Genomic DNA, 72,089 nt, shown 5'->3' with positions numbered 1-72,089 from the left:
ATGCGCCACAACATTACCATTTCTTTTGATATGAAAACAAGAAAAGTCAACAAACTCATTACTCAAGCAGCAAATGTCCTCCACAATCAAGTCAAAGACAGACCTCCCATTACTCCTCTTGTTGATAGCAGTTGACAGGTTAATGGCATCACACTCAAGCGCAACATTAGTGTATCCCAACCTCAAAGCAGTCCGCACTCCCAACCTCGCAGCAAGTGCCTCAGCAATCCCCATTCCCCACTGAACCCCTGAAGCATTCTCTCCAAACAACGACAGCAAGCAAGCAGCCCGCTCCAGATGAAAGCCCCTAACCCCACGCCATTACCCTCAAACACCGCTGCATTAGTGTTGATACGCACCTTACTATCCAAAGGGGGGCTCCACTGAGATCTCGAACACACCCTACTCCTAGCAGGCTTCCCACAGACCATGGCATCATAATTTTTAAAATCCAATACTAGCTTGACAAAGCCCATCGCACCCACCACATCATTATTCCAAGCATCCCTAAATACCACAGAATTACGGTAAGCCCACGCCGCCCAAGCAAAAGCCAAAAAAAACCAGCAACTCGTGATTTTCGAACTTGTCAAAAACCCAGGACAGTCTATCCACAAACGAGGAACTTGGAGCATCTACTAACATCAAGACGTAAGGGAAGTAGTCCTATATACCTTTCACATTGGGGCACTGAAAGATGGCGTGGATAATTGTTTCTCTCTCGGTGTTACAAAGGCCACATTGTCCATTTTCATGTATATGTCGGTCATACAACCTTCCCATGACAGCAACAGAACCAAAGCAATCCTTCCAAAGGAAATTCTTAAGCTTAGGAGGGCAATCCAACTTCTAAATTCTATCCCAAATCTCATTCCCGTCACTGCTCAACAATTGTCTCCAGCTCGTAACATGACCAAGCCAATAACTAGATTTTGTAGAATAAATACCATTTTTAGATGGTCACCAATATCTTACATCCGTTGGCTTTCTCGAGTTTAATGGGATGTCTTTCACTAGTCGTGCATCAGTCATATTAATATATATGTTGCTGCAGCCGCTTCATTCCATGTTTCTGCCTCCCAATCGATCAGGTTTGCCACGAGAAGAAGATCAAGCGGGCTAACTAAATTCGGAGAAGGATCAAGAGAATTATTTTCCCCTGGTAACCAAGAATCATCCTATACTCTTATGGAATTACCCTTCCCAACTCTCCATTTTAACCCCTCCAACAATAATGCCTTAGCACCCCAGATGCTTCTCCAAAACGAAACTAGGATCATTACCCCTCAAGGACGAAACGAAATCACCATTCTTGAAATATCTAGCTTTAAGAGCCTTGTGAGGGAGAGAATTTGGGTCACACATGAGTCTCCAGCCTTGCTTTGCTAGAAGATCTTGGTTGAAGATTTTTAGGTCCATAAACCCCATTCCTCCAATAGATTTCGGAAGACATAGTTTCTCCTAACTCACCCAATGCATTTTCCGCTCCGTCCCCTTAGCCACCCACCAAAACCGAGCTAACATAGAATGAATCTCATCAATAATACCATCCGGGATAGGAAATAAACCCATCATATCGGTGGGGATCGATTGAGCCGCCGATTTTATCAACACCTCTCTTCCGGCTTGTGACAGGAACTTCTCCTTCCATCCGCTCAATTTTTTCCATATTCTTTCCTTAAGACAAGAGAACACCCTCCTTTTCGATCTACCAATAATGGTGGGAAGGCCTAAATATTTGTCATGCCTCGCCACTTGCCTCACCCCCAAAACATTGATGATATCTCTCCGGCGGTTCCCCTCCACATTTTTGCTAAAGGACACCTCATATTTATCTAAATTAATTTTTGTCCCGATGCTCTCTCATAAATGCCAATAATCTCGGCAATTTTAGAACATTCTTGAAGTGTCGCTCTAGCAAACAAAATACTATCATCTGCGAAAAATAGGTGACACCCAAGGGGCTCCTCTACATACCGTGGCACCATGAATCAAATGGTCCTTTTCCGCCTTTACTAAGAGAGATGAGAAAGCCTCTACACACAATAAAAAGATATAAGGTGACATTGGATCACCTTGTCGAAGGCCTCGAGAAGGAGTTACATTACCCTCAACTTTGGCATTCCACTTAAAAGTGTAGTTGACAGAAGACAAACATAACATTATCCTTCGAACCCAATCTGAAGCAAACCCCATTTTCAACATAACGGTCTCGACAAAAGACCATTCAACCCTTATCATCATATGTTTTGCTCATATCAAGTTTAAGAGCCATAGTCCCCACTCTCCCTTCCCCCTTCTGCTTCATAGCATGAAAATCTCAAAGGCCACAATAGCATTATCCGTGATTAAGCGGCCCGAAACAAAGGCACTTTGATGATGAGAAATCAAGCCCGAGAGAATTTTCTTTAGCCTATTGGCTAACATTTTTTCAATGATTTTATAAATCACATTACAAAGACTGATAGGACAACAATCACTCATTTTCCTCGGTTCTTGGCACTTAGGAATGAGCACAAACTGCACAATGCAAGTCTTGTCAACCTCCGATAAGTCCACACCTCCATTCCACCAACTAATCACAAAGTTTACTATATCCAGACCCACAATATGCCAACATTTCTGAAAGAAGAGGACATGCATACCATCAATAACCGGGGGCTTTGTTGGGGTGCATTTAAAAAAGAGCATTATGAATTTCTTCCATTGTAGGAATACCAAGGACCACATCATTCATTTCAGTTGACACCAACTGGTCATCAATTCCTGCAATTGCCTCCTCAAAATTGGAAGGCATAGAAGATGTAAAAATGTTAGAAAAATAATTAGTTATAACATTACTAATATCTTCCTCCTGATCTTTTATAACTCCAAATTCATCTTCAATTTTTGCAATGTTGTTTCTACTCTTCCTTTTGCATGCCTTATGATGGAAGTAAGCCGTGTTTTTATCACCGTCTCTTAGCTCATTAGCAAGAGATCTAGCATGCCAATATGATTCATCGAGGCGACGCAACTTATCAAGTTCGGAGACAATTTTCTTGCAATTGAGAAGCATATTAACGTCTGGCACAGCACGCTGCCACTCCCCAAGCTCTTTTTCCTTATCAGCAATCCTCTTTTTCACATTGCCAAAAGTGCAAACTGCCCACTTACTCAAACTCATAGCACAAGCAGCTAGTTTAGAAGACATATTTAAATAGCATTACCTTCCTATGCATCTTTAATAACTTTATGACAATCATCATTAGACAACCAAGCAGCTTCAAAATGAAATCTTTTCCTATCCTTTTTACGTTTAGGAGCTTCACCAATTTGCAATAATAAAGGTGCATGGTCAGAGTACACAATGGGAAAATAACGTACCGTCCTTCGGGGAAACATATTACACCTAATATCACAAGCCAAGAACCTATCAAGCCTCTCACGAACCTAATTAATAAAGTCGTTATATTAATAATAAGGCTCTTGTCAAAAAGAAAAAAAAGAAAAAATAATAATAAGGCCACTATGTCAATATAAAAGGTTATTATGTTAGAAAAAAAATTGTATTATAATAAAGATCATAAGAGATTAATATATATTTTATAATGAGAGTTTTAATATATTGACCAATATAAATAATAAAAGTCATTATATTCAAAATAAAGTTACATCAGAAGAGTTAAGATAGTTAACATTATATCTTGTTGGCATAATCCTCTATAATTCTAGTCACTAGAATATACCTATGCTAATGCACGGGATATATGTATGTTTAGGGAAAAAAAAATTATATAAGTGGAAGTTATAGTATTTTTTTTCTTAAAAAAAAGGAAGTTATTTTTTTAAGTTAATTACATTTAGGGTTGTGGGAGTTATTTTCTTTAAAAAAAACAAAACAAAAAAAACAAAAAAAACATAAAACAAAAAAAACAAAAAAAAAAAAACAAAAAAAAAACGAAAAAAAAAAGCGAGAGAGAGAGAATGCATGAGAATTGAGAGTTAGAGGTTTGGAGTGTTGTGATGAAGTGTTGCAAAAACATCTCTTAAATTATACAGTACAAGAGTGGACCCGTGCAAAATGCACGGGATATATAAGAAAAAATATAATTAAAATATGAAAAGTTGATTTTGATGTTGTAATTTAGACTTGAGTTGTAATGGTTGGTTTTGGACTGGCCGGTTTTGTTGAACCCTAATTAGCTCTGTTGTATTGAGTATTAATAATCGTATTAATAATTTGCTGACACCTGCTGTGCTATGCTAAAATATGATATTCTATGCTTTGCTTAGAAGCTCAAAAATCAGGATCTTACTCTTTTATGTCGGTGGTCAAGCAATGCTATTATGGGGTTTACCTTTTCAAAGTTATAGAGGTTACCCGTTTAGTCTTATAGGGGTTACTCGTGTTACTCGGTTAGTGTCATATGGGTTAGTGTCTTGCTCTAGGAGTTACATACTTGTTCTATTGCAAGTAGTTATTTGCTAAGGCTAGTTGCACAAAAACGTGTTGTACATTTTTTTTTTTTTTTTGATGATTAAAGAAGTAGAAAATATTTGGAGGGTAATCCCTACAAAAATGCATATAATTGAAGGGTTAGGGATTTAGAGTACTATAGTGAATTGTTGATAAAAGAATTGTATACTCGTGCTAATGCATGACATATATTATACTACTGTACCAAAGTGAAATTTTAGTAGTAGTCCCTTGAAAAAAAAACAAAAGGAAAAACCAAAAGGAAATAGTGAATGGGTAGTTATTGATTTTTTTTAAAAAAAATGATAAAAAAAAAAAAATAAAGTAATGGAATGGGTAGTTATTTTTTTTCTTTAAAAAAAAAAAACAAACCCTAAATGCATGAGTTGAGCATTTGGGTTTTGGAGCACTCTCATCAAAACGACTCTGTAATTATAATATAGATAAAAGATTTACAACTAACATGCAACTTTTTTAGAGTAAAAAAAAAAATAAAAATAAATCAACCCCAGGTGTATAAGATGATACTCCGTATTATGGGATAATACATAAAAGCAAGCAGCAAATGAACCCATAGATATTACTCCGTAGTTCTTGAACCAAACTTCGTTATTCATGCTATAAATGGCAAGTAAAAAACTACTGTAGATTAAAAAAATGAAAGACAAAAACAAGATGATATTCCATTTTATTAAGTAATGAGTGACCAAATTACATTACACAAAATTACTTCGGACACGGATACAGAACTGTGAAGGACAGAGCACAACCATCAAGAACCTTTTACATTGCCTACAAAACTCGAATCATACAAACTGCAGATATAGAGATCCTTGATACTGTCCTTCCAATAATTAAAAAATAAAAAAGTCTTCAAAAATAATATATAGATAATCATATATTACTACCTGGCAGAGACGGATGTAATTTTCATGGGATCAGTCTCGACTCAAGCCAGTACAATGATTAACTTCTGCAACATCGAAGACTTCAGAGTGGTGTTAAATCTCCCAAAAAGAAAGCCAAAACAGCTAATACTTGTTGGAGAATTCACAAGGCTTAGCCTACAACGCAAGCCACCGTGATAAAATCTCCATCCACTAACTGAAGAAACCTGGAACATTTCTAGTATGGCTTATTTGCAAGGTTTTGTTCTGGTGTTTTTAGCCTTTACCTTCAACTTTGCTTTCTTTGTTGCAACTTCTTGGAAAACATTAGGTCCCCCAAAAGTATTCTTTACTAACTTTACCTTTTTTCTTTTACCACGGTCATATTCCTCATCCCTGAAAAATATATCAGACGAAAGGTTAAGCCAAAATGAAATGCAAATACCACTGACCAGTGAACATTCGAAGCTGCACACTAGGCAACTATGTCCATCACACTTGCTCCTCAGCCATAAGGGCACTTACAGAGATAAGAGTTTCAGTCCAGAATATCACAAGGATCATTCATAAGAGTTAAAAGCAAATAGACCAGGAAGTCTTAGCTTACAAGTCTGTCTTATGTGTAATTCATGATTATTTATAAAAATGAAAGATCTAGCACCAAAATAAAGATGGACTCACCACTCATCCAGTACATGACCAATAATTAAAGTATCTTGGCCATTTGATTTTACTCTTTCCAAAGGAGGCTCCACACCTTCCCAGCATCCAACTGAAACCAAAATCCATGAACACTACCATTAACATCATAATACAAGTTTCAGAGCAATATGTGACTCCTAAAACATAGACAGTGCACCAGCAATAGTGAGATGAGTGCAAGGGGGAAAAGAAAATAAACATTCTTTGACGCTAGAGTAAAAGGTGGATAACCTGTAACTCACAAAATGAACACACAATGATTTGACCGTACAAATTCACAGTAGCAAGAAAACCTAGGCTAAGGAATGATTAAAATCTTAGGCTGCAGAAATTACTCACCAGGAGACTCTTCCAGTCCAGTGCTGGCACTAGGTACTCCATTAACAACAGGTTGATGATTTTGTTCTTTGGAACACGAATCATTAACCTCCTTGCAATGTGCCCCTGAATTTTTTTCTTCTCTAACACATGGACTGTCACCTTTCTTGTGGCAACCTTTAGAATTACCCACAGAACCAGAGTCAGAAGTTGAAGGACCCATGTCTGCAGAGGCAAAATCCTCAGTAGGCAAGAGATCTTGTGGAACAATTTTAATGTTTTTCTTCATCCTTTTGAATCTTCTGCTCTTTCTCACGGCCAAAGAAGCCCTATACAGCACCTTGGTACTAAAATGCATCCCTCCAATACTAGACTTCAAAATATCCTTCATTGAACTTTGGCGAGGTGCACTTTCAGGAGCTTTCACAGAAGGACCGTTCATTCTTGGCCTCTTAATTCTTGGTTTGCTTAATACTGAATGGATGTCAGATGTGGGCTCTGAAGCTTCATTCTTTAAAACAACCAGTTACAGAAAACGTCAATATTGCTACCTTGAGAATGACATTTTGTGTGTTGGGATGGGGGGGATTATTTGAACAATAAGAAGGTACCTTGGTCTTCCCAGTTCCACCTTCAGTGGTTAGTTGAATGGCAGAGTCTGATGGGACATTTGGCTTGACCTCATTTACATTACTAGACTGAGTGTTCTGAACCTTCGTGCCTGCAGGAGTACTGATCTGATAGAACAAATGGATTGATACACTTCAATGACAAAGCAATTTAAAAAAATAAAATGCAAGATGTGAGTTAAAGATTAAATTTACCTCATGCGATTCCTTGTTGCATAAAACATCAACAGCATTAGAAGGGAAATTTAAAATTGATGGCTTTTCAATTGATGCTAATTCCTTCTCCTTGTTATCACAGCAGTCAACAGAAGTTGTAGCTTTGGCGCTTTTTTCGGAATCACCATTACTAGACTTGGTTGCTGGGTTCACCATTCCATCCAAATCCATGTTAGTAATTGATGAATTTTCTTTATTTGTAACAGAGGGCACTGTTGACATTGTTAGGTTGTTTTTGTGATTCAACTCTTTCCCCTCTGCAACAGCAATAGATGAGACACATTTGGATGAATTCTGTTGAGCCGGAACCTTAGAAGCATTATGCCCTACAGAGTGATTCACAATCAGACCAGATGAGCTAGTTTCCTTAGAGTTCTTGTCAGTATAACCATTTTGATAGCTCTTGACAACAGGGATTGAGCATGAACTTGTTGCATTTCGCATATTTGTGATCAAATTTTCTGTGCAAACATCCATGGCCTTCTTAGAGCCAAATAAGTTTTCTTTGTGAACAACATCTAGGGTTTTCTTAGGAGCAGGGTTTTTCCTATCACGAACATAGAATAACATATATGCTTTCTGCTCCATAACAGTCTTTTCACTTACTTGGTAAACCTGAATTTTGTAACCATAAAAAATTGAGAAGTGATCCAGGATACAACAAATTAACTCACATTTAGAAAGTATTACATTACTGATTTAATCAATGGAAAGAAAGCGCATATGAAAACCAAATATAAATTCTATATCCAAGTAAAATAGCATAATGCAGTCCTCATAGAGCTGATTCTGAATCCAAGTTAAGACCTTAACAAAAACAAATGTAGCTATTTTACTTCTGACCTACTAACACATCCAAATGAAATAACTTCGACAACCTGGAAAAAGTCTGTGGATTTACTGGAGCATATAAGCATAATAGTTTAAGAATGAATATGACCCACCCTGTTGTCATCAAGTGAGTACCATAATCCACTTGACGTGCGCACAAAGCTATAATAGTGACCAGAATGTGTGCTCCACCCAGCATGAACTAGAACCCCATAGAGTGTATAGGTCAAATCGCCCTCCTGAAATGACAAAATACAAATACACATCATTATCCAACGCTAAAATACAATAAAGAGTCAAATTGTCACAAATTTAGTTTTTTTTTTTTCCTGGATTCAACAATAGCAGATACTATTCAACAAAAAGTCAAAGCCACTAACAGACTAGACATAGATGGAGAACAAAAGAAAAATCACAACAAAATCCAAGGTTACACATAGCGAAGGGGCAGCACACCAATTAAAAAAAAATTAAAAAAAAGCTGCTTCACCTACAAAAATTACAATAAGATGCAAGTTTACACATAGTAAAGAGAAAGCACAACGAACCAGAAAAAATCCAGCTTTACTTTAGTTGAAATAGATTCCCCTTTTTCAATTAAGAGATGTTGCATGAAAAGGGAAGCAATTACTAAGAAGAACCGCATTATTACTTTATTAACTTCTGCTTGAACGCCTTAATCCCATAAGTGGTGTCAGCTAAATGAAGCAATATGAGGACTTCCCAGGAGGTCACCCATCCTAGTACTACTCTAAATCATTGTGGGCCTTATGGCTCATGTCAAGCAATGTGACAAAGTTTTACACTAGCAGTCACTGGCCTACCATAAGTCCCTCATTTTTCCTTTATTAGAGAGAAAAAATATTTCTAATACTTAGAATTTATACTAAGAAAATAATGAATTCCCAAAACTGAATAAATACATACTCCAAAGTTCAAACCCTATCTACAAATCTGCCAACTGACCACATCATTTAACCTGGACTAGAACTCTAGAAGATTAAGAATTATATTCAAAGCCGCAGCCAATTACAACAAATAAATCTGTTTTATTTTTCTCAAGCACCATAAAGCACTAGCTTAAAGGTCAACAGATTTAAGATATCAAAGAACATACATAGTTTCCACTGACGAAGGGTTTGAGATTCAATGACGAGCCAAAATGGACTTTCTTGTCAATCTTTTGCCCAGCAAAGTGACGAAATCGCTTAAGATGGACAGTGAGAACATATGGAGCTTTATAAACTGTAAGCTGCTTGAGCGCCCTGACTTTCTGCTTACACTTTTCACATTTGTACTGTCTCTCTCCACCATCCAATTGCTCAGCAGCAGTGAAGTGTGAGAGGGCCTTGTGAACAGAATCTGCCTTGATTATTTCAAGGCTCAAGTCCAGGAATGGATCAAATGTATTCGAACAATGGGAACACTGTAAGCATTTCACCTGTATATACAAGATTGCATTAGATTTAATTTAACATAAGAATGGCTCGCAACCCACAGTAGACACCATACTATGGCCAGCAACTTTTCCTGACCTTACAAACATATTATGAATCTACCATCTCATGCCTCTTTTACCTGGCTACGTAAGCGACCTCCAAATATCTTGTGAACCAGACTCTTATCATAAGCACCAGGTGATTCAGCAGGCACGCCTGAAGGTAAGCAGCATTTGTGCATTGACTCTAGCAAATTTATCATGTACTCATGTGCATCCTCTTGTCTTGCATTTCGAAAACTTCGAGATATGCCTTATTGTGAGGTCAAGGAATAATCATAAATGAAGTATTGAGAAATGATAAGAGTTCAAAGGGGGATGGAGGGGAAGACTTAGAGCAATAATACAGTAAATCAGCATGCAACGCAGTTGATGTATACTCAAAAAGTAATCCTACCATGTAAAAAACCGTCAAAACAAATTTCTGATAACCTAAATGGCTTTCAGTCTCAGAATATCCTGTTAAACACCTGATATTAACATAAAATACCTCCCTCACCCCCCCCCCCCAACAAAACAAAAATAAATAAAGTAATAAAAAAGAAAAGAAAAACATGGTAGAAAAATTACATAAAAAGAATTACTGTGCGAGAAGGAGATGTAGAAGGTGGCAGCAGAGAATAAAATAGCGCTAGAAGTGAAAACAAATCAACAATAAGTATCAAGTACACTCAATCAGCTGCAAAACTGTAAAAGGATACACCTCAAGTTTGAAACAAGATCCTTCGGTGCTACTATTCTCCCAGTAGATTGTAGAGCACGGTTAACATGTTTTTGCATGGCACATAGCGCACAAAAACCAGCAACATGACCTTCACCAACAATATATTAGAATTAATAAGATAAGCAGTTTTTACCATTATGAAATTGCAAAATGAGATGGTAATGTACTATACGAACAGAATCAAAGAAGCTTTTAAAATGTTGTCGTACAAGCACCAGTACATTTATAGATTTGTTATTGACTTGAATAAAATACATATGTTAGCTTCCTGTCAAACATAGAACAGTAATCTAGCTAAGACTGGAGCACCTGGTCCATAGAAGTTATTCATCATGATTTCCGCAATAAGTTGCATTTCACCCTTTTTCTTTGAATTCTATTGTTTTTAATAAGATTTTGGTCTCTGTTAGTTAATCTTGCAATTCTAGTTGTGAATTGTTGATCTATTCTTGGGTATATTATGGCTTTGATGAAAATAGTTGCTGTACATAGGCATTTGTTTGAGTTAATTCACATTCTAGCTTCAATTGTGTTAAGCTTTAGATGATGTTACATGTTGAATTGAGTGATATGTTGCTGCAACCATTGTTTGCTGAATTTCCACATTGATTTATTGAATTTTTAATCTGAAATTTTGAGAAGAGTTGCTCAGATTTGTATGAGTAATGGTCTTATTTTTATTCTGAAAATCTTTTCTAAACACTTGTTTTAACCAACACACTTGCTAAATATCAATCTTCCTAGTAATTTCACAAGGTTTGAAGCATATTTTGTAATTGTAATTTGCATCAATTGAATATCACATAAACTAGCTGTAACATGTATGCAAATATTTTTTTCCTTTTGAGCTGGGAATTGGGCAATACCTTTTGTAGATTTAATTACTTTTTTCTCTGATGTGTCACTGCTTCCTTACTTTCAATATTCTACATTACTCTCCAATTTCTTTTTATAGGGACATGTCCTTTTGCTTACTCGCTATATTCTTTCTAGAAGCATAGTTTATCTAGTTGCCCCTTCAGAATTTCAGATTAACTTTTTTGGTGTATAGGGACTAGGGAGTATAGTATATACTCATTTCTACTCTGTACCCTATGAATAATTTCACTGATAAAGTGTTAGTAATTTTCAAAGGTAGAAAATGTGGAGAAATTATATCATGGTCATTTATGATTATATAAAGTGTAAAGCCTATTTTGGTTTGGAGTTATTGAGCTCTATTTCCCTCATCTTATTATAGTGAGTCTTATATAACCTTGTGAGAGGGTTTTGGACTGATCGGCTTATAATAGTATGTAAATTTTAAGTTTTATTATTCCTGTTGAATTCAATAGAATTAAAATTGGTTATGCAGTTACAAGAGTCAATATATATTAGTAGTTAACTAAGTCTTACTTGGTTCTCTAGTGGATCCATGATGAAGTTTGTCTAGTTTGTTGTTGGTCATGCTACTTTCAATTAAAACCATGATAGCTTGGCTACTAGTTAATCAGAGTAGTTACTGGTTTAAGAGGTTGGCCTATTAATTTGCAGGATACTAAGTGGGACAATCTTGCTGTTGATAAATTTTTAACTCTTTATTAGATAAGTGCTGAATAATTCTAGAAGTAGAATTACATACGTTCTTGTCCAATTTATCAGTTTTCTATTTATCTTAGATTTTCGTGTCAACACATCAATGGGTATGAAATCTTTAACTTTCACTTTCATTTCATCCAGACTCAATGATCTTGATTAACAAATTCGTAGAGAAAAATTATAACATCGAAGGAAAGCAAGCAGAAAGAAAGCCAACTGATATGTACTAAACAATGAGCTGGAGTCTGGAGATAAGAATTTTAATCTGAACTAGGAAATTAGTATATTTAAAATGTGTACTTTTAATGTGAATTGACTTGGAGAACAAATTTAGAATGAATCAGGAATGTGTTTCATTAATGTTGTGTCCTTGGTCTGCAATTTCAGTGAGTATATGATTAGACTAAAATTCTAAATAATAAGCTCAACTATGAAATTCATGGTCTGCAATCTCAGTGAGCATTTGCCATCATTTATGTTGGTTCATTTTATCTATTTTCAATTTAAGTCCTTTTACATGATGGCCTTAATATAATTTGAATTAGAATTACGTAGCTAGTATGATTCTAGGATCATATAACACTTGATTGCTTTTGTCTAACATCACACGGGCACACGGCAACATCAACTAATCAATTACGCTAGAACTATTGTCAATTAATGAATCTAATTATGATGACTGAAAGCAACACAATTTGTCAATAAATCTAGAACTCTCGTCTAACATCACACGACAACATCATCCGAGAAGCCTTATTAAAAATCAAACATATAATTTGGGACATCACTTCACAAGATGGAAAATGTTGAAACATAGAATTTCAGTTCCTACACACAATTCAGGCAAAATTGACGATAATCATCTGAAAATCAATAACAACTAAACTCGTACATTTTGCGTTACATTCTAAATTAATCGATAACATTGCAAAACGAGGGGCCGTAAAGAGGACGAAACTCACAATTATTCTGATGCTTGCCACTTTGCAAATATGCCACCAACGGCTCTGTGTAAGTGAGGCATTGTATTACAGAATTAAGAAAACATGTATTCCCCAGATTTTCCAAACCAGCTCCCTGCCATATTCAATACCACAATTAATTAAAAAAAAAATTCGACCGATTACCCGCAATTCTATAATCAAACTAATTACCATTTCAGTAACATATAAATTAAACCATCATCACAAATTGACAAAATCACAGTATGAATTGTATGAATTGTATGAATTGTAAAACAGGTCCAATTATAGTAAAACTCCCAAAAACACAAATTAAGAAATACCCAGAAATCATATAATTGCTAAAACACAAAACAAGAAATACCCACAAATAAAAATGACTTACAATCCGGCGAAAAGGGATTCGGAAAGCGAAATCAAGATCAAAAGAGGCATCAATAAAATCAGAAGATTCTGGGTTTTTCGAATTGGATTTAGAATTAGAAGAAGAAGGGGGTTGGGATTGAATTAGAGATTTAGAAGAGGAGATAGAAGGGGAAGAAGGGTTTAAAGTTTCAAGCTTGAAATTGGAAGAATTGTGATTAGAGAAGGAAGAAGAGATGGGTTTTCTAGCTAAGTGAAATTCAATGTGACGTTGTTGTTGTTGTTGTTGATGTTGCTGCTGTAAGGAAGGAGCAGCAGACTCCATTGTTGATAGAGAAGGAAGAAGAAGAAGGCGGCTGTGAATGGTGTGATTGGTGATGGAGTTGAGAGAGAGTAAAGGGAGTAGGGTTTAAGCGCTGATTAGAGAGCTTGGCTTTGTCAGTACGGGGGTAGTATTGTCTTTTCACAGGGTTAAATTGGCTTTATTAGGGATTGTTTGGCTGGTAGAGGGGAAAGGGAAAGACATTAAAAAAAAGTTAAAAAGGTGAGCTAATGATTTTGATTTTCAATTTAGGGATTTATTAATAATATAGTTTTTTTTTTCTTTTTTTTTTTTTTGACGAGAATAAAGTTTTGTTCTTGAATTGTAAAAATTTTGATTTTTTTGCTATTATGTGATGATTTTGGAATTGCATGCATAGGCGATTTAAACGCTAACGGTGAGCCACTAATAATATGTCTCACAACGATAAAAATGTCATTCATCCTATGAGATCGCTCAAAGTGAGGTAGATGTGGGTTGAAGAAAGAAAGGTCTATCGTTAAACGAGGCTCAAAGTGGTGTATGAAGAAAGTATTGTATATTTGAAGGGTGAAAGGTTATATGATATGGTTACAAGGGGTGCCTCTAATCATTGGTATACCTTGTGCTTAATTCGGCGATTTTTTTTTTTTTTTTTTTTTTTTGCTATGCTACGCAATGATCATATGCAAGAAATTAAGATGCTCATTTTATTAAAAGGAAAAAGTAAAAAACCTATAGAAAAGGGGTGTCTATGCTAGACTTTTGGGGGAAAGGTTTGAAAAAAAAAAAAAAAAGAAGAAGAAAGCATGAAATCTTGGTGAGAAGCTTGCCTTGTATTTTGTCTCATCATTACTTTTTTTTTTTCTTGTCAATCATATGACTCAAACTCGATTCAACATGCATAGATGGGAAGAGATCATGAAAGGATGAAGGGAATGATATGTGTGGAGAAAGTATGTGGAGAGTGGGAAGATGATGTAGATGGAGAAATATGGAGGAAATTATGTGGAGAGTAGGAAGAAGATGTAGATGAAGAAATATGGAAGAATTAGGAATAGAATGGACCCCCAACTCAAATGACGAAAAAACGACTCATGCATGAACCTAAGATATGGTCATGGTGACATATACAAAGTGCGTGCTAAGACTAGTGGATGTAGGTGACATGCTTTGACTTGTGTCATGACCATGTGGCTAGACTATGTGACTAGACTCAAGCAAAGACTAAGTTAAGACTTCACGGATATGCATTAAACTGGACAGGCTGTGGTATTTTAGTCATAACTTTTGATCTGTGACTCTGATTGGGACAAAACCAACGCCAAATTAAAGATAAAATTCGGGGCTACAGATCCATAGGTTATACGACTCGTAGTTCTTCCTAGAACTCTGTCTATGACCAAAACAAGTTGACGCATGTGCAGTATACGGGAATAAAAATCCGGGTTGACTTAAAGGAACTATGACTCGATTTTAGGCTTATTTATTAGTTCAAATTAATTAAACAAAGTCCTTTAGTCATTAGTTAGCTTATTTAAGATATATTAACAAACACAAGTCAAACCAAACGGTTAGTTTAGTCACATATAAGCTATGCACAAGTAAGAGATGCACAAGTAGTCAAGTAGTCACAACATGATGCAATGAGTTTGCAACCTAACCATGGCTCTAGTTCTCTAAAGTTCAAGGATATGGGTTAGTCAAAGAGGGTCCATGGTTATGAGTCCGGATGCATCGCGCGGAAGTCTAACCGTGAAGGGTTGGCGCGTATGGATGGGACCCCGCAAGTTAAAAACTTGCTTCCATGGTTTGGTGGATTCACAAACTTACATGTACCCGTCGTTGCCAGGAGCGTTCGATTGGGTAGATGAAGCGTGAACCCCCAGAGGGTTATGTCCATATGTAGAACACATATGGGTTTTAGAAAAGTGAGAAAAGCTCAATCCAGAAGTAGAATCGAGCCAACAGTACTAGAAATGGTCAAAACAAAAAGGCAGAGTTCTGGCTCGGTATTGGAAGAACTTGGCGCCAGACTACAGGAACTGTCGCCACAAAAGAACCTCTGTCGCTAAGCGACAGAAGCTCTTTACAGGCGACGGTCTCTGTCTTCTAGACGCTAGTTCCTACAAGCCTCAGCAGGTATCTGTGTTCTTAGAATTTTCCAGATTCCGCAGTATTATTTCGATTCTAGTTGTGAAAGAAATTTCTCAAATTTCCTACGTGTAAAATCCTATGTTTTTGAATCATTTCAGATGGTCTATCCAATGAGGACCTTTTTTATGCATATGGCAATAATGTTAATCAAAATTACGCACATGAAATACTTAGAATTTTTCGAGTCTCATCCGCTCATTCTAAATCATTGCCAAAATAAATTTCAGGAATTAAAATAGAAATCCTCCCCAGTGGAGTCGCCAAAAAACTGTAGGGAATATTTCAAGCATCATAACCCCAAGCTTGAACCCCACTGTGATCATACACTAAAGTATGGTGGCGTCCAAAGGGAAGGAAAAGAGAGCAAAAGAGTCGCCAACAAGTTTTAGGAACTTGTAAACCAATCACGAGGTGAAGGTTGCACCCCTTAAACGATCCAGAAGATCGTCAACTCCATAAGGTCTTGAACCAAATAGGGTTCGGGGATGAGGGTACGAATCCAATCTACAAAAAAAAAGACCCGCCCTATAAAATAGGCCTCTACTTTATTCTACTCGTATTCATGTGCGCTTTTTGACTAACATGCAAACATTATATTAATCCTAAACCTGTTTAATCTATGTTGGTTGAATATTAATGCACAAATAATTAATTGAATTAAAATCATATTAGCCTAAACCAAATTATTAATTATCTTATTAAGCGTGATTTCAAGTACAAATTCTCTTTAAACATGCATAAAAGGCGTGATCAAGCAATAACAATAAAATATAAATAATATCAAGCAACATAATAATAATCATAATAATAACAATAACCATAATAATAATAATAAAGCTTAATAACAATAGCAAGATCCTAGGCATGATACTAACAAGATTAATAACAAATCCTAGCATGTCACTAAACAATAAAGATTAAAGCTTTAAACCTAATATGGTACTAACATGCTATTAGAAATAAGTAAAAGACACCCTAAACATGATACTAGAAAGCAATAAAAAAACATCCTAACATAATACTAGGAATTAAACAAATCTAAGCATGCTTTATACAAGAATAAAGCAATGAGATTACATACTTTGAAGCCTCGTACCTCTTTCTAATAACAAAATACACGCGTTAGTAAACTTCAATGAAAATAATAAATCAAAGAATTAAATTAAAGAATTAAAATAAAGAGTTAAAAAGTTTAGACTGGATTTGGGACCAAACCCTCAGAAATTATCAACCTTGCACGTCTACGGCGAAGGCAACTTCGAACTTGGCTAGGTGATTCTAAGTATTGTGTATGCGGTATTGTGTTTGTAAAAGGCTAGTTTTGAAAGAGAGAAAGAATAAGCTATATTGCTCAAGAGAGAATAGAGAGAATTGATGATTGTTGATGAGAGTTGGTGATTGAAAACGGGGATCCGAGGACCCTATTTATAGGAAAATAGTCAGAATTTGAAGAGGAATAAAACTACACACTGTCGCCAACAAACCGACCTTGTCGCCAGAAATTCATCTTGTCGCCAGGCGACAAGGTCTGTCACAAGGCGACAAAGACAGTTTTTGCAGATTTTGTTTTTATCATATCTTTTGATCCAGAAGTCCAAATAAGTCATATAATATGTCGTTGGAAATCTCTTGAAGTCTACTTTCCAATGCAATTAAAATCAGATTAAAATATTTTGTAGATAAAAAAATATGGCCGAAATAGTAGGAAGGGTGTCAGTTTTGGATAGAGTTTCGTATTCCTTTTATATCTTTTTCGTTATAGCTTGGATTTAATATTATAATATATCATTGGAAAGATAATTTCAAGATCTATCCAACCATATAAAATTTGGATAAAAAATATGAAGCACGAAAATAATATCTGATTGTTTTTTAACATCTTTAAATTCGAATAGAATTAGGACTTTAAAAAAGGAAAGTTTTATAAAAGGAAAGTTTTATTCAAATCAAACTCTATGATCTTATCTTTTCAAAAAAGGATAATTAAGATCTTTTAGAAACTTATAGAAGATTCTAATCAATCCTAATTAGTTTAGGAATAGGATTAAACCTTTGGACCCTCCTCATGATCATTGGGTCGTAAGTAAAATCCGGTTTGGGCCCAGTTTAGTATTTTGGCCATAACTTCCTCATTATTCATCGGAATTGGGCTTATAATATATCGTTGAAAAGGTCTTTTTGAGTCCTATCCAACTACACTATTATTGGACCCTTATCATGGACCAAACTAAACTGGATTGGACGTTTTCATAAAATAGAGTGGGTTTTCGAAAACAGAAAGAAAGAATTTTTTAATAAAACTAACCGCAACATTAGACTTTTCACATTTTCACCTCATTCGATTATGGTTCGACGTGAAAGGTATTTATCACTGGGTTTGGTTTTGGGGAGACACGATTTGGTGTCTACAACGACGCATCCCAATCTTGTGGACTAACCGCTCAACACTCTTCGAAGGTAGGGACTTTGTAAACAAGTCTGCAAGATTATCAGATGATTAGATCTGTTGGACATTTATCTTCCCTTCCTTTTGCAAATCGTGTGTAAAGGACAGTTTTGGGGATAGATGTTTAACCTATCACCTTTGATATATCCTTTGATATATCCTTCGGTCACTTGTGCAATGCATGCAGTATTGTCTTCGTAAATGATGGTTGGATTTTCAGTCACTTCTTTCATCCCACATTCTTCTTGGATATTGCTGATCATTGACCTTAGCCATACACTCTCACGTCCTGTTTCATAAAGGGCAATCAACTTAGAATGATTTGATAATGTCGCAGTCAAGGTTTGCTTTGTTGATTTCCAAGAATTTCAGTTCCACCATAGGTGAACAAATATCCAATTTGTGACTTGGCATTTTGTGGGTCTGATAAATATCCAGCATCTGCATATCCGATGAGGGTGGCATCTGAATTGCCTTAATTGATAAAACAAACCAAGATATTTCGTTCCTCGTAGATATCGTAGTAAGTGTCTTACTCCTTTCCAATGTCTCTTCGTTAGTGCGTTGCTAAACCTGGCCAACAAATTCACTGAAAAAGCTATGTCGGGTCTAGTATTGTTAGCTAGATACATTAGAGCGCCAATTGCACTTAGATGTGGTACTTCAGGACCAAGGACAGCCTCATTTTCTTCTCGAGGTCTAAATGGATCATATTTCATATTCAAAGACTGAACAATCATCGGGATGTTTATTAGGGTCGCTTTGTCCATGAAAAAACGTTTTAACACTCTTTCAGTGTAGTTAGATTGATGGACGAAAATACCATTATTTAAGTGCTCAATTTACAATCCAACACAAAATTTAGTTTGTCCAAGGTCTTTCATCTCAAATTCTTTCATCAAGTATTTTTGCAGTTCTTTCAAGATCATTTGGAGCTCCAATGATATTCAAGTCATCAACATAAACTGCAATATTGCAAATCATGATTGTGATCTCTTAATGAAAACACAAGGACTGATTTGATTATTCTTAAACCCTTCTTTCATAAGGTATTCACTAAGACGATTATACCACATCCTTCTAGGCTATTTCAATCCATAAAGTGACCTTTTTAATTTTACCAGAAATCTTAACGTAATTGCATCAACTATGGGAGAATATGTCTCCTCATAATCAATCCCTGAAATTTGAGAAAAATCTTGGGCTACAAGTCTTGCCTTGTATCTAACAATTTCATTTTTCTCATTTCGTTTTGTCACAAATACCCATTTGTATCCAACTGGCTTTACACCTTCTGGTGTAAGGGTAATTTTGCCAAATACTTCTCGTTTTTCCAGTGACTTTAACTCTGTCTGCATTGCTTCTTTCCATTTTAGCCAATCATGCCTGCAACGACATTCTTCCACTGTTTTTGGTTCACTATCATTTTCATCAGATGCCATTTCAATTGCAATGAAATATGCAAATATTTCATTTACGATAACATCATTTATATTCCAATAATTCCTGGTAGAAACAAAATTTATTGAAGTTCCATTGTTATCGATGTCATGGTCATCTTGTTCACTCCCTTTCGGGTTATCATCTTTTTCTTTATTCTCATTTATATTTTGTCTTTCTTGATCTTCCGCAAGGGGATTGGAGTATTGTTGATCTCATCGGGTCTTTTTAGTTTTCTTGGTTTAGAGTCTTTTGAACCAAGTGGTCTTCCACACTTTCGGCGCGCTAGAGTCTCATTTTCAGTGATCTTATCACCAGATGGAATTTCGATTCGTGCAGGATCGGTGCATTTTCAGCTGGTATATGTGATTTTGTCACTTTCTTTGCATCTATAAATGCATCAGACAGCTGATTCGCAATGCTTTGTAAATGAACAGTTTTCTGAACTTTTTGTCATACATATTTGTTCGTGGATCAAACATTGACAGTTGTGTTGCATTCCGAATGATTTCTAATTCTTTCTTTTGTGGGTCCACTTTCTGTCCCCCTAATTTAAGAATGGGAATATTGTCTCATTGAAATGACAATCGGCAAATCTAGCCGTAAATAAATCACCGGTCATTGGTTCAAGATATTTAATTATGGAGGGTGATTCAAACCCAACATAAATTCCCAGCCTTCTTTGTGGACCCATCTTTGTTCGTTGGGGTGGAGCAATAGGAACATACACCTCACAACCAAAGATTTTTAGATGTGAGACATTAGGTTCTCGACTAAAAACTAATTGTAGTGGTGAGAACTTATGATAAGCAGTTGTTCTCAATCTAATTAGAGTTGGTGCATGTATTATGGCATGACCCCAAGTAGATGAAGGCAATTTTGATCTCATCAATAATGGCCTTGCAATCAATTGTAGTCTCTTAATTAATGACTCAGCGAGGCCAGTTTGTGTATGAACATTAGCTACTGGATGTTCTACAACAATTCCAATCGACATACAATAATCATTAAAAGTTTGGGACGTAAATTCCCCAGCATTGTCAAGCCTTATTCTTTTTATTGTATGATCTGGAAATTGTGCCCTCAGCTTAATAATTTGAGCAAGTAGTTTTGCGAAAGCAACATTTCTACTGGAGAAGAGACTTACATGTGACCATCGAGTAGAAGTATCAATTAATACCATAAAATATCGAAATGGTCCACATGCAGGATTAATTGGTCCACAAATATCCCCTTGAATCCTTTCTAATAATGTTGGAGATTCAGTAGCAATTTTGTTCATAGATAGCCTTAGTATTTATTTGTCAAGTGAACATGCAGAGCATGTTAATTCATCTGATCGAGGGATTTTGACATTCCTAATTGAATGTCTTACTAAATTTGCTATAATCTTGTGCATCATTCCTGTACCAGGATGACCCAAACGATTATGCCATAAAGTTAGCAAATTCTTATTATCTAACTTCTGGTTAGCAGAAATCAAATTTATTTCAACTGGTCGTATATCTGTATGATATAACCCTGAAGAATATGCTGGCAATTTCTCATATATATGTTTCTTGCCATGTCTTTCTGCCGTGAGGCATAAATATTCCTTTTGATCTACTATCATTGTTTCTAAATGAAAACTATTCTGACACACATCTTTAAAGCTTATAAGATTTTTTCGAGATTTACTTGAATATAAAGCGTCACTAATGATTAATTTCGTTCCATTTGGGAGTATTATGCAAGCTTTTCCAGAACCTTCTTTTAGCTTGGCTGATCCAGAAATGGTATCAACATTTGCTTGAAACATTTTTAACTTTGAAAAATATTTTCTATCCTTCAAAATAGTGTGTGCTGTTCCACTATCTAAAAGGCATTGAAATTTGGAACCAACTTCGGGCAGATCCATATCTTCATAAAATAATAAGTATAAGATTAGTTTAAGATAATTATACTGGACTTACTTTATTAATGATGAAAATTAAAAGTACACAACTCGAACATGAAAAACATAAAGAAAAGTACATAAAGATAAAAAACATAATACATATTATAGTAATTGATAAAATTATCTAAACAAGATTATTTTCTCCAAAGATAAATTCACCACCAGTTTCAATATTGTCTATATTACGAAATCAGACACATCAAGGCTAGTTCCAGGGACATTTTCTTCAATAACATAATTTGACTCGGTATGTTTTTCTTTCCCTTTAATGGATGCGTGGTATAGTTCTACCAAACTTTTAACTGTACGACAAGTACGTCCCCAATGTCCTGCCATGCCACACCTATAACATGTGTTTTTTCTTTTGTGGTGGCTGGACTTTTGTTTCCTTGTTGATGCCACCTTTGAGTGTTGTTTATAGGGGGGAAATGGCCTCTACCACGGTCATGACCACGTCCGTGGAAATTTTCACGACCTCTGCCACGGTTATTATATTTTCCACGTCCACCTCTATAAGCAACATTTGTCTCGGGTGGATTTAAGCTTTCTACATCATTTGTTTCATTGAATGCTTGAGACCCAGTTGGTCTTAGGTTATGATTTTTAAGCAGAAGATCATTATTCTTTTAACCAACCAATAATGTAGAAATAAGCTCAGAATATTTTTCCAAGCCTCTTTCACGGTATTGCTGTTGCAATACAATGTTGTTAGCATGGAATGTAGAGAGTGTTTTCTCTATCATTTGCACTTCAGTGACTGGTTGATCACAATATTTCAATATTGATACTATTTTATATAGTGATGAATTATAACCACTGACAGATTTAAAGTCCTGAAATCTTAGGTTTCTCCACTCAAACTGTGCTGAAGGAAGGAGTACCCTTTTGTGGTGGTCATATCTTTCTTTCAGGCTATCCTATAGTTCTTTGGGATTTTCCACCATTAAATACTCAGTATTTAAACTGTTATGTAAATGATGCCTTAAGAGAACTATAGCTTTTGCTTTCTCTTGATCAGTAGGAACTTTAACTTGAGCAGGGGCATCTTTTTCGTTTCTTGGATGGTAATTTCTTTGATTGTATGTTCCAATTCCTGAGCCTTTAAATTCATTTGGGCATCAACTGTCCATTCGAGATAATTATGTCCGGACAAGTCTAATATGTCAAATTGTCTTTTTATCAAGTCTCCTATTTTAACTACAATCAAATAGATAATTATTATTAAGACAATTAAGCAAGTAATAATTAAAGTAATCATATTATAATCATAATAATAAGACATTTAAAACATATTTTGCTTCCCCTTGGGTTACTATTATGATTTACATAAAATTAAACTAAAATAAAGCATGATAATTACGTTAGTTAAACAACAACAACGATAATAACAACAATAAAGATAATATTAACTGTAAATATTAATACTGTTACTACCTCACCGACAACAATAACGACAATCCTCTAGGCCCTTTGCTTTTTGCTTTGATTCTTCATCCGTTGGTGTGCCAAATCAGGGATTCTTTTGATTTATGTTTGCAGGCTTGGTATTTAGATGATGGCACTATTATTGGTGACACCTTAGTGGTAGGAAAGGTTTTGGAGTTGATTTTGGCGGAGGGACCTCGTCTCGGACTCCATGTCAACGTTGAGAAAACGGAAGTAATCTGGCCCTCAGAGGACACTCGTAGCCGTCTCGTGGATGTTTTTCCTCCAGATATTGGTCATCCTGTCCATGGCGTTAAGTTGCTGGGTGGTCCTGCCAGTGCTGATTCCTCGTTCTGTAGTGAGCTTGTTACACAGAGAGTATCGGAGACCATTGTGCTAATGGATGCGGTTGCTAAGCTCGATGATCCCCAATGCGAGTAGTTGCTTCTTCTTGCATGTACTGGGGTTTCGAAACTGTACTTTGCTATGCGCACTTGTCCTCCTCGTCTTTTTGAAACGGCACAGATTGCTTTTGATGTGGCCCTTCGGGCTTCTTTAGAGCGCATTGTAACTGCTTCGGGGCCTGGTTTTGGTGATTGGCAATGGCGACTTGCCACCTTACCTTTTGCTTATGGTGGTTTGGGTGTCTATTCGGCTGGTGATGTTCGGCACTATGCTTTCCTTGCGTCGCGTCTACAGTCTTCAGGCTTCGCTTCTTAGCAATTCTGGTATTGTTGGTCCGGGACCGGCCTTCGATGGTGCTCTTAGTCTTTTTAACTGGACTGTGGAGACTGACCTTATGAGTAACCCTAGTGAGATCGCTGCCCCAGACTCATGAAAAAATTGGCAGATATATATTTCACGAAGGTCACTACATCAGCGGATTCCACTTTCTCCTTATCTGCGTGTCAGGTTGCCTTATGGAAGTCCCAACAGGGGGATCACTCTTTGCCCTGGTTGCGGGCGGTTCCGATATCGGGTTTGGGTCAAACTATGAATGGTAAGACTTACCGTAGTGTTCTTTGCTACAGGTTGGGTGTCCCTTTGTTCTCCATTTCAACACCGTGTTCTGCTTGCTCAAGGGTTTTTGATGGGGATATTTATGGGGATCATGCAGTGTCTTGTGCTGGGATGGTGGGTATTAAGTATCGGCACAACGTTGTTCGTGACACTCTTGTTGATATTTGTTTTTGGTCTGGGATTTCTGCTCGAAAGGAGGTTAACGTTGGGTTAACTAGAGGCAATGACGGGGCTCTTCGACCATCAGATGTGTTGCTTTATTCTTGGGATAGAAGCCTTGATGTATGTGTTGACTTAACGGGATCTTCACCTTTAACACTATCGGGGTTGTCTGACTTTTTTCCTGGTCGTGTTGTGTCTACGGCGGCTCAGCGGAAGCGGGACAAGTATGGGGCGCGTTGTAGGGCTATTAGCTATGGTTTTCTTCCTTTCTCCTTTTCTTCGTTGGGGGAATTAGAGAAGGATGCTATTGCGTTGCTGAAGCGGGTTCAGGCGTTCGCTAAGACTCAGGATATTGGTGCTCGTGCAGCTGCTCACATCTTCAGTAGGATCGGGTTCGCTATAGCTAGAGGGTTGGGGCCCAGATTGTGTCTCGGCTCCCCACTAATTTCTTGTAAATTGATTGACTTTGTAGGTTTTTTTGATATTTTTTATAATAATAATAATAATAATATTAATGACATACATTAATGATAAGACAAAAGGAACATTTATTATAACAAAATGCACTTATAATCTACCTAGAAGACAAAAAAACTTGAAGTACTACGGAGGTTACACGCATTAATTCCCTTTGTCGAAGAACCAAACTCTACTTATGTAAAATGATGAAATTCATCATTGCCATTAATAAATCTACTAGAGCCATAATTAAAACTAAGTATAGCTTTAATTTCCTTAAATCTTCTTCAAAAGTAAAGGGGTGTGGTAGTTGTCGGTTGTCGACAGGGAACATGGTACGTGGCCGGAGTGAATGGAGGAAGAAGAAGAGGAAATAATTTGGGTAAAAGTGAGGAGGGGATAAGGATTGTATGGTGTAATCCGCTTTTATAGGGGGTGAATTATTCATTTCAGTTTTACACAACTGTAAAAAATATCACACAATGTTCTAGTAAACTGGTAAAATAATTGTAATCAAACTATTAAAATTTACAAACGTAAATAAGTATCACACTGGGATGCAAGCCGTAGTGGTCCGAGAACCTTAATCTATTCATGAGGTCAAGGGTTCGAAAACTGAAAGAAATATAAAAAGACAAAAAGTGTGTAATCTAATATTAAATAAATATAAAGGCTACATCATTTTTTTCATTTTAGTAATTATGCACAAATAAGTAAGTATGAACATGATTCGTGTGACCATGAAATTTACTCTACCAATATGCATGCAACAAATATTTCCACATGTAAAACTAATTATATGTTACTTTCTATAACCATGCATGAGAGTAACCAAACTAAATATCATAAATGTAGTATGTATTGATATCCTCATTTTTATCAACATGACTAATTATGTAAAGTAATTTTGTGGATAAATATATTGTGAGTTTCTTGTATAGAGGATCTCGTATGGGCAAATATAGAGCATACTCCTCAAAATATATTTTGTGAAAGAAATTGAAAATCTTTCTAAAATTGGATAATCAGTATAAGTATACCTGATTGAAGATGATGTTGATAACGTGTTATGAAATATATAGAAATTAGAGGATTTAGAGAAGAAGGTAATAAGAGAGGTATAATTACTACTTGTATATATTACTCTTGGTAATATTTTTGTGTGCATCATACAAGTGAACTTGCATGGCAATTTATAATAGTAAGAATTACTATTACATTGTGGGCTATGAACTTAGGGGGTGGCAATAAGGTTGGCTACTACATTAAATGCAATGAAGAAATTGGAGTGTGGACATTCACACCATAATTGATGACTAAATTAATTAACTCTTAACATAAATATTAATCACATGGAAAAAAGTTGTAGAAATTGACAGAATGTTTTCTAACGTCGTTATCCTCTTCTTCATCCTCCTTCACCCTTCATCTTCACTTCTCTACATCAATGGTGGAATTAGCCCAAGATCATAGCAAATACCATCCCCAACATCACTAACACCGCAATAAACCTCGACCCCAACACACCAATTCCGGCGGCAAAGCCGCCATATTTCACGTAAAAACCTAAGAAAAATATACAAATTAAGGGTGTTCTTAACCCCAAAGGGAAAGTGTTTGTTATTTGCTAGCAAGTTATCCTCCTCCATTAATTTCCTTGAACTCCATTGTTGCAAAATTGAGACCTTCAATCAATCTCGTAATTTTTGGCGGATCAAACTACAGTTAGATCGATCTCCTTGCCTTTACCTTGTACCACCCTTCTTCCTAAAATAGTTATCGGCTGCTCGTTACCACGCCACCACCTTTCCTCCTTCCTCACCCTTGTTTAATTGGAAAAAAAAATCTGACAAACTATCGTGATTAGTGATAACTTTGTGTTATCTTTGTATGAAAGTCTGTCAAATATTTACATAACGGAGGTTTCTAAGTTATTGTCGTTTTTTACATATATACCCCAACTTAAATACACAAAGTGACAAAAATACCCCTTGATAAACAAATTTTGTTTATCTAGGAGATAAACTTGAATTCTCTCATAAATAACATTTTTACAAAATACCCTTACTAAGTTACAAACATTTCTTTTTCCTTTTTTCATTAATGGCAAAATTGTCATTTTGTATATATTCCCATTACCACCCATTTATTACCAACCCTCCCTAAGTAATAAATGGTGGGAATTCACCCCTAATCTCACTCCAAAACCCTTTTTTATTCTCATTCTCATCAAACAAACAAGACTTATTTCTTCAATTGGGATTAAAACTCTCAATCTCATCCTCAATTCCGGCCCACATACCAAACACCCCCTCTGATAAACGGGCCTGGGCCACACCCGACACAACTGTCCACTTTACACGACCAAGGAGGTTCCACCTCAAAACCATATGGCAATGAGGGGAGTAGCCCCTTAGCCTTATAAAGTGAACACAACTTTCTTATTTGTTCAATGTGGGATACACATCCCAATATAAACTCAAACTTATAAACTCAACTAATGTGGGACAACACACCACTCACATGTGGGTTTACTCATGGGCTCAACACTCCCCCTCACATGTGAGTTGTCCATAATATTGGCCCATATCACAACACAACTTAAACCTAGCTCTGATACCATGTTAAACTCAAGAATATTGTGGAGAAAACGGCTTAACCTTTGTATTGATATTACTCACATATATATACACAATACATAACTTGCCTAAAACACATAACAAGATAAACTTAACATAAATACAATATTAACAAATATAACCAAACTGATATCAGTTTGGTTACATTATCAGTTTGGTTATATTTGTTAATATTGTATTTATGTTAAGTTTATCTTGTTAGGAGTTTTAGGCAAGTTATGTATTGTGTATATATATGTGAGTAATATCAATGCAAAGGTTAAGCCGTTTTCTCCACAAAATTCTTGAGTTTAACACCCTCAATGGAATAAGATACTCTATATACTATTTGTGGTCAAGGGCGGACCCACTTGTGGTCATAGTGGGTCACAGGACACAATATTATTTTAAAAAAATTACAGCTCAGCTTAGACCTCTAGTAAATTAAAATATCAATATTTTATCTTTTTATCTTGGTCCCCACCACACTCACAAAATGGCAATAACATTTTCAATTCCCCTAATTCTATGCTTTTACCCCGCTTTTGCCCTCTGATACACTATCTCTCCTTTCACCATACTTCACCAGGCCAATGTTATAAAGTTATACGGAGTACTCCGTAATTTAATTGTCAATTTTTTTTTTAAGAAATTGTTTGTCAATTGATATTGTAGTTAATTTTTTTAGTATAGAATTAGTATATATATTACGATAATTCCGTTATATTAATTTGATAATTGATTGTATGTTTCAAGTTTATAGTTGACAAACTTTTAAATAAATCAGACCTACAATAAAATATTATTCATCCGTTACAAAGTTACCTTAAAATGAGAAAATGCTACCCTAATATGAATAAAAGTTACCTTGACATAAATAAAAGTTATGAATTATTGATAAAAGTTATCCAAAAAAATTGTAAAAGTGACCCTAAATTTGATAAAAGTCACCCCCAATGTACAATAAATTACATTATACCAGATGTATACAAAAGTTACTCTTTAGGGCCTGTTCACATTTACTAAATCGAGCTGAACTGAACTGATTGGAGCTGAATTGAACTGAACTAAACTGAACTGAACTGAATTGATTGGAGCTGAACTGAACTGAACTGAGCTGAAATGAATATTTTATGAGAGAGGGAAATTAAGAGCTGAACTGAACTGATTGGAGCTGAATTGAACTGAACTGATTGGAGCTGAATTGAACTGAACTGAAATTAAGTAAATATGAACAGGCCCTTAAAGTTAGACAAAATTTGATTGCTTTATCTAATTCATATGACTTAAATTTCATGAAAAAGCAAATATATGTGGGATATTTCAAATTTGTTTTTAGATACAGAGTATAAGCTTAGATGTTATCATGATCGATAGATATGAAAAGTTGTGAGCTATAAGTCTCAATTTATATATTTTATATATCCATGCATTTGTTATTGATTTATATGTGGTCGGTAAACGTTGGTGACACACTATCCGTTAAATCCTGGATCCAGCACTATTTGTGGTACTTAAAAAAATTCCACTTGAGCTTTAAGTGGTACAAAATATACTCTTAGTGGTGGGGATCCCCGTGATTCTTTTTCACCATTTCCAAGTGAGAAAATACAAGTTAATTTAATGAGCTTGATATACCAAGTGACTTGGTATATCAAGGAGTATAATAGTCATTTTATCAATTAGTTTGTGGACAACATAGTAATTTCAGAGCTTTATTCCTCTTCCCAATCTCATATCTCCTCCATTCTTGACTCTTTAATCCTCCATAAGTGTAGCTTTCTCCATCACCGCCTCCTCCATTTCCACCACATAAGGTAAATAAAATTGCTGCTGCAAAGAACATGTTGCCCTTAAGTTGTTGATATAACCCTACTTGACACTCTTTGTTACTAGGGCTTCATTTTGTTATTCGCAAATCGGTGATGAGCGCTTGAGGAAGGGAGAAGAAAAGGAGGACGACAAGCAAGGGAATAAGAAGATCGGCGGGAAGATGGAGATATGGTGGTAGTTGTGATGAGTTTGAGGTGGCAGGGATGGTGGTGGCGTAATTGAGGATCTTGAGGTGTGGTTGGGAAGAAGAAGAATTTATAAACAAAATTTGTTAATCAGCCTGATTAACTGGGCAAGTCCTTTTGCACATAAATGAAAATCTGAAAAAATGCCCACACCACTTTTTTCTCTTCTTTTCTCTTTCTTCCTTGTACTTAATGTTATTCTAATAATTGTGAGGCATAGTACTTGATGACGTTTTTACCCTTATAAGATATCTTGATTTGGGACTAGAATGCTACTTAAATGTTATTACGCGCATCTATAATGTGTTGAAGTAAAGGGAGGAAAGGTAACTGACCTCTCGCCTGATCGAGCAAATCTCACCCAACCGGGCGTGAGCACAAGTGTTTTTGATACGTTCGGGCGTCCGACCAGGCAATGACCGCTTGACCGGACACGAGAGTAAAGTTGATTTCGTCGTTTGTTCGCCCTACCAGGCGAAATCTCAATCTCGCCCTGCCGAGCGCGCCACCGAGTGAGAGCTCGCCCTGTCGGCCTCGCTACCGTGCGGAGCCAACATGTCATTTTACCAACGACTCTTGTACTTCTTCTTCCTTTGTAACTTCCCTTTAACACCCATAGTTAATGGAATGTTTTAAGGGGTTGTTTACTCACTTTTATTTCTGATTAAAAGCTTTGTCCCTTTGACTTCTTTGACTCTTAATTATCCACTTTCATTATATATTTCATGATTGAGAAAATCAGAACAAAAACCATTAGCAAACACTTTAAGCTAATCACATTTTTCTTTTGGGACATAAGTTTATATGACTCCAACTTCTCATCCAAAAGTGCCTTTGTATGAGAGTGGTGTGTTAACTTTAGGGAACGTGTTGGCGAATACAATTGAGCACCACGATTGTGCCTTTCGTTTTCTAGTCTGTGATTTGCATCACGACACGCCATATTTGTTCCATTGATTATAAGATCAACTTTTCGATCTTATTGTTCTCTCATTTTTGTAGCCCTGAAAATACTTCTTATATTACAACATGTTGTTCTGCTTCGAATGTGCTTTACACCTAGCCTTGAAAAATTATATACTTATTTAGTTTTGGATGAATTTGTATGTCTCATTAATATGGTTTGTAGTTTTGGATGAATTTCTTGTAATAATATTAACTTAATTTTTGATGAATTTGTAATAATTTAAAGCATATACTAATGGAAATATATGCTTTTCAAAAAAAAAAAAAAAAAAAAAAAAAACATATACTAATGGAAATATCTAAGTTGTCTTGTATGTGTTCGTGTTTATCAATTTAAGTGAATAAATGCTTTAAAAAATAATTAAGGCATTCAAGAAGAACCAATGCTTAATAAACAACAGTTCAAATTGATGCCTTTTAAGGCCTAAGTAATTGGTGTTTAACACATTGGTACAAATTGTTTAACAAATATTAAATGAGGTTCAAATGACTTTTTACATCATAGTATTGATTATTTTAAATCAGATATTAAAATAATTTATTATATTAAATATTGATTTCAGATTTTAAAATGTTGATATCAAATTAATATGTTAATATCACATATCAAAATGTTGATAATATATAAAAGAAAAATTTGTAAAATACCATCAACAATTGTACCCATTTTTTACAATACCACCAACAATTTTTTTAGTTTTATTTTACCATCATCTTTTTTTTTTCAATTCCTTAAAAATTACCACCATGACGTCACTGTGGGCCCAAGTAACTACCTTCTTCTTATTTTCCGTCTTTCTCCCTCTCTAATTTCATGATTCTCTCCCCTGCTTCCCCCATTATTACTTCCCTGTTCCTCTTTTCTTTTTCTTTTGCAAATTACATGGGCAATAATTAGGGTTTTATTAATCTGTAATTTGTTCTCGTCAAGCCAATCGAAAATGCAAAACCAAGTGCGCAATCATGTTATCGAGAGGTATGTTCAATTAGGGGTTTTGAAATTAAAAAGGGGATTTTTAAAATTGAAATTAGGGTTTATAATTTACATGTGTGGTTTTGATTGTGGGGTTATAAACTTATAATGCAACAAAATTGGATGTTTTTTTTGTAATGTATTGGTAATTATGGATGCAATTTAATGTTTTTCTTTTTGGTTTTGCAAGGCTCTTGTGTGTGACTGGAATGTCTGTATGTAGCGAAATTTGAAAAGTAGCGAAAACCCTATTTTTAGAAAGAAAGAGGAGAGAGAGAGAGAAAGAGATGTGATGAATGTATGGTTTTACATCCAATTGGGGTGGGTGAGAATCTATATATCTATTAAAACCCAAGGCAAGAATTGTAATCATGCCACGTGTCACCATTTTTGCCACGTGTCGTCATGAATTGATAAATGATGTGGGGTCATGTAATTCATGTCATATTAAAACTATCATCAATTTTTCCTCACAAAAATTAATGTTCATAAATTCTAATTTTTTAATACTCATTCATTCGTTTGTTCATCTATACATTAAAGGAATTTATAACGGTAGATAAAAATTCATTTAACAAATAAAACAAACTATTGATATGAAGTATAAAAGTTAGGTTACTGCATATTTCATAATGAATTTTGTTAATGTTCAATAAATTTAAAAAAAAATGATTTTTTTTAAAATTATAAAACCATCAATAGATCGATTTCACTTTAATTTATTAATTTATTTTTTAAAACAATTTACTATAGTTTTTATATATAAAAAAAAATGACCCGGGGCATCGCCCGGGCCTCAAACTAGTTCAGAATTCAAAGTTAAAGATGAGATAGAAGAGTGATGGGGGGAATAGGGGAGAGAATCGTGAGATTAGAGTAGAGGTGATCAAGTTGAGCCCGACGCGACTCGATTTTGGGCGGGCTTTGGACAACTTTTCCGGCCCAAAATCGGGTCAGTCCTGACCTGACCCGATTTTTTAAAAATTTTGGGCGGGCTTGGGAAATCAATTTTATGCAATTTTAGTTGATTTTTTGGCCCGACTCGAAAAGCCTGCATGGCCCGCCTAGTTTGGGCACACATTTTCGGCCTGAAGTTTGGCTCGGCCCAGCCTGACCCGATAAATGGGCAATTTTTTTACCTTGGCCCGACCCGAACCCGGCCCGCCTCTAGATTAGAGTGGGAAAATGAGATAAGGTAGTTAGTGGGGACCGCAACGGCGTTATGGTGGTAGTTATAACGGTTTTGAAGAATAAATGGTGGTTGTTTTTAAGGATGTGTTACATAGATGGTGGTAAAATAAAAAAAAAAAAAAAAAAAAAATTGGTGGTATTGTAAAAAATTTTCCTAGATAAAATGTCAAAATTCTTTTATGAAAATATCAAATTCTAAAATTAAAATGTCAAATTTTTGTATAAAATTATCTAAATATGATGTTAACGAGTCAAAATCAGATATAAAAAGAAAATCACAATCTATCTGATGTGAAAAAAAAATCAAAATCTGATAAGATCTAATATTATATACTACGTATATTTGATTTACGGTGAGTCCGGCCGGTCTCACAGTCGCATATTGTGAACGAGCATCAACATCTTGTGTTTTTATGCAAGTCAAAGAGTGCATCCTTCTTTATCACCTCTTTAATTTCAACTTCTCAAGCAAGGTTAAAAACTATTTTGAGCAGCAAAAACAAGAAAGAAGATGGATCAACCACAACTGGATCATTCATCACAGAACACAAGTAGCCAAGGGAAGAAGCTCCCACTAAGATTTATACTCATCTTGATTTTGATTGCTTCAACCTTCCAAGGATAAAGAGTAACTTTGGTTATTTCATTAGCATAGATAAGATAATCGTAGTACTCTACTTACGTTTTATTTTTTTTGGGTCTTATATGTTGGCTAATCACATATAAGACCCAAAAAAGCTCAACTTTATTAATTCACAAATTCTTATATGTGATTAGCCACATGCTGTGACCACATCACATATAAAGTAATTGGGATAGAGGTTATCGTGATGAGCAAATGGAGTTACCTTGACATATGAGGATTTACTCCAATGGGAAAATGGGGTTACTTTCATATTAGTGAAGTACTAAAGTTTTTCTTTTATAAGTTAAAAGACGTAAAACAAAAGATTAGGGGTTACTTGAATGGACAAATGAGTTACTTTTTAAAATTAATTATGTTATTCTTATTATGAATTTGGGTTACTTTTATGACAAAATGAGGTTACTTTTATGATAATAAATCGGGGTTTCTCATACAAATGAATACTAACTACTCTTATAAATCAATGTGGTCACATCATGTGACTAGCGCCACACAAGATCGAGTTATTGTTATCATTATATTGAATACATATGGCAATCGTCCTAACTCCTAATGATGATCATTCTTGCTGTGGTTTTGACTAAATTATGCCTATGAGTCGTTAACAACTAGAACAAGCCAAAACCAAATGTAATTTAAATGTGTTTATATACAATATAGTTCTTTCGTTTTTTTAAAAATAAAACATACCTTTCTCCTATGTATTTAGAATGAGAGATTAAGAAATATAAATGGACAAATTAATCAGAATAATTTATACACTTGGTATTTAACCAGTTTCTAATCTTCGTATTCAAATTATTTTGATAAAGTCGTTCGTTTACCTACTCTAATCAATTTTTTAAAAAAAGCGTGTCAAAAAGGTGTGTTACATTTAAATGAAAACAAAGAATATACCCCACAAAACAAATGGTTCGTTTGTGAATAAGGTTTCATTTGTGTTACCAAGTGAGAAGTGACAAATTCATGATCAAGTGGACTTAAGTATTGACCCTTCGGTTGGTATTGAGTTGCTTACAAACTTGCAGAATGCAATATGGTCACTAATTAGTCTTCAGTAGTGCCTCTTTAGGACCGCAAAAACCTGGCTTTCTTTTTGGGTCGATTAAAAGCTTAAATTGCTCCAAATCACTACAATTATGCAATTTATTAAAGGCTTAAGCATGCATTGGATGCCAAATAGCAGCAATTCTATGCAATGCTAGTATTATTCAACAGACCGTCTCTGTAACTCTGTAAGAATCACCATTTATGTGCAGGAAAGGTGGTACAACTATATGCAGTCCACCAGTACGCCTTATTTCCAAAGTTAGCATCAGTTTTAGACTAAATAACTCAAAATCGACCAATCTAGGCTCCATTGCGATCAGAGTCCAAAAAATTTCCTTTATTCAGGCAATGATATGACTTGGATACACAGTTGGAGAAAGGTATGCCATAGTGCTTGATATGCCTTACTTTACTGTTAGACACGATAATATAATACTGATTTGCGTATAGGAAAATAGCAAGAGGATTAGAATGATAATTACGGATGAGAACATTTCCAACAGTGTAACATATAACACACTTGCATCAAAAGGAAATAATTATGCATATCAGGATTCCTTTCCCTTATTAATAAAATGTCAACCTAAATCTTCATTCCGTACTGATAAAAGTAATAACTGTAAGTAAATCATACCTTATCAGCTTCAGATTTTTCTCACTTTTCTATATCAGAAAGCCAGAAAGTTGAGAAGGTAAAAGTATAACATTCTGGATAGACCTCACTACTTTCATCAGATTCCTCCAATCACAGCTGTTAGACTAACAGTACTTATAATATTTAAAACGAAAAAAGGCAGAAAAAAATAAGAAGCCAAAGCAGCTTCTGATTTCCTCATATCTCGAAAATATCTGGAACAACTTGAGCTGAAAGGCCATTTTTTAGGAATCTATTCTTCAGTGAAAGAAATGCTCAACTGTCTGAAGAACAACACTTCGCATAAGAAAAAGTGTCATTTTGCCCACAGGAAAATACCATAGACACTGCTGTACTTTCATAGAAATCATTACACGTTTCCATCGCCACATTCCTAGTTGATTCTCAAGCAAATGTGAGGCACAGAAACAGGCTTGCCGACCATTAGCAGCATAGGAATATTAGCCACAAATCAAATCAAAATTTTATCCAGACGATGATTCAGAATAATCCTGAACAGTTAATAGAGCATTGTCTTAACCCACCCGCCTAGAATGACAGCTATAAATAGATCCTCAAGGAAGCACAAGTTCTGCAAAGTAAAACTAGTACAAGTAAAAATTTCTAAAACAACCATCAACATTTTACAATTTTCAAGGTTCAGGTAGCAGCAATGGAGGTTGTGAGGCAACTAGCCAATGAAAAGCCACTAGTGATCTTCAGCAAAAGCTCTTGCTGTGTTTCTCACTCAATGAAGCAGCTTATGAGCAGCTATGGAGCCAATGCAACAGTATATGAGCTCGACGAAATGCCAAATGGAAAAGAAATTGAGAAGGGTCTCCTGAGCATGGGAATTAAGCCAAGTGTCCCTGCTATTTTCATCGGCCAAAAGTTTGTTGGCGGTTCAAATGAAATCCTTAGCCTCCAAATCCAAGGGAAACTGGTGCCTATGCTCATAGAAGCAGGAGCCATATGGGTTTGGAATAAAACATCAACTAAGTAGATTTGAAAGACATATTAATCTGAATCTCTTTCTTTTATATGAGATGCAGATATTAATTGAACAATATAGAACAATGCCACTAATAGGAGCTTTATCAGTTTTATTGTAAACTTGTATAAATAAAGATCTAGCCTAATTCTCATAAAATGAGTAAAATAGCATATTAATATAATGTAATCTCTGTCATTTGTGAAAAGTAATTTTTCTATTTTCTGATAAAAGCTGTGCTCTTTTAACAGCTGACTGTGAAATAACCAAAAGGGTTTGCCATATATCTTACAGATTTTGAGTTTCAATGAATCAAGATCCTAAGCTCTTGAACCAACACTGAAAGGAATAACAAGTTGATATATATCATGTAACCCTTCTCAGCCCTCGGGAAGAACTCACATATAGATAATAGTATGATATGCAAATCACTAATTAGTCCAATCCAATCCAAAACAAATTTCAGTTTTGATCCAACGATCCAATCCGAAATCAAGTTTAGGATTTAGTAGTTTGGAATCCAATCGGAAATCAATCAGTCAAAGCCTTAACCCCATAAGTGGGCTATTAACCAAAAGTGATTATTCCACATAGTCTTAATTAAAATAACTACCTTTTTAGCCTTATGACATGTGGTTTTTAATAGCGCGATACTGTAAAATCACAAATTATCCCAACATTGACTTACAATTTCGGAATACATCTTGAAAGCAGTGTACATGCAAAGAAATTACAGGTAAATGCATCTCAAAAAAAATTCAAGACTCCCAAAAACCATTAAATCTGTCAATCCGTTCCAATTTTCGACAAAATAATTCGATCCGATCTATCCCATTTTCAAAACAAAAACAAGATATAACCAAATAAAATACATATAAGTAATTTGGTTTCGAATAGATTGGATTTTATCCGAATAGCGAACACCCCTAATTATATAATAAGCACTAGAATTTTGATTTCAAATAAAAATGGGCTACATGCCTACATCATTAAAAGCCACTCAAGGCTCGATTTGTTTGGTTCAACTTATTTTGTATGAATTTTGTTTTTCTTAAACTTGTCAGATTTTATTTTGAACTTATTATGTCCAGTGTCTAAAATAAAAATAAAAAAAGGGGTTTTCTACACAGTAACCCTGTTTTTTTCACTTTTCTACGTTGTGCCCCAACATACATGACTTTCTACACGGTAACCCCAATATACTTTTTGTTTCCATACGGTAACCTTGCCGTTATTCTGCCGTTAAAAAATTCCATTAGTGGGCCCACTCTCCATTTATTAATATTATTTTTATCAAATTGGTATTCCGTCAAAGGTTTCGGGGGCTATTTTGGCCTTTAAGGGTCCAAATTGAGCTCAGAGGCAAAAAAATAACGTAGATGCCTCATTTTGTGTATTTAAATGTTACACGTAAATCGAAACATTTCTTAATAAGCAAAACGAGGCATCTACGTTATTTTTTTGCCAAATCTGATCTCAATTTGGACCCTTAAGGGCCAAAATAGCCCCCGAAACCTTTGAAGGAATACCAATTCGATAAAAATAATATTAATAAATGGAGAGTGGGCCCCACTAACGGAATTTTATAACGGCAGGATAACGGCAAGGTTACCGTATGGAAACAAAAAGTATATTGGGGTTACCGTGTAGAAAGTCATATATGTTGGGGCACAACGTAGAAAAGTGAAAAAAACAGGGTTACTGTGTAGAAAAACCCATAAAAAAATAATTTGATTCTAGAATTGGCTAATTGGTAAGAGATTTTATCTGAAATGTATCTAAGCTTGATTAGTATAAACTTGTCCTAACTTAATTGAGCCTATTTATCTTATTGAACTTTTTTTTTTTTTTTAAAAAAAAAAAAAAAAACACACACACACACACACACTATGTTGAGTTTATTTAAACTTATCCAAAATAATTGGACCTTTAACTAATTTAAACTTATATTGTGTATGGGCTTATTTTGATGTATCTGAACTTATTTTGTCTAAATAGTCAAAAATAAGTTAAAATATGAAATAACCAGACCTGAGGTATAACAAATCAGAAAATATGAAAATTCTACCAATTGCACATGTTAAGCGGTAGATTTATGGAAAAGGATCTCTTGTTCAGAAGTTAACTAACATTAGCATATTATGACACAACAACCAGACCTACCCAGGTAAATGGCAGGGAAAAAGCAGCAGAACTACTTTAATTTTAAAAATCAAACTATAGTTACCTACTTATAACAACATTACATATTAAATCTATTAACAATACAATAAGCATATGCTTATTACTTAATATTGCCCCCTCCCCCCTGCCTCCCTGCCTTTTCCTTTAAAAAAGTAACTGGTAACCATCTATCTAGTACTCTAATTGTACTTGTTACAGATTGTACTGGTTACAGATGTCAGGGAAGAATAGATGACAATGCATATCGCCAACTTATATTGCTCTAATTATAGTCTCTCTTTCATATGAATACTCACAAAAACTATTGTAAGATGTCTGAAAAAGTTAACATTCACAAAATAGTAGTTCCTCCGTCCCAAAATTATTGGTCTCATACTCACATGACATGACTACTGTATTGATTAGCAGATTGCATTCCTGCTAACTTGAAACTTAAACATACCAGTATATATTGATTTTATCGATGAAGGATATCATCTCGGCTGAACTCCAGGCATCACACTCTGCTGGGAAGATATTGACCTCTTACTAGCAGAAAATGCTACAAGCCCACAGCAGCTGTAAAACTTGATCAGCCAGCTATCTGCAAAACCATACATGCCAAAATAGTGATGGAAGATAAAACTTATGTTAGCTTATTGATCAAATCTTTACTCGCAATCGAGCATCATCCTGTAAAGGCATCTACAAATTCAACAGATATCTAAATAACTACTAAAACCTACAAAAAAATGTGTATGATAATACGATAGAGTCAAAATTCTTCACAGGACACTTTGTTAGGCTATGAAAGGTTGCTCAGACTTATCTGTTACATACTTGCAGGCTCTGGGAAAGTATCACAGCAGTTAGCTAAGGTTTAGTTTTCATTAAAACAAACAATTTCAGCTTCAAGAAGTAATTTAAAAGTACAAAACATGCAAGTACAGCACCAAATCTCAACTAATCCTCCAGATGAACATTTTTTCTAGATTGACTTGTGACAGAGTTCAGTATCTAACACACAAGTACCACCAACAGTTCATATCTAACTAAATAATTGCATGTACCAATATATTTTTCCTTTCAAGATTGGACCCTGTACTAAATTGTCAGGTAAAGTTATTCATCTCAGTTACTGCTCAATTTTCTTTATTTCAGAAATGCAGAAATCACTGAAGGGCCTTGAAGATGAGAATGCTTAGACCAACAAGATCCCTTTTATAAAAGCCCTAATGAAAAGCTACAGACATTCCTAGCACAAACAAATCAAAAGATTTTCAAGACTTCACATAATTAAACCTCTCTAGTAAATCCTTGATGAAGTGTAAATGAAAAGCACTACATTTGACATCAATTATTCAGGAAACAATGTATGAAACTATGAATTGCATCATAAAATTATAATCTTTCAGAACATTTTTTCTTCACTGGTCTTCCAATCACGACGCTCTTGCATCGACTTGCAGCAATAATCATGAAGGCATAACTTACATAAAATATCATGAGGGCGTTTCAGGATTCGTTACCCATTTCATTTGAATGTCGACCAAAAGTTCTATCTGTACCAAATGGAACAGAAATAACTACAGAATATCAGATCTTACCAGTTATAGATTTTTCAGTAGTCAACGCTTCAGGATATCAATATCTCACTTTTTTAAAGCACAAAATCAGTAGCAAAGGTTTAACATTCCAAATAGACTTCACCTCTTCATCCATCTCATCATATTCTCCAAAACATAGCTGTAAGACTAACAGTACTTTTATTATTTAAAGCAATTATGGTCTGGTAAAGTAAAATAAGAGGCCAAAGCAGCTTCAAACTACAATCCTCATAGCTCAAAAATATCTGAACAACTTGAACTGAAAGGCCATTTTTAGGAATCTAATTTAAGTAGGGAAATACTCAACTGTTTGAAAAACAACATTCAGCATAAGAAAATTAGAATTTTACCACTAAACTTTTGTGGAAACTATTAGAAGTTTCTATCGCCATATACCTATTTTATTCTCAAGAAAAAAAAAAAACATGAGGCACAACAACATACTAATTGACCTTTGTAAGCAGCAGCATAGGCATATCACCTACAAATAAAATCATTTTTTTTTTTAAAGACAACAACTAAGAGTAATCCTTAACAGTGTTATCTTCAGCCCACAACCTATAATGACAGCTATATATAAACCTCATAATCAACACAAGTTCTGCAAGGAGAAGGCAAGCAAAGGTTTAAAAACAAACAATCAACATTTCCAAATTTTCAGATCTCGGGGTAAAGGCAATGGAAGTTGTGAAGCATCTAGTGAGTGAAATGCCGCTAGTGATCTTCAGTAAAAGCTCTTGCTGTTTTTGTCACTCAATGAAGCAACTTATGAGAAGCTATGGAGCCAATGCAACAGTATACGAGCTCGATGAAATTCCAAATGGGAAGGAGATTGAAAAGGGTCTCTTGAGCATGGGAAATAAACCAAGTGTGCCAGCTATTTTCATTGGCCATAAGTTAGTTGGTGGGTCTAAAGAAGTCCTTAGCCTCCAAATCCAAGGGAAATTGGCATTTCAGCTCAAGGAAGCAGGAGCCATATGGGTTTGAATAGTACATAACCAAAGACTTTTCATTTTGAGCCTCTTTCTTTTAACGTACAAGACTACAAGGTAACAAGATTAGAAATCAGTTAGACAATATGATGCTGCTATTGTGCTAATGTAATCACTTAAACTCACGAGGAGCTTCTCTTCTATTTTCTCTGCAAATAAAGATATACCATACTATTCATAAATAAGTTGAACAGTGTTTACTAATGGAATCACTTCCATTTGTAAGGAGAGCACTACAGTTTATTGTGAAGCAACCAATATATATATATATATATATATATATATATATATATATATATATATATATATATCATTTGTATGATGATTATATGGAGCTAACAATGAATGATAGCCCTGATACCTTTCAGACATCACAAATATTCAGGATATTTTATGTCACTTGTTGAAAAGTCACAAGAATATAGACTAACTAGTTGAAATACTGTGCCGAAAAGCCAATGTAAAACATACCTTGGCACCAATATGTTGACATCAGTTTGCATGTTCTTAATTGTTTTCTCCAGTCAAAAGACTCAAAACTGAAGAACATATGTATAGTATGAACAAAATGCTCATCCCAGTTACGCCAAAATGGGGCAGTTCAATTTATTTCAATTCAGAATTACACACTGCCAAGGATCAGCAAATCTTATTGCAAGATCTTAATTTCAATAATTGATGATCCTTCAAGTTAAACCCTAACAGAAAACTACAGACTTTTTCAGAATTGACAATTTAAACACATTCCAAGACTTTAAGCTATGTATATCCTATCAAAACTCCACATAATCTTTCAGAACACCATTTTTCTCCATTATTGCTCTCCTTTGCCAATTCTTCACTGCGTTTTTGACCATAGCATTTGCATCATGTATTTCTTTATCTGTAAATTTATGCTCCACAATTCCTACTGGCCCAGGCTGCAGTACCCTTATTACAGTTTCCACATCTTGCTCCAGCTTCCTGATAAAAGGAAGAAACACTACGTAAGTTGGTTGCAACACAAACTACTTAGTATGATCAACAAGCTTTCACAAGACATTAAAAAGTAAGAAACAAAAAACTAGTCAAACTACATGAGAATTTGGGCACACTAAATATTACATGTAAAAACTTTAAGTCTAAATTTTCAAAATATAAATTACATGCTTTGTGAGGCTACTTACCACAGTTTGGTAGGGTTATGCAGTATGCCTCCCACTTTGGCTTGCTAATAATTAAGGACATCAAATTATGTTCAGAAAGGGAATTGTAAGCAATCTAATATCTCTCTTTCTAGTACAGGTATAAAGGTTCTGTTACCTGAAGACTTGAACTCTAGTTCACTTTAGCTTTGTAATGTTTCTGCCAACCAAACAGACTAACGGTGCAGTCTCTTTACTTGTTTTTCACTTAGCTTATTAGCAATTTAGCACTGAACATTAGAACTTATGTAGCTGTTAATTGAACTAGGGTAGCTCTCATTAGCTTTGAACTTAGCTAGTCTATCCTTGTTGTATATGAATTTATTGACTATGACAAGGCTCTGTTTTCCACATCGTGAGCCCCTTTAGGCACCTTCTAGAATGTGTTAGGTCTTATAAGGCCAATGTGTTTTGGCCCACACTTAGACTAGCCTGGTGCCTCAGCACACGTTTAAAAACTTAGCTTTTTAGCTCTGAACTCTTATCTTATATATCATGAAATTAGTAAATAATGGTTGAAACGAACAGGGCCATAGGCATTAGAAAGGAATTCCTCATACTCAAACACCAAGTTCAGCTTTGTTTGTATGTATAGGTGTAGCTGAAGTGATAAGTCAATAAGCAGGAGAAGAGCTTAATATACCAATATTCTCTACTTCTTTATTACTCAAATTAGACCAGCACCATCAAAGATCTAGTTCTCAGCAATTCAACCTTTAGCACAAACCATTGACTTAGCAGCTTTAGCAACATTTTAAGGGAACTATGAGTCTATGAGAGTAAGGTAAGGGTGATGGAGGAAAGAGAAGGTAGCCATCATAAATGTATGTTGTGAGGCTCAATTTCCAAAATGTAACCCTCAGGTTGGAATTTATGTCTTCTATTGCTTCCATCTAGACAGCTTAAACTCACCAAGGAGTTCTTGGCTTAAGTTAAGCTTAAGGCATATTTTCAATTATTACTTTCCGGGTCAAAGTGTAGACGCTAGAGAAGATGGTGGAAAAATTAGAATGAAAGAGCTCATCCCCAAATCTTAGGCATGGGTTCCTCCCCAACCAAAGCCATCACCCGATCTTTCCTATACTTGGTGCTATTATTAATTTTACAATATTTCGAATAAGTGTTTATAAGAACCTCGTTTTTAAATATGCCTGAGAGCAAGTCTAGGTCAATTGGAAAGAAAATATTGGCTTATGTTGGACTAAATTTTCAATTAGAGAGGAGAGCCTAAGAGCACGAGTGAGAAAAGTAGAATGAACGAGATATTTCCAAAGTATCTGCTTCAGATGAACTCAAGCATTTCAGGCATGGGCCTCCCCACCCAAAGCCACAATCTTGCTCTTTCTCTCTTCGGTTCTTCCATTTTCTTTCAAAGGGATGGGATGGTCGGGAAAAACTCATAGGTTAATTAAGAAGAAAATGTTGGCTTCTTTCAGATAGTACTTACTGAATATCATTGCTGAAAGACTGGCAACTTTTCAGAACAGGATATTTGTTTCATTCATATGATTCAATCAAGCTCTTAAAAAACCCAAAGCATAGGACCAATTAAATCTGAATTGAGAACACAGGGAGGATGTTTGTTTATTCGTATTAAAAAGATAGGAAAAAAGACCCCCAAAACCGTGTTTTTTAGGCTTGGTTTTAAAGTAGATGAAAGATAGGAAAGACAAGTGAATTAGATGACATGTGTGCATAGAAAAGCTCTTAAAGTCTACAACTACTGTGAACTGGGAATCTGGGATCACTCACCAGCTATACAACGATACAATAGGAGGGATTAGATCTAGAGTACCCTAATTGTCATTTTGAATTTTAAAATCAGCAGCTTTGTGACACTACTGGAGCCTAAGCCCTCTGCACACCCATCTCTAAAGACTGTTGTTTCAATCTACATACTATATTTTTTAACTAGGTCATACCAGAAACATTCAGCTAATAAGAACAATTATTATATCACCTCTGAATCTCTGATTGACGTTAAAAACTCAATGATTTAAATCAACGGTCAATCATAACATCCATTCTCAAAAAGGTCAATAATTAGCTTAAATACTTATAATCCTAGCAAATACATACAACTTTCATTCTATTATCTCCTCAGTCCTCACATAAATCATCAAGAATTTCCCAGATTAGATATATGACCATCCAACTAACAAAGTACCACGACAAAGGAGGGAAGCACGGGCACTTAGGCAGCCGAAATTTCCCAAAATCAATAGTGTTAAACCAATACCATACAAGGAATAAAAATTGATAAATATTATTACATCATAGTCAAAAAGCAATATCATGTAATGGAGAAAAAAAAAAAAATTAAAAGATAAAGGGCAATACCTCAAAACCCCAGAAAAGGGTAAGGATTTTCCAAGCTTAGTGAAAGACATTTGATTTTTTTCAGCACTAACAATGTTTCAAAATCTGTCATTAACAAATCCAGAATTTCAATTATAAGTATAAGATGACAATAGATTACACACAGTTCACATTAGCAATCAAATTTGATTCAATCATCAAATTAGGTTCAAATATTGACGTTAAATTCTTGTCAATTAAGAATATGAAAAGCAATATTCTAGCAATGAAATCGCTTGTTATAACCATTGATGAGTAATAGTAATTAATACTGTAGTTGAATAATGCAGCTTAAATAAACCCTAAATTGACTAAGCTGACAATCAAACTAAAGATTAACATTAGATAGTTGTGAAATTGATAAACAATGATTGAAAACAAAAAACACAACTTGCCTTAGAAGCTGCTTCAATGGAGAATTCTGAGAGCGGTTAAATGGAGGAGAGAGGGGAACACTGTAAACTTGAACAAACTGTTTGTTACTAACTTCCTGCGGAGTAGGTCCATTTTTTTTTTTTTTTTTATCACATTTTCGAATCGAATTCAAATAACTAAATTTTATTCGGAACCGATTGAATTTGGGCTAAATCTAACCAAAATCAAATGAACACCCCTTGTTGCAAATCTTAAAGCGGAGGAAGTACATTTTTTCTATTTAGTTTCAGACTTCCATACAAATACTAGTAGAGTACTAGTTGATAACAACAGTTGTTAAAAGAGTGGCAAACTTGTAATTAATTGGGAAATTTTTTTACATTGTTTATAGGTAAAAGTGTAAAACCGCTAACATTTGAGTCATTATCAATTTACCCTAAAAACCATTTACAACAAATACAAATAACGGTTTTAAGGTAAAATTGTTATTGGTGTTAGCAATTTTACACTTTTACCAAGTTACCCCAAAATATTGCAACACTTAATTTGGTCCTTATCAACTAAATAAATTGGGGACTTTGGGGTATCCTAATTATTTTTCCATTGATTGACACATTTTTTTAGACTCAAAAGGGTCCAAGAGGAAGTAGTCGCCGTCCGAGAAAAGATTTATTGTGTATTTTTCCTTTTCAAAAAATAATGAACTTGAATCGGTATTAGGACTTGATTTGTCCGATCTCAGGACCACAAACTGGGCAAAATTCAGAATTCATCAGTCACCAGCAACACATTTTATTAATATAGTATGGCATTTTTCAATCAAAGAAACGGATTCATGTAACAGTTGTTGTTACTTGTTGTTTGGTTTGTGAGGTGGGGAAACAAATACCATTACTTTGTGGTAACAGATCACTCCAATTCGTTTCCGCTCAAACACCCAAGGAAACTATTACCGGGTCCTACTTCAATAAATAAATAAAAATAATACCAAACAATAAATAAAAGTAACACTTTTGATTACCGTTTCCCCTTCTTATCAAAATCCTTTCCATTCCATTTCCATATTTCTTACCGAACACCCCCTAAGAGCATCATTAGTGTTGGGGATACTTATATCCTTTCCCGGTTTCTCTCTCCTTTTCTACACTTGACACATCACTTTCTCTTTCCTCCACATCACTTCCCACTATTTCCATCCTTTTACTCATCCTTTCCCTTAAAAATTTCCAACATCAATGAGTATCCTTTCCCACTTTCTCTCTCCTACTTACATATACCCCACCATTTATTCCTTTTTCAAATTACATATATTTATTAATATACTTAATTATTATTATTGTTGAAAATGTTGTTAATAATAATTAATAATAGATCTTTCTATTAACCGACACATTAATTAAACGAGACGAATTCAAAAACATAAAATTCATTGATTAAAAACATGAAATACATTGATTAAACGACACGAATAAAAAAAACATGAATTACGTTGATAAAAATAGCAAAGAAAATAACAAACATAAGTTTAAAAATAACTGAAATGTTTAATTTTCATCGGACCTCATAGACTGTGCCCATAAATGCTCGATCAAGTCGTTCTTCAAAGCCATATGGACGTCTCTATCACGAATTTCCCCTCTCGAAGCTATCAATCTACCGAAATTATCTGGATCATATTGTCCGGGAGTTACGGTGAATGTTGTTGCATTCCTAGTTGAGGACGACCCCGGCATATTCTCAGGCTGTTCATCGGCAAACTCGAGTGGATCCTTATAATTTAAATATGTATCACGCTCGTCTTCAACAGTCATGTTGTGGATAATGATGCAAGTCATCATAATTTTCCACAACAGATCTACACTCCATGCCAAAGCAGGCTTCCTGATTATTGTGAAACGAGCTTGTAACACACCAAAAGCACGCTCAACATCCTTTCTCGCACTCTCTTGACGTTCAGTAAATAACGTATCCTTAGTTGTTTGAGGGGCAGTAACCACATCTATAAATGTCGACCACTTTGGATAAATCCCATCGGTGAGATAGTATCCTTTTGTGTAAGTGTTTCCATTAACTGTGAACAGAACTTGTGGAGCACGATTATTTATTATATCATCAAACACAGGAGAACGTTGTAGTACATTAATATCGTTGCACGACCCAGGAGTCCCAAAGAAGGCGTGCCAAATCCATAAATCCCTAGATGCAACCGCTTCCAAGATAACAGTGGCCGTTTTAGATCGGCCTTGATACATTCCTTTCCATCCAGCTGGACAATTTTTCCATACCCAATGCATGCAATCAATGCTTCCTAGCATGCCGGGGAAGTTTCTATCCTCCCCTTCTCTTAGAAGACGCTGGATATCTTCCATTGTTGGCTTGCGGAGGTACTTAGTTGCAAACTGAGCAATAACTCCATCGACAAATTGTGAAAGACATTCTCTAGCAGTACTTTCACCAAGCTTTAGATATTCATCTACTTGATCAGCTGAACAACCATAAGCTAACATACGTATAGCCGCGGTGCATTTTTGAAGGGGTGAAGCACCAAGACGCATGGTAGCATCGGGACGTTGTTGGAAATAGCGATTACTTGCACTTAATGTGTCCACAATGCGAAGGAACAGGGATCTCCTCATACGAAACCTCCTTCGAAATACGGTATCATTGTATACCGGTTGATTACTAAAGTAATCTGCAACTAGATTGTCGTGAGCCGCTTCACGATTTCTAGGGACAGTTACCCTTCGTTTTCTCGGACGTTTTTGCTTTTCAGGTTGTAATGAATTAAGCACTGAATTTTGCATCGCAACTAAACGTTGACTCTCATTTATAAAATTCATGACCATGTGATCATAAATTTTATCAGTTATACTTGAGGAGGAAGAGCTTGAAGAACTTGAAGAGATTGAATCTAAGCTCATATTGTGTTTGGTGTTTTATTTTTGGTGTGTTTGTTTGTGACACTAGAAGATAGAAATCATGTACTTTAAATAGACAAAAATAGGATATTGTTGGTCAGAAGATAAGATTTTGTTAAAACATAATTGGTGCACATAAGATATGGATAAGATAAGGATTGTATGATGAGAATTATGACCAATGCATGCAGAATTTTGTAAGGTCAGTTTTTTTACCAATGCATGCATGCGTCTTGTCAAAAGGTAAAAGAGACATCATAGTTTTAAAAACAAATTAAAATACACTAATATTAATTTAATACATAAACAACAATAACAACACTACATAAACATCAACATTACTAGTAGCACAAACAATTTTTAAAAAAAATAACTTGCGTACCTTACAATACTTAATTAAAATACAAACATTGCAAATACTAAAATGAAATTAAAGCGAAAACCTACTACTAAATTCGTCTCTCAGTTTGTTATACATTGCTAATTCCTTGTCATCAAGAACGGGCTTCTGCATTAACCTTTTTAACATTCTGAACTTCATGGCCTCCTCCTTCTGCCTTTTCTTTTCTTCTACCCGGGCCTTTTGTTCTTCATCTCGTTCTCTCATCTGATCAAGTAGTCGCTCTCCCAATTGACCCAATTTCTCTCCCATGTCATTAAAATTTGTATTTAAAGAGTCAAGATTTACACTTGACGAAGTACTTGATGCTTTACCTTTCATCTTTGTCTGTTTTATGCCAAGAGGTCTTTTAGCCCTTCCGCCAACCTCACACTGTGAATCGGGTTGGGATCTTTTACCGCTCCCCCCACTATCTGTAGATGCTTGACCACCCGGTAACATATCGGACTGAACTTTGGACAAGGAGGGATCCCATTTGGGGTATTTCCTCAGAATTGCAAAACAATGCAAATAACAAAACATCTTATTGTTAGTTGCTTTGTAATCTATGTGAGCGAATCTCTCCAAATTTTGCTCAGATTCACCACTACCCTTAGTTCGAAAATGATAACCGTAGGCGTCAACCCATTTACTTACATGTAAATTTATGTGATCCCATCGATTTTGCAAAGATTTAACGTTTCTTACCTTAATCTCATTGAGATTTTCAGCTTTAGCCTTTTCGTACTGGTTGTGAATTTCTGCCCATAACCCGCTTCTCTTAGTCTTGGTTCCCCTCTCCACATCGCCTCCTGCATTTATATAGGCTGATACAAGAGCTTTGTCTTCGGCGATACTCCATGCTTGGTTTTTCCTTTGTGCAGATGTATTGAGTTGCACTTCTGGAACAATTTCGACTTCATCATTGTCAATCTCTTCAAGATGTTGTGCTCCCGCTAATTCCTCAACATGTTCACCACTTAACTCTATTGGAGTAGCATTGCTACTACAAACTCCACCTGGAGATTGATTCATATTTTGAGTTAAATGTTCTGATATAGGGAAAAAAGCGGTATTACCAAAAGCTTGTTGATAGGATTGGGAATTATGAGGAAAATTTGGTTGTATTGGTGGAATATTATTGAAATTTGTTGGTCTTGGTTGACTACTACACCATTGAAAAAATGCAGCTTGAATTTGAGGATTACTCAACAGATTAGGGTCAACAGGAGGATTAGATTGGTTAAATTGAAAGTTTGAATTGTTAGGAAAATTCGGGTTACCACCGTAATTAGAATTATTACGATCCTTATTGAAGACTCTAAGAAATTGGAAGTGAAGTGGAGAAAAATAAACTTGAAATAAAGAAGATTAGATTAATTTTGTGTTTAAGAGTATCGTACAAGTGAAACTGAAACTTTGTGAAAATATAGCAAATTTATACTCATTTTATAGACAAAAAAATTTTATCACTGTTGGTGTTTTCGGATTTTTAAAATAAGTTACTGTTTACAAATTATAGCCGTTATACTGTTTTGGAGCAAAAAAAAAAATAAAGAAACAAGATGTTGACAAGTGTCAACAAGTTGAGCGTTGGATGATTTCCAATATAGCCGTTGTATGCTTTTGTTTGTGATTGTTGAATTAACATGGCACTTGGGCCGAGGCGAGATTTCCTTTCCAGAGAAAGGATACTACAATATCCTTTCCCTAACAGTTATCTTTCCCAAGTAATAGCATCTATCAGGATTGGGAAAGGACACCAAAAAGCCACGGAAAGGATTGTAAAAGGCCTTGATGCTGGTGCTCTAAGTGTTTTTTTTTTTTCCTTTTTTTTGACATGAAATAATACAGTATATTTTTTTACTTTTTACTTCATTGAGCTGTGAAGTACAATCAGGTGTAAGATACAAATTGCCCCCTTTGCAGTGCACAAAAGACCAACACCCAGGAGAAATAAGCAGCAAACTCGGTGTATCTGAGAAATTTGCAGATTTGAAGGCAAGAATTTCTTGCAACATCCTCCAAACAGCCGGTGGTTGGTAGAAACTTGAATATAATTACAGGCCTTATCATGAAGCCCTCTATCGTAAGTTAGGAGATATAAATGTGTTTTGCCATAAGACCAGGACGCAACAAAGTAGGGTCTCCTCCCCCTCAGGATGCAGCAAAGTAGGGTCCATCATAGTTTAGTAGTGCAGCTAGTGACATCTGCAGCCAGAAATGGAGGTAAGGTTAGCTGATCGAAAAATATTGTTAATTAGTTGATGGATAACACATTAGAAACTGTAAAAAGTTTGATATCAGCTCTTCTCAAAGAAAAAAAGTTTGATATCAGCTAATTTAAGGTAGCTTAAGCTGGGCGCTTGCAACGAGAATGACAGAAGTTAGCACATTAGTATACAATAGCTTAACTTGGTTTCTCTAGGAACACAAAAGATCATACTACATGCTAATCTGCTGTAATCATTTACGGAGACAATACGAAATATTATAAGATTCCACTCTCCAAATTTACAATTCAAGCAATAAAAATTTACAAGCAATCAACATAATTACATGGTACCTGCATGATAATAATGAGCAGTATATATTCCGCAACTTGAGAAGCTGCAACCCATGACATTGCCAGAGTGACAGCAAAGCCAAAGTTTCATTTTTTATGCACTCCAGGTCTCCAGTTATCCATGACATGCTGCAAACATTAATAGCATAGCCGCTCATTAGATTAAAATAAGCATGCAACTTGCACTGTAGCAAAAAATTGTTCAACATTTGCATACAAAAGTAGTCTGCTGTAAAAAAATGAACAGAAAAGATTACTAAGATTATCGCCCCTGGGTCTCCCAAACATGATAGATTGATAGCAGAATATATTAATGAGTAGACAAAATGCAGCCTATCATAGTACCATGTTTGTCCAAGCATATACTAGTACGACATAATCAAGGGTTCTAAATAATTTCAAATTTTCAATCTTGATGTTAGACAATTTAATTTTCACAGCAGAGAACAACATATGCATTATTCTTGATCGGTGTCACAAACTTGTTACATTTCAGAATTTCACACCCAATTTCCATTTTCTTCTACACCCTTTAAATATTTTTTTACAAGGCCACTCCTTCACCCACTCCACCAACTCTCTCTATTTCGACATCTACTTATGAGTTTTTGGTGCTAAAGAAAACGGCTCCTCAAGAATTTTAATTAATAAGTTAATACTACATTCATTTCTGAAAGTTCTAACGCGAAACTTTTCACGCTTGCCATTGTAAATCTCTGACCAATTATATCTCTAGTAATGTGTTTCCTCTTGAATAAATGCATCAATTTGACTTTTGCACTATTCAGATACTAACTTTGACTAGATTTTTAGTAATACATTAAGACCAAATGTTATTATGTAAAGTTTTGTTGAATTAATCACAACTACATTTTCATGATATCAATTTTATAATATCAATTTTTATAAATTAAAATACAAAATTAAAGATATTATATTAATAGTCAAAGTTATGCATTCGCATGTATGTCAAACAAAGTGATGCGGTAACTGAGATATGGAGGGAGTATTTATTTATTTTTTAAAAATTTTTTTTTTTAAAAAAAGGGTTGATATTTCGAAAATACATATTGGGACGAATCTAACAAGACTCTATATCAAAATATTTTTTTTAGGTGGAAATTTTTGTGAATGTCAAATATCAAAGTATAAAAACTTTCGGGAACAAAGGTAGTATAATAAGAGAAAAGGCACTTCAACCGTAACTCATGATTGACTTGATACACTTTCAAAAGATCCAAGCATGCGGAAAATTTCATTTGACATAGAACCTGATATTATTTTAGCGAGCTAATTACGATTTACTAAATTAAGAGTGTCAAGACTCAATAGAGGATCGAACTCACCTAAATACTACGTATAAGTATTTGAACAAACAGTTCAAACAAAAACCAATCTAGAAAAACTAAAATGGAAAAGCATGCATCTCATAGCTCCTAACAAGATTTTAAGCAAACTCAATAATTGTTAGACCTCTAGTAACAATAAATCACAAAAAATAATTCAATCCTTAAAGAAATTATACTCCAACCTAAAACAACAAATGGAACTTATTTGTAATGCATAAAGTATTAGGTAAGGTCACATTAGGAATTCTCATCATAATTCCAGTGAGGGGTAGCTTGAGCAAGGAGAAGAGGGAAATCAGGTAGTCTGTAAATTCAGAGAACAGGTATTAAAAAAAAAAAAAAAAAGAAATAAAAAAGGAGATGAATTATAATGAGTTAATTTAACTTTATTTTGCTCAGCAATTAGCATTGGAAGCATCCAGCCACTCAAAAAACTGTGCTTGCAATCCCATTTATAAATTTAATAGCATATCATGAAACAACCACTTTCATATACAGCTCCTTACAAACTAAAATATATGGATTTCTTATTCTAATGCCTTTCAAGTATGGTATTACATAGAGGTCAGGCCATGAATATTAGCAAAGTCACATTAAGAAAGTAGTTACCTTGTCAAATATACATTCAGTTGCAGATTCATGCCTTGCTGCTCCCCAGTTACGATCAATGTTTCACATGCTCCCCAGATAAGATCAATCTATCACATGTAATGGTGTTTCGACTCCATTTGTTTCCCCTCAACTATAACTCTTACTGTCTTTGCAATTCCACAATTTTGGCCAGTCCCGGTGAAATATAGTTTGTAGTCATTGTAGGCATTGCAAGTTGCAATTAGGAGACAAGGCTGCCAATTTTTGACCCCTAAGGCCCCACCAATTGCAGGTTCTCTACCTAGCTGTAGGAGATATTCACAGTTGTGCAAAGATCCATTGAACCTCAAATATGAAGAAGATGCAGTTTACCCAGCATTGGAAGACACTTGATATTCATCATCCAGTAGAGTTATAGGATGCTTAAGCTGCTTAGTGGAATTAATACTTCTACGTAAGTAATCATAATTGATGTACATGAGAAAGTCAAGAAACAGACTTTTCTCTGGTATACCTGCTGAAGCTTCCATGTCTTCTTGCAAATCACTGTAAGCCTTATCAATGATCTTATATGTAACATTATCGAATTCAAAACCGATCTCATGGAACATTTGGGCCCACATCAAAGTCTTTTGAGGTATCCCTTGCTTGTAAAACTGAGAAAGCAACAAATTAATGGTACCGACATTTGGAATAAAAGCTACCTTGAGCAACTTTGCAGCCAGCATCATGGCACGATCCAGAATATCACCACAAACTCCATTCATCATAATGTTGTATGTGATGGAATTTGGAACAATACCAGCTGATACTAGCTCATCCAACATTGTTATAGCTTGATTTACCCTCCGACTAGAACAAAGCCCGTGCATGTGAATATTATAGGTTGTGATGTCAGGGCTCCAACCACAAAAATGCATTTTATGTAAAATGTCATTGGCACTAGCTAAGTCAAATGCTTTACAATATCCATTAATAAGTGTGTTGTAAGTCACTATATCTGGAGACAAACCAGTCCGATGCATCTCCACAAAAGCATCATTAGCTGACTTCATTCTCCCCTGTTTACAGAATCCATTGATAATAATGTTAAAGGTACAATTGTCTGGAACCAAACCCATTTGCTTCATTTCTCTCTCTAATTTTAGAGCTTCATTCATCATACCACTGTTACATAAGCCTAAAATTAAAGAGTTGTATGCAAAGTTGTTCGGCATGCATCCTCTCATTTTCATTTCTGTAAAAACAGCAAAGGCCTCCTCCACAAAGCCAGCTTTAGAAAGCCCATCAATGTAAGCAGAGAAGGCAACAGCGTCAGGGGATAACCCACTCTGATTCATTTCATACCACAAGGTTTGAGCCCCTGACATGTCCCCTTTCTGGCAATAGCCATCTAGAAGAGCAGTAAAGGAAACTTTATTTACAGGAAAACCATTTGCTATCATATGATTTATAAGTTCCTTACCTTCTTGCAACCTACCCTTGTTGGACAAACCTATGAGCAAAGAGCTACACGTGGATGAGGTAGGAGAAAGGCCAAATTTAACCATTATTTTATAAACTCTGAAGGCTTCTTCTTCTAGCCCCACTTTAGCATAAGCTGCAATTATGGAATTAAAAGCAGTAACACCGATAGGGAGCCCCCTCTCAATCAGATCCTCTAACAATTTCATGGCCTCGTCTAACCGATTAGCCCAGCACAATCCAGAAACTGAAAGATCAGGCAATGAAGCATCTGGTATGAGTTGTGATGATAAAAATTCACCTAAGACACGTTCTGCATCCTCTACCCTCCCATACTTATAGCGTCCAGCAACTAATATATTAAAAGTTATAGCATCAGGAGCTATGTTTTTCTTCCTCATTTCATCAAAAACTCCATTTGCTTCAACTATATTTCTTGCTTTTACATATCCATCAATTAGGGCATTATACATGAAGATATTAGGACTGAGGCCTAATTCAATAACTCCATCAAATAATTTCCTTGCTGCTGATACATTACCTTCTTTACACAACGAATTTATAATCGTAGTCATGGAAACACAACTTGGATTATAGCCATTTTCAATCATCAAATGCATCCAAGTCAATCCATCAGTAGTTCTCCCTCTTCTACAACAAGCACTGATCAAAATATTATAGGTATATACATCTGGTTGACATTGAAACTTCTGCATTACATGTAATAAGCTCTCTCCCGTCACAAGACAACCACTTTTACAAAATCCAAGAATCATAATATTGAATGTAAAATTCGATGGGCAAGGCCCTCTACGAACCATATCTCTAAACAATTTCCATACACTACCATAGTCACCAACCCTAAACAACAACTTAAACAATACACTAATAGCCGACAAACTTGGTACCAAACCAACATCCCTCATTCGCTTCACCACATCCAATGCAATATAAACAAAACCCGCATTCACAAAACCCCTCATAAGCGAATCAAGTACCGAAAAATCCGACTCATAATCAAAATGTTGGCTCCACATGAGCTCCAAAAATTCAATACTTCTACAAGACCCAATTCTCAATATAACCCAAGAAATGACATCCTGAGCAAGCAATCTAAGATTCTCGGACGCGAGCAAATGTGCAACAACACAACAATGTTTAATAGTATCATGAGAATGATCCTGAAATGCAAGCTTAAAAAATGCAGCAGCAGTTTCCCTACTATCAAACAATTTCATGATCTTAAACAGAATAAAGGGGCAAAAACTTTGTGAAAACCCCATCAAATTATCAAATTCCTGATGCTTAATCATTCTAGATAACCCAACAAAAATTCTACGCCTCTCATTTGAATTAATAACATCAAAATTAATCGAATTAGAGCATGGAAAAGGCAAAAATTGACAAAGAAAATGATGGGTACAAGTAAATTTTGAAGAAAATGAAGAAAAAGTATGATTAAAGGGTGCAAAATGAGTAAAAGGGATCTGGGTAAATGAGGAAATGAGGGTTTTAGGAGAGAGATTGTAAGGAAGAAAGAGAAAGCGAGGAAGAAGGCGACTTACCTTGAGAAAGTTGCAGTGTCGACTGCTAAGAATAACAGACATTCGGTGAAGATTGTAACGCCGGAAAACGCTGTTTTTCCGGCGAACAAAGAAGGTTTTAGAGGGGTTTATCGGAGGTTTTTGCTGCTTGTGACAGTCTTATGAATTTGGTAGACACTGGACAACGAACTAGAGAGAGGTGAAGTTTTAAGCTGCTTGTTCAATTCTTGTTCACTTCAGTAGTTAAATCTAATATAATATATATAAATAAAGTATGCATTTTTTATTTTATGGAGAGTATTCGGAGCGCCACGTAAACAAAGGTATTATTTTAACCAATAAGAAATTAGATTTTTATTTTATTTTAGAATTAAAAAATTCACTCGCCACCTAGATAAAAGTGACGAATTAGATTTGATATATCTCCGATTTTAATGCCACGTAGATTGAAATCAACAAATTAAATTATTTTCATGGGAAAAAAGTAAAAATCCAATTACATAGATAATTTACAAGTACATCAAAAAGATAAATAAATAAATAAAACAAAAACCCACATTTCAATCCCCAAAAGTCCAAAACCCAACCATCAAACCACGCAAATTACATATGAATATCTATCTTTTTTTTTTTTGACAAGAATATCTATCTTATTAATTCAATATTAGGATTTGATAAACATAACTATGGTTTTTATTATTATTATTATTATTATTATTATTATTATTATTTATAAGTAGTTTTAATTTATTTTAATAATAACCCAATAAAATTAGATTTGTGTCTTATTTTAGAATTAATAATTTTACTTGCCAAAAAAAACAACAATAATCTTCAATTTTTATCTTATCTAGCAACCCATATCATGATTAGATAATAAAAAATTTTATAAGAGATTTATTTGCTACACATATATACGTAGTATAAGATATGATGATATTAAAGATTTGTATACATCCTCTCAAAAATATACATATATTTTTTTCTATTATAAATAGACACTATATATATACTGCACACGCACAACTAATCCACCATGAGCTTTAATTCATCAAAACTATATAATACAAAAATGCAAATATGTGAATATTATTTATCTACTCTTTTTCATGGTGTGAATTTTTTTTAGGACTAAGGGCCTGTTCTCTTACGTTGAAATTCAGTTCAGTTCAGCTGAGTTCAGTTTAGTTCAGTTCAGTTCAGTTCAGTTCAGCTGAGTTCAGTTCAGTTCAGCTCAGTTCAGCTCAGTTCAGTTCAGTTCAGTTCAGTTCAGCTGAGTTTAGTTCAACTCAGCTCAGTTCAGTTCAGTTCAGCTCAGCTCCTAATTTCCTTCTCTTATAAAATATTCATTTCAGTTCAGTTCAGTTCAGCTGAGTCCAGTCAATGAAAACAGGCCCTAATTCGTTGATTAACAAATAATATTGGAAAAATAATGTAAGTATATCAATGCTTTCTAATGGTAAACAAAATAAATTGATCGTCATTCATTATATTCTAAGATGTATGTTTTGTTTATTCTACCTAATCTAATTGTGTTACTTATCATATTAAATTTTGTTAAACAATTTAATTATAATTTAATATTATTATTTTGTATTTGAAGGGATTATGTCCATGCACCAATTAAAGGAAATTTTGTCAAATACTTATAAATCCAAAAGAAGAATGTGTAGATTGAAAAAGTAAGTCTGCAACTATAGTCTTATAATAGAAGGGGGAAAAAAATTAAAAATTGTAAGAGATGTCTCTAATCTAATATATATAAATAAAGTAGGCATTTTTGGAGAGCATTCGGTGTGCCACATAAGATTAGGTCTTATTTTGTCTAATGAAAAATTAGATTAATAATTTAGAATTAATAAATTTACTCGCCACTTAAGCAAAAGTGACGAATAAAAATTAAGAATTTTGACACATAGGTAAAAACATCGAATAAAGAATAATTAAATTTTAAATTATTTTTAAAAACCAATAATTATCTTCTCACAAAAAAAAATGTAATATCTTTTTACATTTATGGATGCAAATTTTTGATCGCAAATATCTTTAATCTCTCCCTAGCAAATATTATAAAACTTTGATTTTAATATTGTACTCATCGAGACGAATAAAACTAAATCTTAGATGACTATTTTCCCATAATTTTTAATAGTTAAACAATTATACAGTACATGAGACTAACATTTTAAACAGAACGAGTATATTAAATAAACACATAAGCAAAAGACTTATTTTGGTCAATAAAAAAAACAAGATTTGTCATTAAATTTTTTAATTAAAAATTTTAACTTGTCACATAAGCAAAATTAGTGAATAAGGTTTGAGATTTTAAATCCAAGCATCACGTAAAATAAATAAAACAACAAAAGATAACAAAAGTGTTAAAATTAAAAAAATATCTTATGATATTAAGAATTTTATCCATAAATCTAATGAATGATCTTCATAAATATACAAAATTTTAAATTAAATTAAAATGATTTACTAGAACCGGCTACATCTAGTTTAAATTATTTTAAGGAAAAATTAGAAAATAGCATCACGAAAAAACCTAAATTTTTATTATAACACCACAATAAAGAATTTTTTTTATTATAACACCACAAAAAAATCACAAAAAATGATTTCACCACTACTTAGCGGTTTTTTTGGACGAAATCCGTTAATGGAGCATTAGAAGACACGTGTCAAGTAACCAAAGGTTTAAATAAATTGATAAAAAAAAATGGAAAAAAAAAACCAACCCATAACCCAGCCAGCCCACCGTCCAGCACCAGCACCAGCACCAGCACCAGCCCCAGCCGCGACTACCGCCGGCATCCCCCGCTCCTACACCGTCGAAAGCCACCCCTTCAACCGCCGCTCCACCTCTTCTCCCATTCCCCCTCCCTAAAATTCACCCCAAGCCCTTTAAACTACCACAAAACCCATACCTAACCGCCGCAAAATCCACCACCATTTCTCAAAGCGCCGCAAAATCCACACCCATTTCCCCATTTCTGCAAAATTGGCGGCCGAAATCGACCAATCGAGGGCTGTCATGGTCAATTTCGATCGTTTTGAGGGTGAAAGGTAAGGAGATGGTTTTTTTGGGGTTGATGTTGCGGTGGGTAAGTGATGATTTGTGGTGATTAGGCAGGGTTGGGGTGGTTTTTGGGGAGGGGGGAGAGGGGAAAGGAGGGTGTCGTCGATTTTTATGGGGGAAGGGGATGGCAGCGGCTTAGGTTAGTCTGCCGGCGCGGCTGGGGAAGGTGGTGCTGCCGGTGGTGGGGCTGGCTGGGTTTGGGTTTGGGTTTTTTCTTTTTTTTTAATTAATTTTTTTTCTTTTTTAATTATTTAAAAAAAAACCAATAAACATTTTGACACGTGTCTATTATGGCCCCATTAGACCACTCTCATTCATGGGTGAAAAAAAAAATGCCATTATCTCTCTATCCACTTTCTCACTTCTCTTTTCCACTTTTCCTCATGGGCATTTTATTTTTATAACTTCTCATACACTCATGGGCTAAAATAAAACCCCACACCACTCTTTCTCCTACTTTTTCTCTCTCCTACCCATTATCATCATCATCATCTAATTATTTATATGATTATGAATGTTAACAATAAATTGTACATTGTGTATGCTAATGACGTTATTATTTTATTCAATTGATCGACTTTTACATATCAAATAATAAAGCATTAACATTACATATTTTTTTAATTAAAAAAATCATATATTTTCATTTTTCCTGATAATTAAACACAAGCTTATTGATGCTCAGGACCAAAATTTGCCAAAAATGCTCGATAATTAAACACAACCAACGGCTCCTTTTTACATTTTCAAGTTTTGTTATTCTTTTTTTTTATTATTATAATTAAACATGGAGGCCCACCTTCACTGTAGTTTTTACCATTAGCCATAGCTATGGGCATTTGCCATTTTCCTCACGGTCATAATTTTTATTGCCCATGAGTGTGGAGCTATAATTCTCATTTTTTTCCCCTTAATTCTCCTCATGGGCAAAATTATGCCCATGAGTGAGAGTGCTCTTCTTAACGGATTCCATCCAAAAATCCGTTACGAGGTGGTGAAATCAAAATTTTGAGTTTTTTTTTTTTTTTTTTTTTTTTGTGGTGTTATAATAAAAGTTTTTTTTTTATTTTTTTTTTATGTGGTGTTATAATTAAAATTTGGGGTTTTTTATTTTTCTATTTTTTTTTTGTGGTGTTATTTTCTAATTCTTCCTTATTTCAATTGAAAAAAAATATATACTTCCTCCGTTTTTTTTATGGCTACACTTTTATTTTCACGGTCTTCTACGCATTTTTTTAAGAAGTGAGAGATAAAGAGAAAAATAAGAGGGACTCATGTGGGTAGGAGAGATATAGAGAGAAAGAATTGTAAAAAATGGAAAGTGTTGCAACTAATTAAAAATTTCCAATAGGAAAGTGTAGCAACTAAAAAGAAACGGAGGAAGTATGTTTTTAATGAATTGAAATTATTTGTGCTAAATATAAATTATTTTTATTAAACTAAAATCATCTAACTGAATTGAAATTTTGTTCTTACCGATACATAACATGTGGCCAGAGTTACTTATTCTGGGGTTACTTATTCAGTATTTACTCGTTTGGTCAGGGGTTACATGTAGATTGAGGTACTGTAAAATTAGAAAGATATAAAGATTGAAATGTGGGCTGAATTTGATTAATGTATGTATGAAGCTGTGACGTGTTTAGAACACTGTCTTAGAAGCAAAATTCGCCCCGACTATGGTGCAATTGGAGATGTCGTTGCCCCCGAAGATTTAACAAAGCGATCTCTCTTAATGTGCACTCAGAAAGATAGATTAGGAACTCACAATATGCTTAGAACTAATTTAGAGAAAAACTAAAAGAATAGAGGAAGAAGAAGAAAGAGTTTTCTGTGTGTTTCAACAGACATGAAAAGATCAGTTTATAAAGATGAAGAAAATCGTAACTGATGAAGAGAATCATCAAGCCACGAAATAATCGTGGGGAAAAAAATCAGCGACAGTTACAAACATTTTAAAAACCGAGTCAAATGTTGTTGTGGGCTTCGTAACTGAACAATCTCATAAAAGCTGGAACGCCAGTTACGACTTGGCCCAAAAAGGTAACCACGCCGCGCACATGTCACGAATCGAACCGGTCGGACATGCCCCCTTCTAGCCCACAAGTCCACAACAATAAGAAAAGCACTTCAAACATCAAAGTATAAACACACATATTTAAACCAAGTAAAACCTTCCTTATCCCACCAATGTGGGACAATGATTTTTTTTTCCAAAACAAATAAAGAACTTCCTTAGCATTATTTCCAACATTACTTATTTAGGGGTTATTCGTTTGGTCAGAGGTTACTTATTTAGGGGTTACTTATTCAAGGGTTACTCGATCGATCAGGGGTTATTCACACACAGAAAACGTGTTAACCGATTGAGTAAATTTAGAATAAGTAATCCCTGATCGACAGAGTAACCTCTAAATAAGTAAGGAAAAATTAGAAATATTAATCCCAACTTTCATCATTTTTGGTAGAATAATCCCAACTTTGAAGTATACAGGAATAATCCGAACTTTAGGAGGTCTTCTTTTTCTTCAATCCCTAACCGGTCAACAATAGTCAATGACCTACTATATCAGGTCACTTAACACGTATCAAGCCCTGATTAGTCCATAAAGTACAAAAAAAAAAAAAAAAAAATAAGAACAAAAACCAAAAAATAAGAAAACCCAGCCAACCTCCCATCCCCCACCGTGCACCCTTACCTCCATCACCACTGCCAGAATGCCACCTTTCCCCTCACTGGAGCACCGCCTATCCCCCACCCCTTGCGTCGTCGTATTCCCCCCTCCTCGAAACCCCCTTCCTATTCCACCACGCAACCATCGAAACCCCAAGTTCACAGCCACCGAAACCCCAAAATCGCAGCCACCAATACCCCAAATCGCATATTCGATGGAGTTTCACAAATTCAGGGGTGTGTTAGGTGTTTTCGGGATTAGGAGAGAGAAAATCATGACCAAAGTTATTTTGGACAACCATTGGGAGTCTTTGCTTATGGTTGGTCATGTGACTTGGTCATGGATGAGTGGAAAAAGAGAAGAAATTGTTGACCTCTATGTTTTGATGATGACCCAAGCAAACTTAACTAATGTTTTTATTAAGTTCCTGCGCGTAGATGAATGAAGTTCCCGAGAAGGAACATAGAAGAATCTGTGTTACAGACTTGGCAAAAACAAGCGAAAGAAAATCAAGTAAATATTTATCATGTTCCTTTTGGGAACAAAGGTTTATCTAGTTCCCTTTGGGAACAAGTGTGTGTCTTGTTCCTTAAGGGAACAAGCTTTGTTCATTGTTCATGATCCTGAGTGGGAACTTGGAGCGAAGCAAATTGAAGCTACAGAGTTGGAGCTTCAAACAAGAGAAGACATGAAGACTAAATTTATTTTAGGATTTATGTAAGTGTTGGGAACTTATAGTGATTTGGAACTCAGAAGGAACATACTTGGTTTTTATAAAAAAATATGAACGTATATTTTAAACTCTTTAAAAATATATTAAAATTATTTTTTCTTGAAAAGCTAAAGATTTTGATGTGACGAAATCTATTTTGGTAAAAAGATTATTTATTTTTGTAAAATAAATGTTAGATATTATTTTACAAAAATATGTCTATTAAATTTCTTTTTCTCCAAGTCAGTTTTACACGTTTTAATCTTTTCTGACCTAGTCTTAGGAATACCGTTAAAGATATTTCTATCACTTGGTCATCACGTTCCCATGTTTTTCTCAACAATCAGTTATGGATTCATGTCCTATGATCATGGGAACATGACTGTTGTGGGGAGAGTGAGAAGTCGTTTAGAGTTTATGAGTACTCTATAAATAGAGAGTTGTAAACTTTGAACGACTTACCAGACTTAACTTGAAAAACATTCTTGAAATATCTTTGAGCTTTCTTTTAGAGTCTGAGTTCCTATTGCTTAAGTTTTTCCTACACACTAGATTACAGAGTTGTATTTTGGGTTTTTGGGAAAAGGGTTGAGTGAACACTTGTTGTAGTTAGGCTTTGAGTTGAGCCTAAGAGTGTAAGAGAGAGCTTCAGAGTCGAAGCTTGTGAGTACAATTTTTTAGTTGTTTGAGGGAACAACTGTGGGAACTTGAGTTTATTGAGAAACTCAAGTAGAGGTCCTTATAGGTTGTAACAGAGTCGTTGGTCTATAGTGAAAGAGTTTAATAAAATCCGTAGTGGTCGTGGTTTTTCTTCTTGATTGGGCCCAAGAAGTTTCCACGTAAAAATCCTCTCTTGCATTTTCATGTTCCTTATAACTTTCATTTAAAATTCCGCTTTAATTTTGCTATAAGTTCTCGCCTACAATTCACCCCCCTCTTGTAGAAGTTCATCTGGATAACAGAAATTATATAAATAATCCATGACCAAGAATTTTGGGTCATCCATTGGGTGTATTTGTAGGGTGATGTGATTCCAGCGACCTTAGCAAGGCCAATGGATGACCAAAAACTTTTGGTCATGAAATTATTTATTATTATTCTCTATTATACTTTACCAATGACCAAAATTCATGACCACCCATATTTTAATACCCCAATGGTTCTCAAGAAAGTTTGGTCATGAACTTTCTCTCTCCTACTTTTATCATACCCCACTATACATCCTCTCTCTTCAATCTCACCCTAATAAATACCACGTGGCACTCTCTCATGCTTTGCCCAACAATTTAGTTTTGGTCATGGGGAAGCCTTGGTCATCACCTAAAAACCCCATTTTTTGTTTATTTTCAATATTATAATGCTAATATATTATTCTCTCTCCTCATGACCAAAGTATTGGTCACCTGCTGGCCATACTCTTAGGGTGATGGTGGTGATAGTGTTTAGGGTCATGGTGGTGGAAGGGCCATGGTTGGTGAGAAAAATTGAAAGAGGTCAAACATGGAATTTATAAGGGTAGATGAGTCATTCAATACCACGACATAAGTAATTCTATTGTGGTACTTAGTAACCCTCGTAATAACCATCGCCGTAACATCGAAATAAATAGTCAGTGGTAAACATTTTTATTTTTTTTTTATTTTTTTTTTTGGGATGGTAAACAACATTTAGGTTCTTTTTAAGGTTGTAAAATAAAAATAACCTTAACAATGATGAAAAAGATTAAAACGTTTTGAAAATATTTTTGACGTCTCTTGGATGCCATACTATTTTGCTAGTTAAAGCCACAAAGGAATTGTTACTCCACGCTTGCTTATCATTAGGCCACTTGTTGTGTCTATTCTAAAGGCAATTTGGTTCAACACTTTTACCACAAAAACCCATCAAGTAACAATAATATGATTGAAATTTTCTACTTCATATAGCTATGATTGTGTTTCCGGCATGCTTTCATATCAAATAAAGTTGGTAGTGATAGTCTTTGTTTTAACAGCTAGATGGCCAGCTAATTATAAGTGCCCATGGGAAAAAAAAAAAAAATCCCTCGATATAGACACGTTTTGAGTTTTTGCCAGTGTACAAAAAAAATTATCTGGTTTTACTTTTTCACTATAAATATTATAGTCAGTTAGTCACATGCACATGTGTATATTCAGAAAAAGTTGTCACATTTTTTAAAAGAGTGGTTTGTGATTAGCTTATCATACAAGTAGTTTGAGCTTGGTGACTAATTTCTGAACGGAACGAGTTTATTTTGGAATTACAAAGCATGTAATTTGGTCAAATAGTCTTAAACTCCTTAAGACTGTCAACTGAAGATTTTTTTTTTTTTTTTTTTTTCTTGAAGTGGATCAAATACAGAAACAGGCCTCAAGGCTTTTATAGAGACTGTTCCTCTTAGGAACTCCTCTGAAACACTCAGGAAATTGTTTCAGCCAAGCCACACAAAAGTACACATCAACAAATAAATTAATTATAATGGTAAAAAAATAAACCACTATTTAGACATAAGTTAACACTCTAATTAAGTATATATACTATACACTCAAATTTGATTATATTCACACTATAACAACCAATCTCATCCTACAGAATGCCGCCTTCGCCTCTGGAAGAAGAATCGAGATTCTGAGTTAGCCTTAGACCCTAGTGGCTTAACACTGTTAAGCCGAAAAAGGGCATTAAGCTTACTAAGTTTCTTGGTAAATGACTTGAACAACTTATTTGCAGGATGTGATCTTACCATATCCTGTTTCATGGAAACATGATCTTTTTCTAAGTCTGTTAGCCTCATTCTCATCCTTGCTACTTCTAGCTTGAGCTCGCGATTTTCTCTTCTGACCGAGGCATAGTTGTCCCTAGGAGATATTGCTCCACTTGCTGCTCCACTGCTTGATCTTTGAGGGAAATGATGTCCATTAACTGAGCCAAAGAAGAACTGATTTTGGCCCCCATTCATCGCATTTCTGAGCCTGATTTGTTCAAAGTAGAGTACCTGTACCGCCATTTGTACAGGAAGTCGTTCATTCTGAGCTGCATGACTGCAGGCTTCTTGAGAGAGTTTTTGACAATCGATAGTTTTGCATAGCCGGTATCTCTCAGAATCCTTCATGTTTGGATGAACCTGAAATAACGAGGACATATGAGGTCTAATGTTCATTCTGTTACAAGTAATTGTTTTATTTGCCTGGCTTAAGCTGATAGTTGAGACCCAGGAATATGTTTTATACTCTATCAGAAATTATAACGAAGCATGTAAATTTGTAGCTTTACAATTTCACATGTACTAGTTTATGAGAAAGTGGATGCAACAAGAAAGACACGCGTTACCTTGAGGAAGATGTCCACTGCTCTGTATAGTCCATCAGTAACTACGCGAGCATGATCAGGCAGAAGCTCTGCAAGAGCTATAAACTTGGAAGGTGTCATGTTTGAATCCAAGGCCACTTCTGCAAGAAAATTGTCTAACAATTTCGATACCTTAATAATCGAGCTTTGTTTAGGAGAGCCAGGGCTATCAAAATTGTACATCATCTCACTTTCATCCCTCAAGTGAGTATCATCATCATCATCATCCTCGTCTAAGTTCAAAAAAATTGAGAAAATCCTCAACGCCGAATCAATATCATACATAGGACTATGATTATTCACTTGAGAACTAGCAGGAATAAGTATGTCTTCCAAGATTGCTTGGTCTAATTGCAAGCCAATCCTTCTCTCTAAGTCGGCTCTACAAGATGTAGAGGCCAACTGCGCGATTGCACTCTTTAATAAGCTTGAAAGGAATGCCATAGGAACCAAGCTTTTCCTAGATTGTGTCGGTAACAAGCTCACCAAAGTTTCAACAAGTACCCTTTGTTTCTTTTGTAGTTCTAAATCCAAGTAGTTCCCCTTTAGAAGTTGTGGATCTCTTACAACAACGCCTTGAAGAGAAGTTTGAGCATAGTTTATCAAAATCTTGCTTATCAAATCTTGTTTAAGACCCTTCAATTTTACTGCTGTCAAAACCCTTTGGAAGAAATCAAGATTCAAGACTGTTAATGATTTTCCCCACCAATCAGCTGGTGTTTCTGGCTCTAAAGTCGATAATCCTTTTACTGGGAAGTTATGTTCGAGTTTTAATAATCCCGAACACAGCTGCTCCTTACTTGCATTATTAGCAATTGCAGCAACTATCCTGTTAACCAGATTAATATCCTCTGCTATAGGCAAGAGTGTCTCGCATTTGTGTAAAACTGATATGGAGTTTGATATATTTGGGAGGACCATGTCTTTAAGATATACCTCAGTTCTTGTTTCTAGGCTTTTCTCTGTATACTCTTCAGTCATTTCAAGGAAATGTGCTGCACAGCGTAGCATAGCTACATTCGATAGAGTGATTTCAACATTGATCCCATAACAAAACTTGGCAGCAAGCTCAAATGCCTCTGATCCGCCTGGCACTGATGGGAGACTAATCTTCGAGATCTTTGAATCCTTCGCCTCTAACAACAGTTTCCTGATTCTTCCACTGCGAGAAACAAGAGGAAACTGCAGCAAAATACATGCATTGTTAGTTACTGACACTCCTATGTTATCTAAATCTTATACTAATATTCATTAAGAATTAAAGGGGATGCAAAATACTCCAAACATATCAAATTAAGCAATTTCACATCTAACTAGAACAATAACACGAATCAGTCTATAATGAAAGAAGAACAGAAAGAAGCTAAAGAAGGTTTTGCTGTCAAAGTAAGAACAAAGCATTTGTGCAGAAAAATCTGTAGCCTTATCAGGCAGAGTACTTACTTTGTGAAGTGCAAAGCAGGCAGCGCCTACTTCGATGGACAGATCACTGGAAACATCAGATATTGGCCTGAAAGACACAAAACAGCAGAAAGTTGGTTTCAGATGGACAAAAACAAGAAGACGGGACTGAATCTAAAACACTAACTGCACCCATACATGATTCCTCTCTGACAATCAGTTTTTATCAACTGCTATGCTTTCGTTTACTATTTTTTCTGTCACAGACTCGCAGTCACAGAATACATCAGACCATATAATAGTTTTTGAATTATAAGACCTAAGGACTGCCACTATGATTTCTTTCAGAAAGTTAGCATCTGATGTAACTGAAAGTTCCCATTTACTGACTGTCATATGACTGTGACATCAGTGGTCCACAGAAGATAAACTTTCTTTTCGAGCAGAGAATTTTCGTGGGGTCTTAGAACACAAGTGCTGAAAAACATGAGGCTGAAGTTGGTTATTTGATATGTAACTGTTTTGGTTTGTAGTCCATACAAATCTACAAGATAACAAAGTTCCTCAATCAGATTGCTTACGATTTATCCGTACTGAGTTGGTAGCCCCTCGAAAATGAGGTTGATTACTAATGTGGACAAAAATATTATTGAACAATCATCTAATAATGGAATTTCTTCAGGATTATTGATGGCTCAATGCAGGTTGGTGGATAGACAGATCAGGCCCATTCGCGTGATGCAGTCATTTTCAGCAAGCTCTAAAGTTTAGTTTCTATCTTGGTTGCACAAAATTATTCTTAGGATAGTAATCTTTATTTTCGATCCTTAACTTTAAACATGTACATTCAGAGAAAAACCGAGGATGGAATCAGAAAGAGACAAGTAAAACATACTTCGTATGATTTATGAATATATATTTCCTAGGAAAATTTACGTACACATTATTGATTCATACTTCGTATTTAGTAAAGGAGGGGAAGGAAAGGAAACGAAAGGAGGGAAAGCGAAATCAAAGAAACTGTAAATTCCAATGTTTGGTGTACTGAAAGGAAGTGAAAATGAATAAATGGGAACGGAGGGAGTTATTCTTTTCTTTCAATTCTTCTCAACCAAAGGGAGAAACAAAAATAATTTCTTTTTGAATTATTTATGGTGTTATGTATTTCTTTTCTTTTTCTTTCAGGAAATTAAGATGCACAACATGAGTAGGACCGTCTTCTCTCTAGAGTCATAAGTCATAACTATGACCTAACCTCTTAAGAGTCACGACTACGACCTAGCCTCAATAGTATGAGTATAAAAGAGACATAAGACCCAATAACTATGTAAGCGAATACCAAGTCTAAATTTTACAATTTTATAGAAACTTATCAACTAAACTAGCTAACAGCCATGAAAAGATGAGAAATATACCATCTACATCTCTAACTACGGAACCGACACTGTACACTAACACTTGGCTAACAACCCTTGGTCATATTTAGGTAGAGATTATTGTTAAAGTCAACAGTTGATGAGAGAATACAAATTCATATAAGGTGAGGAACCCACCAAATTTTGTCTTGTAACTTGATTAATACACTAAACATTTGACAGTCACATAGTGATATCCATACTTGCATTATTGTTGGTCATCATTTAACTTGGAAAACATTTCTGTTTACTAACCTGATCTATACGAAAACAGAATTGAATACTACAACATTGAAAACAACTTTAGCATGCATTATTCCAACGAACTATATATAAATGTTTATAACTATAATAGTACAATATGAACTGGCAAGACAATTAAATGACAATTGACGTATTTCATTAAACGAGGAATGATTGATACAGTATTATAATCAATTCTAGGCTTAAGCTGCTGAACCATCAGCTTAAACTTTTAGTTAAGGTGATCCTTTAACTTTGATACAAACATCTTTGAACATTCTTAATGACAATTTAAGGGCCAGTTCTGATTGACTGAACTGAGCTGAACTGAACTGAACTGAATTGAACTGAACTAATTGGAGCTGAACTAAACTGAATATTTTATGGGAGGAAGATATATAATAGGAACTAAACTGAGCTGAGCTGAGATGAACTGATCTGAACTGAACTTAACTGAACTCAACTGAATTAAATATTTTATGGGAGGAGATATTAGGAACTGAACTGAACTGAACATAAACTGAAGAGAACAGACCCTAAATTGATGTTTCAAGTACAGTTAATTAGTAATGTAATTTTAGATAAAGCGGAATTTTTTATATTTTTTATTACACTTTATTGAAAAGAACCTTTTTTATGTTTGGCTGTGGTTGCATAAATTTGTCGTTGATTTATTTTGGCATAAATTATGGGAAATCTAGTGTGAAAAAATAGTCACCTCTTTTTGACTTTTTCCCAAAACTACCATTCCTAATTAGTCCCCAACTCCAAAATGTCATGAAATTCATACTATTCTAGTACTCGTTATTTAACTTATCTGGAAAATGACATAAATTCAAATCGATAAATCAAAATTCTATATTTTTTCCCACCTATTTAATTCAAATACTAGTTTTTATTTTTTATTTTGTTTTTAATAAATACTACTGATAGGTATTTATAATTACTGTTAAAAGATACAGAGTACTTCCTTTCTGTTTCATACTGCACAATTACCGTCAAAAAAAAAAAATCGTACTGTACACTTTATCTTCTTATTTGGCGGTAAAATATCAATGTACTACAGTATTTTTCGATAAAAAAGAAAAAAAAAAATTGTTGCAGCGAAGCAATTATACACGATGCAAATGATTGAATGAAAATATATTAATTGTGATTTGGAATTATATTACTGTAATAAACTAATAATTAACAATTTCTTAGTTAAAACACATAATTTAAGCAAAATAAAAAAATAAAAAAATAAAAAATCACCACAATGTTAATTTTCTAGGTAGGACTAGGAGTTAATCATCGATCAGCTGAGTTAATTCTTAACAGAACTTCTAAATAAGAAAAATAAGAAATTAAAGCTCACAAATAAAAATGTGAAATTCTACTCCCCATCCTCATTTTTTTTGGGGATTATGAGAGAATTTTATTGTCACGTGGTGTTACCGATTGTACAAAAAAATCTTTGGCACTATAAAACGGTAAAACCTTTGAATAGTACTTTGTTTCTGTCAAATAAAGAGAGAGAAGAATACATACCATTCAGTTACATGCCTTGTGCTCGAACTCGGCCTAAAAGCTCTCTTCCCAGCTATATTAGGCTTCAAATCACCCATTGTCACCACCCCCATCTCGAATTCGCTACCTTATTTATCCAAAGACAAATATATATAAATCCTTCAGTAAATTTCCTACTCGTAAACTGGTCGTAGTAGTAGACTAGTTGTAGTCAAATTCAGCTAGCAGTCCATCATATATAATATGCTAGTTTCGCCACTGGTTACTTACACACCGCGATAAGCTGGGATTTCTCTCTTGACCTCTGTATGTGTGTGTTGAGTGAGTGGTAAAAGTTACCTGAAGCTCATATTGTAGGATGAAAAAGAAGGAGAAGAAAATGAGTTAACAAAGTCATACTTTTATTAGTGTTGTAATGTGTAAGTATTATGTGTGTGTGTGTTTAAGGGGAAAGTAGGTGTTTATAATTAGTTGATTAAGGTAAAGTCAAGGAAATGAACTTATGTTGACACTTTTCGGTGAAAGTTAATTATGAAACAAAACTTTTTTAAAATTAATAAATATTTTAATTTATTGGTTTTTTTTTTTTAATTTAAAATTTTTTTAGATTAAAAATAAATGAAAAATTGAAAATTGGAGACACCAGCCGGATTGGTGATGAGATGCATTGCTTTTGGGGGGATGGTAATCATGGCTTTGTGAAAGCAACCTAACAAATTAAAGTTTTTATTTGTTTAAAATAAGGAAGAAATTATGTGTAAAGATACTAACTTTAAGTCCTTAAGCATGGAGATTATTGGGGTATATATGTTTAATCATCAACACCATACTTAACTATTCTTAATGAATGGCCTATGTTTATAGGTATACCTTATTCTACTTCATGCTTTGCATTGTTTAATATGCAACTTGTAATGTTGTTTTCTATTGTTGATGTTGTATTTTTGTCATAAATTAAATTTATTATCGAGGCTACTTTCAAAATGATGTATATCCGTATAAAATTAAAAGTACTTCTCATCGATCTTTTTCATCCTATTAGCGCTCAATGTTCGAGTCGCACTACAACATTATTTTTAAACGGTAAACTACGAAGAGGGTCCCCCACCCCATATCACAGGAATGGGGGCTGTGAGAAATTGAACCTCCATCACTTCTCATTCCTCTAGGTGAAAACGTAAGCACTACAACATAAATTATAGAAAATGTTGTATAAACTGGTATAATATCAAGAAAAGATGTGTTCATGAATGATAATGACATTAATTAACCTATAAATAACGCAGGCATACAAATCCTTATAACTTCATATAGGGTAAAAAAAAAATGTTCATAAGGTAAGATTTGATTGCACGAAAATGAGTAAAGGAATTAGCTACTTTATGAGATATGAAGTAGCTAGTTTATCCCTTTTGAGCTCTTCCTGCCCCCACAATATTCCCGGTAATGAATGGTGTAAGGTGTATACTTTTTTAGAGGTAGTCGCCCGTACTAGTTCTTAACTGAAATGAGATTAAATTAGGGTGTACCTTTTGTTATAGAAAAGGATTGTGTAACGTAACGTTTAATGGCTTTAAAAATCCATACCCCAATTCCATTGGAATCAATTAGCTAGGTAAATGAAGAATTTGAGACTCTAGGATGAACCAGCTTTTGAATTAACCATTGGAATTGGAAATTACTTATGATTGTTATGAGTGATTGTGATCGATCGGATGGAGTATAATGTAATGACAAGCTAATGGCTGGCTAATCACTGAAAAACATGATGTATTTTTGTAACATGGGACATCATATAACCTTTTGTGAACGTACTGTATTAGCATAATGTACTGTGTATCGATTATTGTAGCATATATATACTGCCACTCAATATCGTTACTCATCAAATTCTGTGTTTATATCTTTTTAATTAATTAAGAAACAAATCAGTGCTTTATTCATTTTGTTACTTTGTGTACTTTGTATTTTGTATGAAAAAAACACTAATCTTGGCTATCTACAATCATCAAGTTTTACCAATTATAGTGAGGCAATTATTAAAGTGAAGGCAACCTAGCTTAATTAGCTTTTTTTTTTTTGAGGGGAACCATACGGTGTAATCATTAATCAATGGACAAAGTGTCCGAGAGTACATAAGGAGCAACTTCCGGGGGACAATGATTCACCCAAACTTGTTCTACACCGAAAGGCCTTAATTTAGCTAAATGATGGGCAACGATATTGCCATCTCTCTTAACATGAGCCCAAGTAAAAGAAGAAAAATCATTACATAAAAATAAGATATCTTCTAGAATTCCATCAAGATCAGAGAAGTAAATCGCACCCTTGGAAAGCCGGTTCACAATAACTTGGCAATCAGTTTCCAAAATGACATCTTTATACCCATACTTCCTGGCAACACCAACAGCAAAACACAACGCCTTTGCTTCAGCCACTTCAGGAGGCCACCAAGCTCGTACTCTACGGGAAGCAGCCAGCAGCACCCTCCCTTCACCATCACGAACCACGGCACCCATTCCAGCCCAACCCTCTTCAGCTAAAGACGCATCCGCATTTACTTTAACAATGCCACTAGGAGGAGCAATCCACCTATTGCTGCTGCAAGTGC

At 34.9% G+C, this 72,089-nt stretch overlaps 3 protein-coding genes and 1 long non-coding RNA gene across 5 annotated transcripts; all 4 read right to left on the bottom strand.

Moving 5' to 3' along the window:
* Positions 1-5,117: 5,117 nt before the first annotated feature.
* LOC145617751 (ubiquitin carboxyl-terminal hydrolase 23-like) lies at positions 5,118-13,573 on the bottom strand. The gene is made up of 11 exons (XM_081672501.1): positions 13,190-13,573; positions 12,805-12,919; positions 10,242-10,352; positions 9,621-9,793; positions 9,160-9,483; positions 8,156-8,281; positions 7,191-7,826; positions 6,978-7,103; positions 6,388-6,877; positions 6,028-6,118; positions 5,118-5,742 (listed from the first exon to the last, which is right to left on the bottom strand). The coding sequence occupies exons 1-11, from the start codon at positions 13,490-13,492 to the stop codon at positions 5,595-5,597; spliced, it is 2,643 nt and encodes an 880-aa protein (XP_081528627.1). The 5' UTR covers positions 13,493-13,573; the 3' UTR covers positions 5,118-5,594.
* A 35,783-nt stretch (positions 13,574-49,356) lies between these two features.
* On the bottom strand, positions 49,357-52,277 carry LOC145616255 (uncharacterized). Its single transcript, XR_014107615.1, has 3 exons — positions 52,101-52,277; positions 50,143-50,271; positions 49,357-49,787 (listed from the first exon to the last, which is right to left on the bottom strand). It is a non-coding gene; the product is annotated as an uncharacterized LOC145616255 (long non-coding RNA).
* Positions 52,278-52,450: 173 nt separating this feature from the next.
* On the bottom strand, positions 52,451-55,289 carry LOC145618431 (uncharacterized). The gene has a single exon (XM_081673199.1). It carries the CDS (start codon positions 55,151-55,153, stop codon positions 52,451-52,453), a length of 2,703 nt encoding a protein of 900 aa, XP_081529325.1. The 5' UTR covers positions 55,154-55,289.
* An 8,724-nt stretch (positions 55,290-64,013) lies between these two features.
* LOC145617617 (BTB/POZ domain-containing protein At1g03010-like) lies at positions 64,014-70,075 on the bottom strand. 2 transcript variants are annotated; one of them, XM_081672336.1, is made up of 4 exons: positions 69,500-70,075; positions 66,354-66,420; positions 64,893-66,092; positions 64,014-64,686 (listed from the first exon to the last, which is right to left on the bottom strand). In XM_081672336.1, the coding sequence occupies exons 1-4, from the start codon at positions 69,589-69,591 to the stop codon at positions 64,144-64,146; spliced, it is 1,902 nt and encodes a 633-aa protein (XP_081528462.1). In that variant the 5' UTR covers positions 69,592-70,075; the 3' UTR covers positions 64,014-64,143. The 2 variants fall into 2 exon arrangements, with proteins under 2 accessions (XP_081528462.1, XP_081528461.1); XM_081672335.1 differs by lacking the exon at positions 69,500-70,075 and adding an exon at positions 66,510-66,642.
* Positions 70,076-72,089: the final 2,014 nt, after the last annotated feature.

The sequence above is a fragment of the Chenopodium album genome, chromosome 26 (genome assembly GCF_948465745.1).
Source record: "Chenopodium album chromosome 26, dcCheAlbu1.1, whole genome shotgun sequence".
Classification (NCBI taxonomy): Eukaryota; Viridiplantae; Streptophyta; class Magnoliopsida; order Caryophyllales; family Amaranthaceae; genus Chenopodium; species Chenopodium album.
The sequence above is the reverse complement of the archived record's forward strand: the minus strand, read 5'-3'. Positions and strand labels throughout refer to the sequence as shown.

What these genes read in the sequence shown, in the direction of transcription:
- LOC145618431 (XM_081673199.1), bottom strand. Translation starts at nt 55,153, where the DNA reads ATGTCTGTTATTCTTAGCAGTCGACACTGCAACTTTCTCAAGGTAAGT.
- LOC145617617 (XM_081672336.1), bottom strand. Translation starts at nt 69,591, where the DNA reads ATGGGGGTGGTGACAATGGGTGATTTGAAGCCTAATATAGCTGGGAAG. An exon ending in ACAAGGCATGTAACTGAATG is followed by an intron (nt 66,421 to 69,499) that starts GTATGTATTCTT and finishes TGTGTCTTTCAG; the next exon opens with GCCAATATCTGATGTTTCCA. An exon ending in CAGTGGACATCTTCCTCAAG is followed by an intron (nt 64,687 to 64,892) that starts GTAACGCGTGTC and finishes TCGTTATTTCAG; the next exon opens with GTTCATCCAAACATGAAGGA.
- LOC145617751 (XM_081672501.1), bottom strand. Translation starts at nt 13,492, where the DNA reads ATGGAGTCTGCTGCTCCTTCCTTACAGCAGCAACATCAACAACAACAA. An exon ending in TGGCAAGCATCAGAATAATT is followed by an intron (nt 10,353 to 12,804) that starts GTGAGTTTCGTC and finishes TTGTTGGTGAAG; the next exon opens with GTCATGTTGCTGGTTTTTGT. An exon ending in ACTCACTTGATGACAACAGG is followed by an intron (nt 7,827 to 8,155) that starts GTGGGTCATATT and finishes TACAAAATTCAG; the next exon opens with GTTTACCAAGTAAGTGAAAA.